The following is a 72,089-nucleotide window of genomic DNA, read 5'->3' as shown; positions in this document are numbered from 1 at the left end:
ATGCAAATGAGCTACTGCTCTCACTTTCTTACCAACAGACAGTAAGTGCTTTCAGTTTAAAATAGATATAATTCCTGTGAAAACAGTCTGAGACAATAGTATTTTTTAGCTTCATAAGCATTACAATGTGCTAACAAACACATTTAGAAAATTAACCAGTCAGTCACTTGCTGTGGGTGGAGCTTTATCAGTGTGACATCATATTAACAGGAGAATCAAAACGCCATGTCTAAAGAGACTGCTTTGGTTTATTGGGGAATTTAAAAAACAAGAGAGTGGATTTTTTTATTGTAGGGTTGTTGTGTTCACACAATGCTAACACAAATTTATGTCCAAATAGCCTACCTTGTAAAAGTGTATTTTGCATAATATGTTTCCTGGTACTAAATGTACACATATCTGTAGCTAAATAATACATAATGGGACCTTTTAAAAGGGTACATGACAGATTTTCTTTCTGAGAGTGTAGGAAAAAAACAATACAAGTTTACCCATATGATGTACTTTTTTTAATATAAATGCTTTTTATACTAAACTCATATTGTATCTTCCTTTAAAAAAAAGACTCTTTGTTTTTATTTAAGGACATTTGAGCTGAAGTAACTGGAGTTGGCAGAATTGTTCCCGTACAGGCTGATACAGCCCCCCCTCCCAAAAGAGACATCCCAAGGCTTCTTAAGTGTCTTTGTGTCTGTGAACCACTTATAAATGACCATAATCCAGTTTTATTGAGAGAGGCAATTCTGCCTCTCAAAGTAACAACATTAACTGAGATGAATAGAACATCAATGGAGCAAAGCAAATTTGTGGCCCCCATTCAATCGGAATTGCTCTGCAGTTTCAATTGGGTAAACATAGATTTCATTTTCCTGCTTCTTTCTCCTCTCCATTTCTGTTTTAACAAAGAGGCCCGGCGATGTTTAAATGGAAATAAATGCAACACGACAGAAACAAATTGGGGGAACGCTGCATATGAAGCAGGTGTATTGGTGATAAAAATGCAGTGGTGGGGAATAAATGTGAATGGAAGGAGCTCCGCTGGGACTTTCATCATATCTGTGCTGCACATCTTTCATATGATGCTGTGCCGATGATGAGACTCGGCCGTCTGTGTTTGTGACAGATAGATCTATCTAACCGTTCACAGGCGAACGCTCATCTTCAGAAATCAACAGCTGACTGTGTGTGTCTCAAAGTGAGGTCATGTTTTTGTGCAACAAACCCAGAATGTGTTGTATAGCTAAAACAAACATTTACAGAATCAATTGTGAAAGTTTACAGTGTTGCGGTTTATTTATTGAAGGTGGTGCATTGGTGCCTTTAAATTCAGCTGTTAAGACATTTCAAAATATTAACACATTTAAAACTGTACATACAAGTATAGCATTACAGTAATGTTAACTTTATGATAACTTACATTTTTATCAATATTACCATGCATTATACATCATGTTCATTGATTAATACAAAAATGCATTATTTTGTTTAATCAACTAGGATGTATAAGTTGTTTCAACTATCTAATGAGTTGCTATAACCTATTAAACCAAGTTGAATTTGCTTTAGTTATGTCAACTGAATTTTATAATTTACAGCATACAGTATCATCGCTAGTCAATACAGTTAAAATGATCATTAAGAAGTTGATTAAACTTTACCATTTAGGTTACACTTTATTTTGATAGTCCATTTCAGACATTCTATTAACTATTAATAACTTTGCAACTACATGTCAACTAACTTTCATTCATTTGCAACTATATGTTAGCTAACTGTCATTAGAGTATTAGTAAACTGTAAAGGTTAGAGTTAGGGAATAGGTTAGGGTTAGTGGAATAAGTTGACATGCACCTGCAAAGATACTTATAGACAGTTGAATGTCTGTTGAGGGATCATCACAATAAAGTGTTAATAGATATTAAGCAGACAGTCTACTAATACTGGAAAGATTGGTAGTTGATAAGTAGTTGCAAAGTTACTTTTAATTAATAAAATGTCTGGTTTATACATGTTTTCCACTCGCTTTTAAAATTATTCTCGCCTGGAGTTGGGGTTAGGAAGTTGCAGAAAGTGATTCTAACCCAAACCCCAAGCGACAATGGTAAAAATTTGAAAAAAAAAAACGATCAGAAAACAAAATATAAAATGACGCGATAAAGAAAGTCGTGGCACAGACACGATAAACCATTCATAAAAATTTGTGCTGGGTGGCACAAAAAAGACATTCGTGCTCCAGGCACGAAAAACAGCAAAAAACTGTGTCAATAATACCCTAAGGGGACATGGAGCAAAAATTAAACAAAGTTTAGTTTCGCGTGCACGCTTGAAACTATTTCTTGACTAGTGAAGAGTAATTAAAGCTAATACAACTTTATTTTTTATAATTTATAGCAACTAGTCAGAAAGTTAAAATTATTTAAAAAAATTAAAGTTGATTTAAATAAAAAATTGGACAAGGAAAAAAATACAACAAGGAATTTTTGACAGTGATAGCATAGAAAAAAAGGTATTAAACAGTCCAATCTCACGGAAATTCGTGTACAGGTAATAGTCACGAAAAATTATTTTCATGAAAGGGTTTTCATGTTTTTGTATCATGCTCACGTGAAACTATCGTGCGTGCACGTGAAAGTTTCACGAGAAAGTTTCACGAGATAGTTTCACGTGCGCAATGCGAAAGCTTCACGTGCGTACACAAAACTAAACGTGATAGTTTCACGTGCACACGTAATAGCTTCACGTGAGCAGAGCCGGCGCCAGACAATAACTGACGGGGGGGCACGCAATTAGCAACAATAACTTGCAAAAACAAGGCATTAAAACAACAAATACAGTGCAAGCACACACTTATACAACTTTTACAGACTGTCAGCTCATTACAGACTCGTTACAGACTGTCGCTGCGCTCGCGCTTTGCTCGACGCAACAAACCGCCCTCGCGAGCCATTGAAATTAATGGGTTTCATAGCGCAGCCCAGCGCACATCGCGCCCTAAGTAAAAGCCGTTATGAAAGCCGCTTTACCATAATCACGTCGCAATGCTGTAAACGGTCTATAGCCACACTTCACATTTAAGCTTACGTAAATTAAAACAACGCTAACTTACCTTTAAAAAAGGTGAAGCCGGCGTGTACGAACATTAAACTTCCTTAAAACAGTGTCCTGTAGATTTGAAAATTCCACCTCGACCTCAAACTTCCGAGTTTGAGCCAATCTGTGTTTACATGAAGTCAGATGAAGCAGGCGGTGCTGGTTCGTTCTAAATGTTCTAATATCCATATTTTACACGATCCATAAAATGCTGCGAAAAAACACATTGCTAGTATCAAGTCACAAATATGCTAAAGACGTAAGACGGGTGAGACCCGGCAATACAACCAATCAGAGAAACTGGTCTATTTTTATTAAAGAAAACCTATATCAACTATATTTTCCTCATTTAATTACATATAAGTCATGAAACATTCAATTTTTAATTTATTTTAATTATTCTTGATATATATTAAACTAATCAAAAACTGTGTAGGGGGGCAAAGCAACCTGTTTGGGGGGCACGGCCCACGAATGCCCCCCCCCTTGACGCCGGCCCTGCACGTGAACACGGTACAATAACACGAAAACATTAATCAAATTTTTCGTGACTATTACACGAATTTCCGTGAGATTGGGTTGTTTAATACCTTCATTGTTTTCTATGTAATCACTGTTAAAAATTCCTAGTTGTATTTTTTTCCTTAGTTAAATTTCAACTTTCTGACTAGTTGCTATAAATTATAAAAAAAATAAAGTTGAATTAGCTGTAATTACTCTACTAATCAAGAAAGTTTAAATTATTTGTAAATTTTAATTCATTTAACAAAAAAGTGCAACAAGGAATATTTTCAGCGATACAGTAAGTACAGTACAGGAAACTGCACAACTGTGTGTGCGTGTGTTGGAGCGAGCTTTCTCACAAGGTTTTCTGACCTTTTGGGCAAATTTTGGGTAGAGAGGGAGAGATTCAACCCCATGACATGGTGGTGGGTGACTCAGAGAGCAAATATGCATAGATGCGAGTCTGTACCAGTGCATATACAGGCCTGTGATCTGTCTCTCCCACATGCGGCTTAATTGTCTCTGGGGAGCAGAGGTAGGATACTTTCGGTCGGGTACCTCCGCACTCCCAGAAGACCGTGGAGGTGCGACTCCCACCCGCAGCGCTCTAACCGCAAGCTTCTGTTCTAATGGCTTACAGGTGGTGAGGCAAGAGATCCGAACCGGTGTTTCTCACACTTCCGATTCTTTAATAACGTTGAAATTATTCAGTGGATTATATTAGTACTCATTTTTGGGGCACAAGCAAAACATGAAAAGTTAAACGAATATTACAGGGCGATTTAAGTTAGAGGTTCAAAAATGAAGCAAGTTTAATTTCCGCTGTTTATTTCTGCAAAACTGAAAACTACATCTTGGATACAATCTGGGTTCAGTTTGTACCATGTTACATTAATAATATTTCATCCCTCAACACCCATAAACAAATCGGCACAGATCATAATCATTCTGATAATAAACACAACAGAGCTGATTATCACTTGCCATCACTGCTGCTCATTTAAATATAAATGTGATGTCCTGAATGGGCCCATGAGGAGCCACGTATGCCAATGCTGGGACAACATTGAGTCGGTGTTATTGGTCCGGTCTGATGGTGAGAGTGTGATTAGGTGGCCACAGGTGTGCCGTTCTCATTCCCATCATTAAGTAGGGGCTTGGCACTGATAGGTGCTCGCTGTGGCCACACAATGGCTGCCGCAGCTGTCAAAGCACATTACGTTTGCAGCTTCCTCACGTCTCCTCTTCAGCTCGCACCATAAAATACACTGTAATTACTCAACTGGACAACCAGCTCTGCTTTTCTCAGGAGAAGCCTGACAAGAAGCACACCTGGGGGACACTGTTGGTTGGTCTCTGTTGGGAAAATGGAAGACACATCAACAGTTGGCTGTTTTCACATGATTTGGACCCATCGGTTTAAATAATGGAAGAAGGAAAGAGAGCAGATATTATACAGTAGGTGGGCCGGCACTAGTTGTCACTTGTAAATTGTTTGCATACGCATTCAAACACATATAGTTTACATTTAGATTCAATTTGGACAAGCCAAGACAAATACACTGGCATACATCCAGGGGATTTTCTTTAAAAATATGCTGTGCTATTGGTGCATGTTGTCAAAAAAGGTCATGGCGTGTGTTCGATGAACTGTATCTTTCCCCCTGGGCAATAACAGTGGAAATGTTCAAAAGGTACTTTAAGGTGCGTGGCTATACAGAAATTGAATTTCAAAAATAAACCCACCGTGAGAAATATTCACTGAAGCGAAATATGCGACACCTATGGCCTCGGTCGACCCCATATCCGTTTCCTTCACAAAAGCTCCTCAAAACAAAACTCAAAAGTGGAGCTGTACATGGTACGGCAGGTTTGTGCGTGTGCTGCGTACCGAAATCGCTGTGTGTTCTGCCAGCAGTATTTGAGAGTCAAATGCAAATAAAAAGCCCCTGCTTTTACAGATGACAACATGAGACACCTGTGTAAACTGAAGCATCACCCGTGCCAACAAAGGTTGGTTTGGGTCAGACAGCTTGCAGGCATGAAAATACAATCATCGTATGTTGGATGCTCTTTACATCTCTTGTTATTTATATTTCCTTGTGCCTGTGTTAGCTTAAGCTTTAAAACATCTTATCATTGAGACTGATTGCCACCTGCTGTTTTATGCCTCAAACAAACATACTGGACTCATAAATCAGCTTTGCATTGTGTGAAAAAAATCCTTCATTCAAGTATAAGACTATAACACAACCAGGATTCGAATCGAGCACGAATCGAGCAAGGTAAAAAAGTTGTCACTGGGATGATAAAAAGGCAGTGGTGGCTGGTGACTTCTTTTTTTCGAAGGTACACGATGCGAAGTTCGTCACAACATGTATGTAGCCTTTCGTGTGTGGTTCGTAATTTCGAAATATGTGTTCTGCGCGTCGAGTTATCCTATGTGCATCACGTGTCTTGTCAAAATTGTGTGTATTTTGTGAACGTGCACATGGTTCACATTTACGCAACAAACACATATTTTGAAAACACAAGCAACAAACGTGACACTCGAACACTTATTTTGAATTTGCGCCCCTCGGATGAGCAGTCACGGGCCACCACTGTAAAACTAACCCCAGGTGTAAACCTAACCCTAACTTTTGTACCTTTATTTCTAAGAGTGTGGCAGGGTAACACTGCGGGGTCTGACAATATCTATTACATCCGCTTAAACAAATATTTTGGAAAGTTGATCTGCTCAAATTTAGTGTATCTACCTTACTTATAGATTTAAGGACATTTTGCCATTTTGTGCAGAATATGGGTTACATGAACAAGACTGATTATTAAGCAATAAATGACAGGCATGCTTGTGTTATGCCGAAATGCTTCAGGGTGTTTCATACACTCGTGCATTATTAAATATATATAACTTTTGAATAATATGAAATACAGATTAATAATAAATATTTCAAAAATGATACCTACACTGTTAGACTTAACTGTAATTTCTACAGTTACTTACCACAAAATGCCCAGTACCATCATTTTCTTTTCCAGTTCATTACTGTAATATGCATTGCATTATGGGTATTAACATTTAATTTACAGTGATTTACTGTATGTTTTGAATTTGCGGTAGACTGCTGTAAAACAACAGCAGTAGCATATAAAATGGAAAAATAAAATATATCTATGAAATGAAATACATTTTATTTGTTATGCTTTTAGCAGTGAAACAATTTTCAAAATGTGAATTGTTTTTCAGCAGTGTAAATAATTTATTGAGAATTGTAGATAGAAACAAGAAAGGGATTATGGATAAATGCTTGACCGTCAGATTTGAATTTGACCTCAAGACTTCAAATGGGGCAGTTACAGTAACTCACTGGCAACACATTGCCAGTGAGTTACCGCATATATACAATAAAAAGTCTAACAGCGTATGCTTTGACTTTAACAATCTGCTTTATTTCTGAGATTAAGTTTTGTTCACCAGAATAACTGGAAACAAAGATTAATAGCCAAACTGGTTGGTTAGTGAAAAGTTAATTTAAAACCCTGAACGTGGTGTCGTGGGACACAAAATAGAAACTGAATAAAGTCTCGATGTTCGGGATTTCTGCTCAGACCTGTGTCAACTTCACATGAGATCTCATGAATGGTCTCTCTCATATCAGCTCTCCCACAATCTGTCCCTCTATAAAATCACAATGCACTAAACATCTAGAATGACCACTGAAAAGAAAAGCTAAGAAATCAGAGGATGAAAGGCATCCCTTCATAATCCGAGCTTGCCTTTGAGAGAATATCTTTCGCGTTGACCCCCGGTGACCCGCAGGCCACGCCGGGGTCCCTCGACGGCCTGGTTGTAGGGTGGGACCGCTGCATCTGTGTGGTAGAGTGACGGTTGGTCTCCCCTGCCCTTGGGGGACAGCCGCCAACCTCAGAGATCAGGACGGCGGTAGATGTTTTTAGCGCCTTTAATTGCATGCTCTGATCCAGGCCCTTGTTACGGGGCAGTGCCCCTGCTTTCATGCTGAGGCCGGTTCTCATGGCCCCTGCTCGTTTCCAATCTCTCCCCAGGGTCTCCACACAGACCTCACTGTTCACTGCAGACAGGAGACCCTCAGCCAGGTGAAATAAAGACGGCCGGCTTTAGGCGATAAGAGAAAAGCGGGGCGATCTTGAATTGAGCTTGTTGTGCTGGTTTATGCAGCGCTGTATGTGTGTACATTCATACGGGTTTCAAAGGGAGCGAATGACCGGAAGATTGATAGCTCCGTCTTCTCATAGCATCTGTTGCCATCTGAAGCCAATGATATTACAGACCCTTAAATCATTTCTGCTTTGTTATTTGAGTCCATGACAATTCATTCTGAAAGATCTTTATATTATGCACCTCAAGCTTTACTCAAAAAGTACAGTATTGCTAAAAATTGCTAGAAAATAAGAGAGCGAGGTTTATGGATATTATTTCTAAATTTGAGATAGTTGTCACATTTTGCTCCAGTCAGTGTTTTTTTGTCATTTGTCTGACTTAAAGTCTTTAATATAAAAATATCTTGTTTTGAGGCTGTTTAGCAATGGTTTTATTTAAAGGATTACTCCATTTTCTTAAAAAAAACCCAGATAATTTACTTACCACCATGTCATCCAAAATGTTGATGTCTTTCTTTGTTCAGTCAAAAAGGAATTATGTTTTTTGAGGAATCATTCCAGGATTTTTCTCATTTTAATGGACTTTAATGGACCCCAACACTTAACAGTTTTAATTCAGTTTAAAATGGCAGTTTCAACGAAGTTTCAAAGGACTCTAAACTATCCCAAAAGAGGCATAAGGGTCTTATCTAGCGAAACGATTGTCATTTTTGACAAGAAAAATAAAAAATATGCACTTTTAAACCACAACTTCTCGTCTATCTCCGGTCCTGTGACGCGTCATCGCGACCTCACGTAATTGCGTAATGACGTCGAAAGGTCACGTGTTACGTTGAAACGCACATTTGCGGACCATTTTAAACAATAAACTGACACAAAGACATTAATTAGTATCATTCCATATACAACAACGTCGGAATGGTCCTCTTTCTCCACACTTGTAAACACTGGGGCGTAGTTTCGTATTCGTCATTCTCTTGACGTGTTGACGTATTACGTGAGGTCGGGCTAGGCCATCACAGGACTGGATATAGACAAGAAGTTGTGGTTTAAAAGTGCATTTTTTTTTTGTCAAAAATGACAATCGTTTCACTAGATAAGACCCTTATGCCTCGTTTGGGATCATTTAGAGTCCTTTGAAACTGCAATTTTAAACTGCATTAAAACTGTTATGTATTGGGGTCCATTAAAGTCCATTAAAATGAGAAAAATCCTGGAATGTTTTCCTCAAAAAACATAATTTCTTCTCGACTGAACAAAGAAAGACATCAACATTTTGGATGACATGGTGGTGAGTAAATTATCTGGATTTTTGAAAGAAAATGGACTAATCCTTTAAAACAAGATGATTTTGCAGTGTTACTCCTTAATTTGTGGTACATTCATACATTTTATAAAGGGATAATTTACCTAAAAAAATTTCATTTACTTTCACGAGTGATTTCCCATCATCGTGGTTTTGGGAGAATTGTCCCTTTAAGCGTTTTCAGAGATGGCAAACTATTTTGTAAAGCTAATTCTTACTTTAGAAATAGCTGTGTCTTCTGAAAGACATTCAATACATTCCCTAAAGTTTTTATGTGCTTACAGTCTTTGCACCTGTGGCTCTTGGATACTTTCTGTGTGATTTAAATTCTGTGATACTCGCTGGCTTATCCAAGTCTGGATGCTGTGTGTGTTTGTGTGTGTGTGTGTGTATGTGTGTGTGTGTGTTTCCTGGTCTGGACAGGAACTGGCAGCGCTCCACGCTCTGACGGCCAGCTGGACCAGGTGCACAGAGCCCAGGTGTGTTTCTATGAATAACACAATGATTTAGTACACACATACACACACACACACACACACACACACACACACACACACACACACACACACACGCACGCACACGCACACACACACACACACACACACACAGAGAGAAAGAGAGAGAGCATGCAAATAGACAAAGCGTCGTGTCATAGCTCACCTGTGGAACACCTGCAATGTGCTGTCCAAAACACACATCCATATTTCAAAAACGTATTTGAAACTGCTTAATATTTATTTGTCTCTGTTTACCTAACATTTCCCTGTTATGGATGAATGCAGAACGTCCATGCGCCCTTAAACAAACCCGCCATTTGCATGAATCAAATTTCACTGTGTCCTTTACCTTACACATTTTATTTCGGTTTTTCTGCTCTAATATTAAAAGCACATCTGGGATTAGGGATTCAATCAGACGATGTTATAGCCAGATAAATCCTTTAAGTCTGGCATTGCCACACATCTCACAAAGCACAGAGGTGTATTAATCCACAGCACCGCAGATCCTGCTAATGCATGCACATCCGTTTCATCGCGCGTTGTGGCTTTACCACCTTATTGCCCTCCACTCTCTACCGGGCTGCTGTGTTTCATATGAAAATACTGCAGTTCATTCCCTCTAAATATTCTTAGAATGCAAATCCATTATTACTTCAGTCATTCATCTGCATTTTGATGTCTTGTGAGATACTGCTGTCAATTATTTATGTGCACTAGAACAGGACTTCTCTAACCTGTCATACACTGGTAAAAATGAATCAACATATATTCTCTAACATATAGTTAAACAATTTCAAATTGTTTTTATAAGTTATGTCAACTTACTACAAGTCAGAACCTAAAATAGAAGGTTGAAATTACTTGCTATTCTTTTTTTACACTAAGAAGACCCATAGACCCAATTTAAAAAAAATGTCTCAACCTAATTTTATAATGTTCCATCCACTTAAATTTAAAAAAATTACATTAATTTAATCATTTTATGTTGGGACCACATTAATGATTTTTGTTGCTTAATTTTTGAAATTAAGTGTTGTTTTATGCATTTTTAAGTAAAGAGAACGACTTTATAGTGTTTATTGTTCGTTTATCTTATTGATTCAGAAGAGTTTGTATTATATATTTTTTTAATTGTTTGGTTACCATCGTGCAGAAGAGTGGCGCTTGTGGTCAAGTTGTAGATGTGACGTACTTCTCATAATGAGCACTTACCGTGTTAATGCCTGTCTGGAGATCAGTCTCTTCTTACATGCTCATCCAATGTATCATGTTATTTTTATTAGCATGATAACATGTGGTTAGTATGATATAGAAACTGACAGTTGGTTTAACAAGACATTTTTTGTTTAAATTAACTTTGTTTTGTCCTAGTTGAAAAGACCAGGACTTATTGCATGGAAAAGTTTTCCTTAATTGAAGTTTATTGAACAAGATATTTTTATGATGTTGATGCAACAAAATATTATTTGTTAAAATGAACTTATTCTTGTTGTACAAGCCTAAACTAATTACGTGGACATTTTTTCTTTAATTCAATTAAGTTTTTTTGAGTGTAGCTGTTTTAAGGGTAGTCAAAATCTGGCATGGAGTCGAAATCCAGCACAATACCGGCAGACTCAATTTGTTCTTCGACCAGATAAAATGTAATTTCATAAACAACTGATTCAGCAATCCAGGCATAAATCAAAGCAGTAATCAAAAGTTAAAGTTCAAATCAGGTAAAAAATACCTTTTTATAGTAATACATATCACATATCATCTTAAACATGCCGGAGCCACAGAACGTATGCAGATGTTCTTGAAACATGCACTGTTAGATTTCATTTGCTCTGTGAGTGAAGGATACAGAAGGTTTTACAGCCGCGTTCATCAGACTACAGCACAATCTCCAAACGTGATAGTATAATCATCACTAATTGTGTATATGATGCGCTGACTCTTTGAAATGCAAATACGCGGCAGGCAGCTCGTACGCATTACGTCGAATAATTCTTCTGGGAGAAGAGCGCACGTGTGGGAGAAGAAAATGGAAATAACTAGAAGAAAGGAGGGGAAAACAGAAGGGATAAGAATGTTGCGGCGAATAAACAGACGAAACGGAGAAGGTTGGTGTTTACTGTGTGGGATTAGAAGCTACTTTCGATGTGGATCAGGAGCTCTGGTGCTGCTCGCTCGTACGCCCTTAATGACTGTTTGGTACACTGTTACTCACACATATCTGAGCTGTGTAATAAGGCCTGCCAGGCTCACCTGTCACGTAGGAATATGAAGCGAGGGTAAGAGAGGAGAAAGTAAAAGAGAAAGTAAATGAGGCTCTCCTGCGGATGACCCTCCGTTCAGATCTCGCCTGTCTGTCAGTGCTGCAGGTGTCTGCACAGAGAGAGAGAGAGAGAGAGAGAGAGAGAGAGAGAGAGAGAGAGAGAGAGAGAGAGAGAGAGAGAGAGAGAGAGTGCATGCGCTCCACTGGAGCATGCAGTTACACCAGATAGTGTCCTGAATACAGAGCACAAACACACACACATACACTCAAAACACATGAAATGCTGGGAGCAGGGAGGAAATATAAGCAGGACTCCAAACGCCAAAGCCCAACATAGAATACAGGCTTTGGGTGGCATTGGTTTGAAGGGCCAATAAGAATCGGTAAGAAACAGACCAAGTGATTGTTTTACAAAAAATATGCTTTTCACCATAACATAACAATTGTACAGAGTCAGACTATGTTTAAGATGCTTTTTTGTAGCACCTGTATTTTATTTACCATACCTTAATTCATATTGCAAGCTTTTTGGTGAATAATGACTTGGTCTGCTCTTAAAGAAAATAAATGCACCTTACCAAAGAGATAAAAAAAACTTTATTTCATTAAGCTCAAGTCATTATTTAATCAAAAATATTGCTTTCTGTCATAGCGCACATAATTAGTTTATAGTACTTTTTAAAATTGTTTGGTTATTTAAAATCATTAAATGTCCTTTAAGATAATATTTAAGCCTATTTCTACATTTGTGACCCTGCCTGTGAAAACTCAGCTAAAGTCTTTTTTGTGATTTACTACATAAAATCTTCCTACATAATGTAAAAAACCTGTGAAAATATAACCCTGATTTCTTTAAAGAAAATTGTGACAGAATTTTCATTTTTGGATGAACTATCCCTTTAATATCGAATAAAATAAGTCCAGGCAACAGATTAAAATCACTGTAAAAAATATTTGTTGGTTCCACATTTACCGAGCCCCGCCTAAGGTGACGAAAGTTTAGTTTCATGTGCTTGGGGGAAATCTTCATGTGCAGAAATTGTGAAACTATCGCGCGCACACGTGAAAGCGAATGTTTCACATGCTCACGCGAAAGTTTCACGTGCTCACGCGAAAGTTTCACGTGCTCACGCGAAAGTTTCACGTGCGCAAGCGGTAGTTTGACGTGCGCATGTGAATCTAAACTTTATTTAATTTTTGCTCCATGCCCCCTTAGGGGCTCCGTAAAAAAGTAAGTTACCTGGTTGCCTTAAAATTGAGTAGGGCTGCATAACATCTTATTGCAACTAATTGTTTTCTTAAGTTTTGTTTACATCATATACAGTATGTGTATTGTGTATAATAATTTGTCAATATATAAAACACACACATTTATTAAAGAAATATTTACATGTGTATATATATATTGTATATTTATATATAACTTATATTTTATATACATATGAATATTTAATATATACACATATATTTTTCTTAAAATGATACATGCATGTGTGCACTGTAAAATATTTGCAGCATATTTGACAAATCAACATATATTTTATGTTACTTTAACTTTAAAAAATGAATTAAACAATTTTAACTTGATTTTATAAGTTATGCCAACTTTTTTAAGTCAAAATTTTGCAAAACCAAGTTGTTTTAACTTCATGATGCATTTTTTATATTTTTTATACACAATACACACACGTAAACAAAAACGTTTATTCTGCAAACAATTAGTTCCAAGAAGTTGTTATGCCTCCCTAATTTTAAGTTCATTCAACTTAAAAAAGTTGTGTAAAGATTGTTGTGTCAACAAATATTTGTAAGTTGAATTAACTCAAAATTAGGGTAACCATGTAACTTACTTTTTTAAGTTGAACCAACTTTTTTACAGTGTATGAAATCACTGACTAAAATCAAACTTTAATGCTCCTAATCGCACTATTAAATTATTAAATTTATTCTGGTTTTCACAGACAGGGTAAGATTTTTGTTTCTACAATTTTCATATTATGTAAATAAGACATGTTAACAACAATTATTGTGTTCTTAAGCTTAAGAACAAACGTTTAAAGGGTTAGTTCACCCCAAAATTATAATTTTATCATAAATCACTTACCCCTGTGTCGTTCTAAACCACCAAGGGCTCCGATTTTCTTAAGAACACATTTTTAGATATTTTTGATGAAAATCGGGAGACTTCTGTCTGTCCCATTGACTTTAGTTAGTTTCACAATTCTAAAAAGTTCCATCAGTAGTTCAATAAAAATATCAGACTGATCTCACGAAAATTCTGCTTATGGTCACGCAAAATTTTATTAATTTATTGGTGTCCAATTCAGCTTTTTTGTGTCACTCGCACAAATTTCTAAACTGTTTTTCGTGTCTGTTGCACCACTTTTTTTGTTTGATTTTATATATTGTTTTCTTTACCATTTTTGCTTGGGGTTGGGGTTAGAATCACTTTCTGTTACATTTTTAGACATCCTAACCCAAAAGCCAACTCCAGGCAAGAATAGTTTAAAAGCGGAAGAAAAAATAAACACGTAGAAACCAATACATAAAAGTAAATCCTAACCCAAACCCCAAGCGACAATGATTTAAAAATAGGGAAAAAATGAGAAAACAATACATAAAATTGAAAAAAAAACTATTTATAGAAATTTGTGCGGGTAACACTAAAAAGACAATCATGCTCAAGGCACAAAAAAGCTGAATTTCGTGCCATGGACAAATATATCAAATGTCACGACATTCCGTGAGATCATGTTGAATATTATTATTAAGTGATGAGAGCACTTTTGTGCACAAAGAAAACAAAACAATTTTATTCAAAATTTCTTCTCCTCCTTGGTCCTGTAGCGCGTTCATGAGCAGACTACAGCTGCTGACGTCACTTGTTGACGTAGTCAGTGTACAAACACAGACTACACTGGCAAAAAAATAGTGAATTTTTACAGGCTGTTTAAGTATTGTTTACAATGTTTGCATAATTGCTTAAATAAAAACTTGGAAAAAATAACAAAAAACATTGGCATATATTGATATCAGCAGGTGACGTCAGCAGCAGGCGCCGTATTACTGCTCGTGAACACGGACTCAATGCCTTGGAGGAGAACAAATTGTTGAATAACATTTTTTGTTTTCTTTGTGTACAAAAGTGTTCTCGTCACATAATAATATTATTATTGAACGAATGATGGAACATGGAACTTTTTGGTGATGTCTTTCATTCCTTTCTGGGAAAAAGAATTGTAAAACAAACTGAAGTCAATGGGACAGACAAAAGCCTCCTGGTTTTTATCAAAAATATCTAAAAATGTGTTCTGAGGACAATCAGAGCACTTAGTGGTTTAGAACGACACAGCGGTAAGTCATTTATCATAAAATGATCATTTTGGGGTAAACTACTCCTTTAACATTGAAACCACCAAGAAAATCACTGAAAAGAAATTAAAGCAAGCAATTCAGAACCTAACACAAAACAAAACATTAGCCTATAAAGTTAAACAGATCTGCAGCGTTACCCAAAGGTTTTGAAAATAAGAAACATCCATAGTCCACAGTCAAGCAGTGCAGACACTCGCATAAATCATCAGTAAGTGCAGCATTACACAAACTTAAACAGTTCATTTCATAAACTCCACTTCTGAAACTTGCTTGAGAAAATGGAAGGATAAAAGAAACGCAGTTAAATCAAAATATGCCAGAGCACTGCTGGCCCATGATTATGATTCATCACAAAACTAACAGCGGTTTGTGTCTCAGGGATATGCGTGTATGTGTGTGGGAAGGTGGAGTCGACTCTGAGTAATTACTCTAGTTGACATTCTTCACATGACTAATGAGACAATCTCAGGCCACCACAACCAGTCCATTTGTCACCCGAAGCAACGGCGCCACCGAGCACAAACTCCTGGCAGAGCTGCTAAGGTCACGCTAAACGCCTCCTCGGTAGCACCTGATTAATTCCCATGTAAATGCGTGGAAATAAATTCAATTGATCATTTACAATTAGCCGGGATCTCTGGGACGAAGAGGCAGCCAAGGTTGTAGGACCTTTTGTAGAGCACATTAATTACAGCACGCCATGTAAAGAGCTCTTACGATCTTATAACGGGCAAGGCGTCAGGAATCAATAGGAAGATTGCAGGAAATGTACCATATATCAATGAAACCATTCGACCACAAGTCCTTTCACAGGGATAACAACAACAAAGGCAACATTAAGGGGCTAAGGTCAGAAAGTTTGACTTTAAAGGCACTACACATTAAATGATTTAATAAACTTTGATAATGTGGAAGGCAATAAAAAATAGCTTAAATGGTGGTTATCAGTGACTGCTCTTCGGAGGGACGCAAATTCAAAATATGTGTTCGTAGTGTCGTGTGTTGCTTGCGTTTTCAAAATATGTGTTTGTTGCGTCATGTGAACCATGTGCATCACGTGTTCCGCCAAAACAAGTGCCTGCTGCACACGCGTCAAAACTGTTCACGATAAAAGAGACGCTCATGTTCACAAATTACACGCAAGACACTTCCTTAATATTAAACTCTGATTACACGAGATTATGCGAGTATCTGGCAAACGCGAGCGTCTCTTTTATCATTAACCCTTTAGACGCAACTACAGCAGGCACTCGACACGCAGAACACATATTTTGAAATTAAGAAGCACACACATGACGGGCTACATACAAGTTGTGACGAGCTTCGAATCGAGCGCCCTCGAAAAAAGAAGTCACCGGTCGCCACTGGTGCTTATAACTTCAAAGTCATTGATCATAAATGAAAAAAAAAACTCCTCGAAACGACCTCTCTTCACTTCCTGTCAAGAGGAATGGCACACGGACGGGGCTATCGGAGACTAGTTTGTGCCCGGGAAAAGATACAATTAGCAACATGGCCTAACTTTCAATGATCCAGTCAGTTCTCGATAGACAAAATCAAGACCCGCCCTTCTTTTTTCGTTTCACTTGGACATACGTCAGGATAGGGAAAAGGAGACAATCACTACTTGCGTTTTATGGTGACTCTAAATGCATTGTAAGTTGTTTTGGGTAAAAGTGTCTGACAAATGCATACAGTAAATGCAAATGACACCTTTGGTTTTCAAATATTTTATATCTGATCATACAGTATAATAAATAATCACAAGCAAAGAAAAATAGGAACTGCATATTTTCAGTGAATAGCTTAAACTTTGTTATATAGAAAAGAGCATCGTAGCTTGTATGAGGCCATCAGGATCATGGCAGGTGGTGCCAGCAGTATACTCATCAAACCGATACTGCTTCAATATTCAAGATGCATCTTTGATAACCAGAGCTCAGATGAGTCTGAGATGACTGAAGCACCTTCATTAATGCATGCAGCAGTTGCGGTAGCTATAGAGATAATTACCATCGAGGTGCCATTTTCCCAACTCCATTCGGTGTCTACTGTTTGCCCACTACTGGCCACCTGTTGCTGCTAATGAGTGTAGTGGGGTGTGAATGTGAACAGCTCCCAGCTGTAGCACGGGGTTCATGAACTAACAGCGTCAAACTGGATATAATTGACATTGGTGGCACTGGGCACGGTTAGGCCGGGCTCCTACGGTTTAACTGCCATTGACTTAATGACCGAGGCGTAGGGCCGCTCACATCGCTAACAAAAGAGTGCGCAGACCCTTGGGAGGTCTTCTGCAGCCAGGGCAACAGCTGAGCCTCACCTACTAACTTACACAAACATTGCCCGTACACGACCACACATGTAGACGACGACTGGGCACGGGAGGTTAACAAGCCACAATCACACGTTGGCTGAGGTACGAGGGGTCTTGCTTAACAAGCTTAGCCAAGATGGAACCTTGTCATCTTTTCGTATAGTCACAAAAAGTCTAAAATGCATCTTGACTGGTGAGAAAGCCGCAAAAGCAGCCAGTCAAATTGTGAGAGGGCAAAAATTACAAACCCCAAATTAAACAATGACGCGAGTAATCGTCTCCAACGTAAATCTCTTTTCTTGTACTACAACAAACACATGGATTGTAGGGAACGATTTACTTCCTGGGATTGGTGATGTAGACAAGATCGACATTATCATATTTTCTCTAGCTTCGGTTAACTCCTGTTAGCATTGCATTGTGGCCGAATCTTTCAAACATAGTAAGGAGCGTCACATTTCCGGCTGACGTCAGAGATATTCAGACCAATTGCAACATACAGTTTAGCTGGCCAATCAGGGACATAGAGCTTATCAAATCCGTGCATTTTAGGAAGAGAGTGAAATCTGAAACTACAAAAATGTACGGTATGTGGAAAATAATGTATTTTTTAACCATAAACCATGTGAACACATTGTATTATATCAAATACACAAAATAACATTGTTTTTAGCATTTAAATAGGTGCTCTTTAAAATATTGTTTTTTTTTCAATGTGCATAGGATTGTATGGGAACTCATTTTGGGATTGGGAAAGAGAAGGATCTTTTTTTATATTAGTATGCATTAAGTTGTGTGTACCAAGCGACACCAAAACTAGAAGTGAATCGCTGAGCTTTAGTCTTGCATTGTACACTTGATTGTATCACAATGCGCTTGACAGTTACCAGAAGCTAGTTATTATAGTTTATAGAGTTTCAAATATGGACCATTACCCTCAGAAGGCCTTTATTAACCCCTTTGTGCCGTGTGGATTACTTCTGTGAAAATCAGTGGCACCATTCACTACCATTATAAAGCTAGGAAGAGCAAGGACATTTCCGCAAACTCTGATTGTGTTCGTCTGAAGAAAGACAATCATACACTGTAAAAAAAATCTGTAGAAATTACAAAATTACTGGGTATTACTGGCAACTATCTGCCAGTAACTAACTGTAGATTTTACATTTATGTTATTTACTGGCAACAGTTTGTTCGAAGTTAAATGAACATGAAACATTTTCAGTCTTTATCTTCACTGTTAGACTTAACTGTAATTTCTACAGCTACTTACCACAAAATGGCCAGTAAAATACCATCATTTTCTTTTCCAGTTCATTACTGTAATATGCATTGCATTACGGGTATTAACATTTAATTTACAGTGATTTACTCTATGTGTGAATTTGCGGTAGACTGCTGTAAAACAACAGCAGTAGTACTACTGTAGTTGAATAAAACAGTGTTATAAAAGCATATAAAATGAAAAAATAAAATGAAATACACACAGTTTTGTAAAATGTCTTTGTTATGCGTTAAGCAGTGAAGCAAATTTCAAAATGTGAATTGTTTTTCAGCGGTGTAAATAATTTATTGAGAATTGTAGATAGAACAATAAAGGGATTATGGATAAATGCTTGACCGTCAGATTTGAATTTGACCTCAAGACTTCAAAACACTAGTGACACCAAGATTTCACTCCTCGAAGTGTCGGGAGAGTGACAGAAGAGGCTATTTGGGGAGTGTAGCGCATAACCTTTTATTAAGTGACCCTGTGGCAATGTGGTAGTGTTATGGACCTATGACATGGGTGATCTAGGTTCGATTCCCCTTCAAGGCAATATATTTTTTAAAACTCGGTTACAGTAAGGGTATTATACTGTAAAACGGAACTGTGGTAAAGGCATCATACTGTAAAAAACATGTACAGTTATGGTACTGTAATGGGGCAGTTACCGCATATATACAATAAAGAGTCTAACAGTGTTCTACAGTAAGTTACTGGCAAACAACTGCATAAATATTGCAATGTTTTACAGTGTATATATCTCGGATGGGTTAAGTAAATCATGAGGTAATTTTCGTTTTTGAGTGAACATCCCATGTTGAACACCATATGCACTAGATCTGATGTACAAGTTCAACACTGAAAATTAACACAATAAGCATCAGTATTAACATGTTTTATCAATGTTTATTATTTTATCTCAAGTATAAAAGAAACAAAAGAAGAAAAACAAGCATAACAGTCAAATGAGGAACATGATACTCTGTTTTGGTTTAATTCAGTCCCGCTGTGAAAAAACTTGGAAAGCGTGCGAGTTTAAATCAAAGGCAGACCACAAAATGTTGTTCAATAGGGTATCAATCCTGAATTAATGATAACAGTGAGATGTCCCAGGAAAATAAGGGCTGAGCGGCAAAGCAGTTGTCCTGAGTTAGAGACATGTACCTCATGCAGGGAAAGATAAAAACAACTCACACAATCTGGAATGAAATAAGTCGTCGCTATGTGTTTGTACGCGATCCAATGCACTATACAAAGGGAATGTAAATTAACGTTGAATATCATTAGATTTAGTTTCAACCCAGCTCTAAATGTTTTCCATAAACATACATACACGCAAAAACAGAGGTGCAGCAGTGTGTAAGAAAATAAACAATAGCTGTCAGAGCAGAGCAAGGTAGGGCTATGCTTTCTTCCTGATGTTAGCATCACTAGCTAAAAGTAGCATCATCTTATGAATTGATAATACTTCATGTCCTCTAACTGTATTGTATGTCCTGATGTTGCAGGGATAGAAAAATAGAGAGCACGTGATAAGAAAAGTTCATGAGGCTAGATATGCTAATGAGTTGTGCAGCAACAGATTGAGTGACAAAAAGAGATTTGCATACACAAACCAGATCTGAAATACTTATTGCCTCTAATCTCTAGCATCTCCAGAGATGTTTCCAAACAACATTTTGTGCTATAGGAGGTTACATACCTTACCGTCTGAGAGGGAAAACACTGAAATATTTACAGATGATTACAGGGGAGATTTACAGATTTAAAAATTAGGCATAGTGTTATAAATATTGAACAGGTAAATCCAAACAGTTTGATTCAAACACTTCCATCCCATAGATCAGATGGATTGATGTTAAAGGATGAAGAAAAAAGTTCTTCAAAGCTACGGGGCATGTGGAGCTTTTTAATAATCTTAGAAGTTTTAGGGATAAACACACACAAAAAAGTGTGTTTTTGAACTTCAAGCTTTTATGGAATTGAAGACTCATTTTCTTTCATCTTCTGCAGGTATAAGAGACAAAGAGGAATAGGCAATAGGATGATATGTGTAATACTATCAATCTGCTGGCATGCTGTGAGCCATGAGTCCTCCCAGAATCCTCTGAGGTGAAGATAACAGTTCAATCCATGTCGAGGTTCAGCTCAGTGCTGAGGTTGAGGTAGAAGAATGCATAGATGCCCAACAGGAAGACCAAAACAGCCACTATGACCAAGATGATGTCCTGCAATCAAACACAAAAGATTGCCTTACAATTTCTGGGGAAAAAAAATCAGGAATAAATTCTCAATCCTCAATCTTTTGTTGACAAATGATAATAACATTTTAAACACAGATGATGTATTCAAACTTTAGTTTAACATGGGTAACCCACATTCAAGTGCCTCAACACAAATATTATACCATGACTGACCATGTTAGGAATAGTTAAAGTATGTTTATAAAACGGTTAGTTCCAATCCTTGATTCTGATTGGTCAATAGGTGTGCTTTATTCACAATAAAACACTGCTATGACCGCTTCACCCAACGGTTCTATTTAATATCACTGCGCCCTTAGCAACACCCTTAGCAACACATAAACATATAATGAGACAAAGTCTGAGAACAGTTTGTTGTTTTTATTTGAGCTTTCATGTTGTTGTTCGCAGTCAGGGACTATTTTTTCTAGCGGAAGGAATGCTTTTATTGATTTAACTTCATGAAAGTTGCACTAATAATTTTTTTACTTTAATATTGTGTGGTAACCGTTTTATAAAAGCAATAAGGTACTCGAGGCAAGTGCTGTATCGTGAATAATTCACAGCACAGCCTCTCGTACCTTATTGCTTACCTAAAATCTGATATTAAATGTGTTTTCAGGTTGTGACACCACAGTAAAATGTGATATTAACCATTAGAAAAAAACGGCAAGTATAAAAAATAAGCTATCAAAATCTTCTGACCGCTGTCTGCGCTGAAACAACACCCACTTTCGAAAAATGCTGCCATCTCTTTTAGCCATCTCAAATACCGCTGCAACCTGAATGGATGCTCGCGATTGTTTTAGGGGCGGGCCATGCTCGATGACCTGCCGTTTTAGCCCCGCACAAATAATCCTGTGTAACTCCACAATTCAGTACTACACAGTTCACAGTCTTTGTAACGTGTCTCGGCAATACATTTCTAACATTTATAATGTTATTTAGAAACAATTCTTTAATCGACCTTGGGGCACAGTAACATCATCACTCCTGACTACTCCTCCCTCGCTCAAAATATTACAGCGCCCGAGGTCGAAGTGTTGCAAACTAAGTCCTCTTTCGCAATACAGTATAGTTCTGATTTTTTATCTGCTTAAAAAATTGCCACGTTTTATTTTGTGCCACCATACTTACTCTTGTAACTACTCATGTAACAGTCTTTAAAGGATTAATCCAGATAATTTACTCACCACCATGTCATCCAAAATGTTGATGTCTTTCTTTGTTCAGTCGAGAAGAAATTATGTTTTTTGAGGAAAACATTCCAGGATTTTTCTCATTTTAATGGACTTCAATGGACCCCAACAATTAACAGTTTTAATGCAGTTTAAAATTACAGTTTCAAAGGTCTCTAAACGATCTCAAACGAGGCATAAGGGTCTTATCTAGCGAAACGATTTTCATTTTTGGCAAAGCAAAATAAAAAATATGCACTTTTTAAAACCACAACTTCTCATCTTCCTCCGGTCCTGTGATGAGCCAGCTTGACCTCACGCAATATAATACATCATCATGTCAAGAGGTCACGGATGACGCATGCGAAACTGCGGCCCAGTGTTTACAAGTGTGGAGAAAGAGGACCGTTCCGACGTTGTTGTATGTTGAATGATACTAATTAATGTCTTTGTGTCAGTTTATTGTTTAAAATGGTCCGCAAATGTGCGTTTCATATATGTAACACGTTACCTTTCCATGGTATTACGCAATGATGTGAGGTCGTGCTGGCGCGTAACAGGACCGGAGATAGACGAGAAGTTGTGTTTTAAAAGTGCATATTTATTTTTTTCTTGCCGAAAATCACAATCGTTTCGCTAGATAAGACCCTTATGCCTCGTTTGGGATCGTTTAGAGTCCTTTGAAACTGCAATTTAAACTGCATTGGTGTCCATTAAAGTCCATTTAAATGAGAAAAATCCTGGAATGCTTACCTCAAAAAACATAATTTCTTCTTGACTGAACAAAGAAAGACATCAACATTTTGGATGAAATTAATCTGGATTTTTTTTTTAAAGAAAATGGACAAATCCTTTAAATACGGTGGCTTCTAAATTCATCCCTGTTTGGTTCCTATAAGGAATGAATGGGGCTAGGCTAAATGCTTACACATGATGGGCTGTACAAAGATTAAGTGCACGCATTGAAAAAAGATAGGTTTGTATTAATTTGTAGGAATTAAGTTGATGTAAGAACATAGTAAAATATTAAAAAACAGTGGTGTTTTCCTTTAAAATATGAATTGTTTTCTCTCACAAACATTTCATTTCGCTTCAGAAGACATTTATTAACTCACTAAAGTCATTTTGATTACTTTGATGATGATGTTTGTGCTTTATGGACCATAAAAATGTTGAGCACCATTCAGTGGCATTCCAAAGCTACAAAGAGCCAGGCTATTATTTTACATATAAAATAAATAAAAATAAGTTATATACAGTACTGTGCAAAATTCTTACAGCTTTGTTGTATTAGCAAAGTTTTGATGTCCAACAAACAGAAAATATAGGAAATATTTACACAAAATTAAAAACTAAACAATTTTCAAAACCAAATGTCTTCTTTGGGCATCAGTCAGTATTAAGTGTGAACTCTCTTGGCACAAAACACATCTTGAGTTTATTTGAGGAGACTAAAGTCCTGAAACCATTCGATTAGAATTAGAAATTAGGATTTAATTTCATTTAGGTTTAAGAGATCCTGCAGTTTTCAGCTTTTGCTCAAGTTAAAAGGGAGTTTACCCTGAATACTCGACACTTCAGCTTATACTTTTATACTGTTTTTAATACAACATTTCCTGTATTTTCTGGTTGTAGTCTAATAAAGAGACTGTGAAATAATTATATATGATCACTATACAATTGCAAAAACAACAAATCTAATGGTGCCCACAGACTTTTGCAATTTTCCTTTTCCGGTTAAATATTCCTTACATTTAATAGTGTACCAAGTTGAGAATTACTCTCCTTCTAACTTCAAACAGGACCGTTACGTTCCAACACAGACATGTAATGCACACCATCATGAATAATAATCATTAAGTATATTTAGGGATCTTTATATTCACTCGCTGTGACACAAATAGGGTTTGGCAGAAACAGCAGACTCGGAGAAAAGCTCATCTCTCAGAAATGTCTTTGTTCTAATTAAGAGTTGTTGGGAGCTTAATGGCCAAGCTAAACTGATGATGGCTGAAGGAGGGGTATTCAAGCATGAACTAGATTTAAAACAGTCATTTATTACCCTTTGTGCTAAATTACAATCCTCATCAACCTCTGTTTCATTAAGAGCACTCGCGTATTTAACAAAGCAATTGTTCCTTATCTTGATAACTACTTATCAAACTTTCTAATCAAAACTTACATACTTTAGAGACTTTTTTCATCAGTGTAACATTCAGAAGTCATCCTTTTTCTAATCACCAATTATAATTAGGAAAAATTGCCAAAAATGATGTCTATGCTACCGATACCTAATGGACGCAGTCAGTCGGCTGTCATCACGGGGGCTTATTTTGTAATACCGATCGACAGGATGTACTTTACATGCTTATTACATGGAAATTTGCTTTAGAACTAAAGGCCGAAGTACACTGTAAAACCTAAAAGTTAACTCAAACCAAACCATTTAAGTAAACCGGTTGCATTAGTTTTAAAACACATACATTTGAGTACTGTGAACTTAAACAAATTGAGTCATACACTGAAAAAAATGATTCATTGAATTTAATAAATATCCTTAAGGAAAGTGGTTGCAATCAATTTATCCAAGCCACATTTAAACAAAAGTTTTATATTTTATTTTACGTTACTAATCTTTTTTGTCTAAATGTAGCTTAAATAAATTGATTGCAACCACCTACCTCAAAAAAATTTATTAAATTCAATGAATCATTCCCCCCAGTGTATGCAGTTATGCACCTATATTTAAGTTCACACTACTTAAATATAAGTGCATAACTGCACATGACTCAAGTTCACAGTACTTAAATTGATGTGTTTTAAAACTTAAATGGCCTAATGTAACCGGTTTACTTAAATGGTTTGAGTTAAGTTATCTGTTAGGTTTCACGGTGTATGGTCTATTTTTTATACATAACGGCAAATTTTTAAAACCCTACGTACGTTGTACGTGTACGTTGTGCATGCGCCTACAGGAGAATAGTATGTAGCCCAGGAGATGCATTGCATTTTGTCGCAATGCGCATGTGCCGTACGTCCGTGTAACGTAAAAAAACAGATTATACTTTTTATATCAAATTAATATTTGAGATGAAAAGTTTTATTAGTTGAGATTAAAAGTAGTATTAGTCAGACTGAAATATCAGATATCTGAATGGCATGTTTGACCAATCACAATGAAGTATTCCAGACAGCACTGTAATCATTATTCATATTTGCCCAGGAACTTAAATAAACTGGAATAATTCCGGCAGGATCTGTGATAAATCAGAGCTTACATCTTTTAAACAAAACCTAATTCCTTAATACGCTAAACAAACGTGATGAATAGAAATCATTTTGCTCAAGGTCTCTGTTGATGCTGTTGCTGTTTGATCACTAAGCCACAGCATCATGTATTTTCATCTGGTCTTAAAGCGTGTTCTTCAAAGAGAGAGAGAGAGAGAGAGAGAGAGAGAGAAACGCATAAACACTGAAACGACAGAAAGAACCAGGCAGAAATACAGTGAAAGAAAGAAAATAATACCACCCGTGTTCATACACACACACACACCTAACAGAGAGCATCACGCAAATCCACCCAGAGCAGGCAGAGATAAGACACCCGGCAAACAGGAGACTAATAATAATTCTACCAGATAAATTGTAAAGGGCTATTAAAGGCCGCCGCAGCGTCCATGACTATCTGTGTACAAGCTACGGCAACAGTCATCAGCGTGCATGTCCTCATTAGCATCACTGCCCGCTGAATTTATCTTGTTCCAGCCAGACGCGAACAGCTTAAGCCCCTCTTAATTGGAAAACTTTTACATTTCATGCACTTTGGATTCACATAGAGCATTACCACAGGCTCGCTTTCTTCATTTAACCGCTTTGTGCCAAAGCCTAAGTGTTATCACATCCGAGGGATGTTTGCCATAATTTCGTGCGTGTATACCTTTTGGCATGTGCTACAGAATTTTTATGTCCTGTAGGATGCCCTTTTGAAAATCTGATAATAAATTGTAAATATACGATCATTCGAATTTTGTTAAAACAAAATTTGGGGATGAAAGGAAAAAGATTGTAATCAAATTACAGAAAGTGCATAATGTGCATCATATCATAAAGTAGAATAAAATTATTAATGTACCAGTCAAAATCGCTTGGAATAGCAAGAAAAGCTGACATGCAATCACTGCATGCTGGCAATATGCATAGATATGTACACTAGACGTCGCCTTGGGGCTCTAAGTATGCATCAAAACCACCACCATCTTGAAACAGGGGTCTTGTCATAGGAAGTAGCTTGGTAATGCTCCTATCTCCACCTGTACTTTGAATTCATGGACGATGCCGGACATTTTTGTGCTGCGTATGGATGTTAGTCCTACTAGCACTAATCATTATATTTAAAGTATTTAAGTAGATTTTCTTTAAATTTTCTCTGGACTAAATGCTAAATACATGTCTGACCGTTGGAACAAACAATAAAAAAAAACTATAAAATCGCATTCATGACGATTTATGGTGATTTTATTTCTGATACACCTTTGCCCTGTTTCAAGATGGCAGCTCTATTTGACACATTCATTCCAATGAACTGCCGTAGCCAAGGCAACATCTAGTGTATATCTAGATGGTTTCATCCATAGATATAAAGGCTAGATGGCTCGTCCGCGCTGCTGGCCAATTGAGTGCAACGTCCGCATTTTGGCGGCCATCTTAGGACAGGGCGCTCGCTCACTCGTAGCATTGAGTTTTAATGATGCAGGTACTTTTAAATGACCATAACTTGCTTAATTTTTTACCGATTTTCAAACGGTTTGGTTTGTTATAAACGTCAAAGATGTACCTATGACACTGCATACCTATACTAAAAATAAAAAATAAATTCATGAAACATGTTAAAGCATCCAGAATTATAGCCACGTTAATAACGTTTGTAAAAACCCAAACCGTTTGAAAATCGGTAGAAAATTAAGCAAGTTATGGTCATTTAAAAGTACCTGCACCATTAAACTCAATGGTACGAGTGAGCGAGCGCCCTGTCCTAAGATGGCCGCCAGGTGATGCCGTTAGGGACTCCGCCTTGAGCCATCTAGCCTTTATACATATCTATGGTTTCATCGGACGCACGTGCGGTGACGCGATTACGCGTCTGGTTGGAACTTTCCTGCCGGTTTTGTTTGTTTAAAGTGCCCATATTATGAAAAACTCACTTTTTCTGGGTTTTGGGGTGTTATTTTGTGTCTCTGATGCTTCCACAAGCATACAAACTTGGAAAAAAATCCATCCATGCTGTTTTGAGTGAGATACAGGTTTCTGAATGTCCTCTGCCTTGAGTCTCAGATTGCACGAGTTCAAACTCAGCTCCGAAGTGACGTAACTAGCCGTTTCGTCACATTCAGTTTGAATTTTCCTGTCCACCACCCCACTCGCAGGTCTCCACCCACCAGGGAACTAGAGAGAGCACAGAGCAGTCACTTCGCTGAGACACTCTATGCTGTTATGATGTCTCACGGAAATAACAGCGCTATTTGGATATTATGGATTATACTCCCGCCTACTTTAAAAAACAAAGTTTTAACGCGTGTTTATTTAAACCTAAAATGTGATCTCATATACAGTGTGTTACGACACAAATTGTCCTCAGATTGTAGGCGATAAGACATTCATGCGAAATATGATGTAAACAACAGACTATGTAGCTTTCACGGATTATACGCATTTGTGGACAAAAATGGTCATTGAATGTATTTTATTGGACTTTCAATGGACTATTCACACATCTGAAACAGACTGGATTCGATTCGCGATCGCTATATCAACACAAAACGTAAGAAGTCACGTTATATTTTGCATGTTGTCATCTTCTGTCACAAAATACTACATTTATGAGCATCTGTATCTCAAAACAGAGACCATACATTGATGCTAATCCCGTAAATTATACCTTTTAAATGTATATGTTATTGTTTGTAGACAGTACGCTATATAGATATTTTTTGCAGGCTAGATAGTTTGCAGCGTGGTTTCGAAAGTTAAAAAAAATATTTAACGGCTTTATTTTACAATTCTACATTAACTAAGTAATAGTGCTTTGCCAAACTAAAAGTGTTTTGCCAAACTGTTAACCGAGACCGGGCCTTACCGACCCGGCTTTTCTGACGAGGCCAACGTACCCCCGAGTCTCTTATAACTTTATGGTCCGGACCTCCCGCTAGCTTCTAGCAGTTAGCACGCGGCCCACAAGCAGTATACATCCCCCGCCGGGTCTAAATTTCTGTCATTTGCGAAAATAATGCGTTTGAAAATGTTTTATAACGGGAATATGTTAGTATTGTCCAGGGAAAACGAGTGTATTGTTGAGACTGCTACATCACAATTTACTCTGGAATCTTTGTGTGTCATGAGTTTCGTCTCCTGGAGTGTACTTATTAGTGATACTTTTCTGCTTGATTTGTCTGTTGGCAACATAAACCGTTAATAATAATATATAAAAATAACAGTATGGTCTGTACTGCTCACGATACCACTGAGCACGCGCACGGGCACATGACGTTAGTAGTGGGGCGTGATCAAAGGGCAGCAGCTCATAAATATGTAATGACTATCTCAAAACGGCACAATCTGAAATGCCCTGAAACAGAGGCTCCTAGAGATGGGTAACAATCTTTTCCTACAAGCTATTTCGAGCAAACAACTTTTGAAACATGCTTTATGGAACTCATACACCTATTTAACTTGTGGAAAAGCAGTCATAATATGGGCACTTTAATGGTCTGACTTGTTGCGAAACTGAACTCTTTAACAAATACCTCATCGAAAAAAACGTGTTTTTGTGTCCTAGATAATCTGCGTGTTGTGTCCTAGATACCCTACTTTAAAAGGACTTTGTTGTTATTTATTCTTAGCGGAGTTTACCGGAAGTTATGCGTATTCCACAAAAGACGCTTGTTTATGTTGTTACTGCTGAAACAGTCTATATCTATGCCAAACGTGAAGCGAATCTTTTCAAAATTCGCAAAAAAAAGAAAAACAAACAAATGCGAATTAGGTGTGTTTCCACCAAGTTGTTCCAGCGAATGACGGTGGTATTGGTAACCAAGTAACCAGCAAAAATAAAACAAGGCACGGTCAGAAAATGGAGACAGAACTTCACTTAGTTACAATTGGTCAAGTTATACATTTACTAGAAGTGCAGCTTGTAATTGCACAAACTGAATGGTGTACAGAGAAGAAGAAATGCAAAATTTTGATGCAGGCACTAGCAGCAAGGCATAGCGATGATGTCAAGGCCCATATGGTAACGACAATGTCAGCTGATACAGCTAGACAATCAGTCACGTAGGTTTAATGTTCGCTACGCCAGAATTTATATTTAGCAAATGCGTTTCCATCTCCCATTTTTCGCATAAATCAAAAGCAACCTCAAACTTTTTTTGCAAATTAAAGGATTTTTATGCGATACTCCTAAAACCAGTGTGATGAAAACCCAGCCAGTGTGACTGATCCTTAACAAACAAACAAACCCTAAAATAAGACGAGCAATTGTCAAAATATCTTCCCAGCACAAAAACAAACGTGTCCTCACTTTCTTATATGAGAAAAAGACATGAAGAAAGTCCTGAGGCTGTGTGCGAATGGATTTGTCAGACGAGAGTGTATGAGAGAAAAAAGGGGACCTTGTTGTCTCGAGGAAGCTAATAATTCAACGGCCTACGCTTTGGTCTCCCTCATTTCGATAGAAAATGCTGGAATATTCCCAATAGCTTCGTACGGCTCTCAGCAGCAGCTGCGCCATGCCAGGAAAGAGTTTCCATTCGTCTGGCAACAGGCCATTGTCTCTTACACATACACACACATTTCATATGTTCCTCTATGAATTCTCACGGTCTTCTGGTTTCAGGAGGTTCACTGGTATTTTCTCATCCAACCCAGTATTCGTAACTTTGGCCCTCGATCGGTGCCGGTCAGGTACTGTGTGCTGCGGCTACATCACTGTCCAACAGAAACAGCTATAGAGGGATTTTCCCTTCTTGTTAAGTGGCCGTGTAGTTATCTCATTGAGATCCAGGTGTGCCGTAGCACCTCACCCTCTGCAGGCTGCTGCGGTGTCTTTGTAGAAGAGGAATGGAGAGTGTGTGATGCATTAAAACGAGAGTTTCACTCTTATACAGTCTGTCAACTCTTGTAAAACAAACTTGTAAATGGAACTCATAAACACAGTTCACATACAGCGAATTACACAGTTCTGCAGCCACGTGCATGCACATATAACATATTTAGTTTGGCAAAAATATTGGTTAAAAATAGTGCTGGTCAAAGATTAATCGCGATTAATCGCATACAAAATAAAAGTGATTTTTTTTGCATAATATATGTGCGTGTACTGTGTCTAATTATTATGTATATTTAACCACAAACACATTCATATATTCATTTCAGAATTGTTTTATTTATATATCATTTTTTTTATATATATTTAATATAGATTATATAAAAATATAAATAAATATATATAAACATGTAAATGTTTCTTAAATACATACATGAATGTGTGTGTATATATTTATACATAATAATTAGACACAGCACACACTCATATATTCTACCAATAATCACTTTTATTTTGTATGCGATTAATCGCGATTAATCTTTGCCCAGCACTAGTTAAAAACGCACAGTGAGAGTATCATGGTACAGTGATGGTACCAGATGGTAATACCATATTACTCCGATATATACTACAATACTAAATTATTATCATATTTATGCAGCATGATAATTACGTATTAGACGAACAATATCTTTTGCAGGTAGTATTACTAATATGTCTTATGAGAAATGTGATGCACATGCTTTAGGGTTCCCACGCGTCCTTGAAATCCTAGAAAGTTTGTGAATCTGGGGGGAAAATTCAAGGCCCTGGGAAGCTTTTGAAAATATACATACATAAATACAGGTCATTGAAAGTGCTGGAATCAAGTTTATACAAGAAGTTTTCTGAAAGAAAAAAAATCTATATTTTTCCCTGTGTAGTGTAGGATAAAAAAAAAGATTTTTCGATTAATCGTTGTTTTTTTTTCAAACGTGGTCGATTCAAAATCAATTCTCAAAGAGCAGAATCGATATTTTCTTTCATATTTATTTCTGCAAACATTGAACGTAAGATCAACCTTAATCTAATTACTAGTCTTCTCCACTAGATGTCACCCTCTTTTTTTGCCTTGCATGATGTTACCAAGGAGCGAGAGGCGAGCCTGTCATTCATTCATTCAGTGCTTAAAATAGTGGTTTCAGGTGCTTCATCGACATTGATGACACCTTCACATAAAAAAGTTGTAAACTGCTGTTCACTGTTTTTTTTTTTATTAATATAGTTTTTGTATAAAATCTATATTAATTGAGAATCGAGTGTAAAAATCGACCCGAGAACTAGAATCGAAAATTGAATCGAGAATCGAATCGATTTGATAGCTTGTGAATCGAAATCAAATCAATCTGGGACATCTGAATCGATACCCAGCCCTACTTTTTAAGCACGTGTGCTAAACTGTTCACTCATTTTTTGTTTGTTTGTTTCATTTTGTAAAGCGTCTTTGCGTCCTTTGAAAAGCGCTATATAAGACTTATGTATTATTATTATTATTATTATTAAAATGCTTATATCTTCTGTATGCGAATGATGATTCATACCAAAATGCTTTTTTTAAATGTCTTGGGTTACGTATGTAACTGTTGTTCCCTGAGAAGAGAATGAGACACTGCGTCTCTCTTGCCATACTTCCTGCGTCCCTGTAACGCCGTCTTTGGCAATATTTCAGATAGCGATATACTTCCTGGCTCCCGCGTCACCCTGTCTTTGTCGTTAAACCTCACCATTGGTTGAATTTGATATACACATTCAGACGCGCTTACCCCTGGAAGCGTCCCCAAAGTGTCACCGGAGTGACGCAGCGTGAGTTCCCTCGAAAGGGAACTGTAACAATTTATCTTAAAAGGTAACACAATGTAACCTTGCTCTCACTTGAAATTTGTCCCCACATTGAGTCTTTGAATTTGAGGGTAGTGGACCTGGAAAGTCCTTGAATTTTAAGTTAACTAAGGTGTGGGAACCCTGATGCTTGTATGGCTATGAATATAAAAGTCTGATTGCAAACCTACAGAAAATGTTTTGCTGTTGGTATTGCTATGCACAATATTACATAGGCGCATGTATTTTACAATAATACCATGTATTTGATATATTTTATTAGCCTATTTTTTCATAAGCTTTCATGTAAATCTGTTTTGCAACAATGGAACATTTTGAAAAGCACTACAAAAATACATTTGAATTGAAGTGCTAGAAGAAACTATTTCATTTAGTTTACATCGACTCTGACTCGATAGTTAATTTAACGTCGGATTCACAATAACCTCAAATTTAGATCCAACTGAACACCGATCACTATTGCAGATTTGAACTATATGTGAATTATCGATTTGTTTCTCATGTCTTAAATTATACTTTCAATCGAGATCCAGAGCTTGGAGTTATCACCTTACACTAACACGACCCCAAACATGGTACTATCGTGGTACTTATTTGGAACTGTAGATAAAACTCAGTGGCAAATATTTGTAATTATGCAATGGAATGTACTGAAGAGTGAAATGGTTAAAGCTGGCACGGTCGCTTCTCAGTATTCAGCTCTCGGGGTACTGAGTTGGCACCGTTTTTTCCATGCCAGCCGCGCCACGCAGCTGAGGCCGCCAGCTTCTCTGCTCCGTGCCAGGTGATGCCATCCGCTCAGCTGGGCATCAGGGAGCCATGCGGTGCCCGCAGCAGGTGGCCAGCCGGCCGCAGCCTCCCCAAGCCGGCAGGCACCATCCCAGCAAACCAACTGGCCTCCACGTGGAAGACAGCAGACTGCCAACCCGCCAAGATCTGCCGCACGGGCCCCGAATCTCAGCTTCAACCTGCTCTCTGGAGCCTGTACACACAGCTGGGATCATAGTGCGGCACAAAGCAATGTAAAAAGAGACGGCCGTCGGTATGTTTAACTGGGTTGAGCGAATTATGGTCATGGATGGGAGGGCCACCTGCCAAGCATACCAAAGAAACCAACCGAAAGAGGCATAAAACAGAGCAAAACTCCTCAGTTTGTTCCTCAGCTCTTTTCCTTGATCTGAAAAGAGCTGAATTGCTGACAGAAAGAGGTGACAATACTTACAGCAAAAACAAATATTTTAACACATGAGCTCATAGGCTTTACACATACCTGTGGAAAGAAAACCAGCCCTAAATGTCCCAAAAGGAACTGAAATCGAGTAAATAATTTTTTATATTTAAGCCTCGGTATTTGGATAAAAGACCATAATAAGACTTATAATGAGGGGTTGGCTTTCTAACAATAACAATTTACCCATCTAATCTTCAGCTTGCACGTTTGACTCCTTCATACCAACCTAAACCCAACACAAACAAATAGGAAGTTTTAAGAAAGTTGTTTAGCTCGGTGCAGCTGTGCCAGTGTTTCTGCACCATCTATTTCACTGTGAAAATATTGCAGTATATGAATTATTCATTTGTTTTGGATGGTAGTTGTCAGATCCATGACCTCACGTCTCAGCACTGCGGCTGGATGCATCGAGCTCAGCGCCCAATATGGAGTTTTGGATTTAGAGAAAAGTGATAAAACATCACATTGTAAGTTCTTAAGCCAAAAGCACAATAAACGTTCACTACCACCATCTAAATCTTCAGCGATTTTACTGTTATTTTGTTAATAGATTCAATAGAGATTTAAAGCAGTAAAAAGCAATTAACTGACTGGTAAATAAACAAGACGTGGGATTATATGTCCAATAAAATTTACACTATAAGAAATTCCAGTGGAAAATTTCATGGGACAACTCAAATTTCAGATATTTACTATTCTAATACATACACTAACTAGTTTGCTTACCAAACAACACTAATACATGGAAATTACCCAAGAACGGAGATTAAATAGGAGTTGCTTTTCAGCTCCTCGAATTCTTGATTATTATTCTAGAGTGACAGCTATGAAAAAAGCAAAACAGAGAGAAAGCAGAAGAGATGGAGAGGGAGAGTCGCTCCTCTGAGAGTAAACCAGCACTTCTCTGCCTCATCAATATGTAGACTGCTCGAGTTGCTCTCAGGTTGGAGAGGTGTGATGAATAATGTGTGTGTGGTTTGGCAGATGGGGAGAGAGGGATCAGTTGGGATTGGGGGAAATAATGAGAATGAAAGACAGCCATCTCACCCTGATTCCCGGAGCACTTCTCTTCGCCTCCGCCTTCAGCCGAGTGGCTCGCAGGGCTGGCTTGGTTTTCTTGTAATCCTGTTTTCCTGCGAGAGAAAGATGCGCGAGGGTCATCTCTGCCATGTGACACTTTAAGTTACATTTGCATTTTGATTTAGGCTGAAAGCTTTTTTATTTCATACTTGGCTAATGCTTTAACATAACAATTAAAATGCATTCACAGTTGTCTCTGTCAATCTTCTATTAGGGATCATTAAAGTAATGGATCTTGTTGGCACATGCGTAGGTGTCCTTAAGGCATGTGTCGGTCTGAACCTTTGTTAACAGCACTTACTGGGAGGATGTTAACCTTATGTAGTACCTTGTATGGGACGAATGAGAAATTAATTTATGCATTGTTATGTTAGTCTAAGCTTATTTTACATTTACAAAGACAAATACTCATAAAGCCTCAAATATTCCCAATCCTCACACTAAAACTGATTTATATTTCTACGCCAGTTTTCATTTATATTCTGCATCGTTATCCAGGTCAATGTGCAGACCGCTATCGGGCAGTGTCTGTCGACGAGCATGTTACTAGTGAAACTCACAGTATCAAGGCGAAAGTGCTCCCCCTGTAGTGATGGCAGCAATTTTTGTTACAGCCGAGTTGTTAAATATCGCTCTTCAACTTGGTCCATCTTTGTTTTTACCATCGCAAGTGGAAAAGCATATGAGGAAATCCTACATATCGTAGATTTTTTAACCTGACAGAGGGCGATCATAGAGCTTGCAAGGAGGTGCGCATACAGGTATGGCATACATGGTACACAACTATGCGTAGGCTTCGCCGTACACTCGGCACAGAAGTATAAATTGGGCTACATTCCTATAATTACATACTACCTAGCATACTACTCTCACTTACACTGCAGTATGTACATTATGCCCAACATGCTAACATGAGAATGCAGAAACATAAAGCATTCCATTCAACAGGACATTTCATTTCGAACTGAAATAAATTTGGTCAAGCTTTTTAGTCTTTTTAACCAGACACCTTCTTTACTCATTATTTGATCAGACTGATGAGAGTTAAAGGTGCATTGCGTAACTTTTAGACAGAAATGCAATATAATATACATAACTATATTATCAGTGGCGTATTTATAGCCTGGGTGCCAGCCGATCTTAGCCCCGCCCACAAAATTTTGAGGACGGGAAGATTGGTCTGGGGTTTCTCCGTTGAGGAGCTTCTATGCGAGTCCCAAAGCTGGTCGACCAATCAAATTGTCAGGGCAGGCTTTATATGATGATGGACAGATGATCAACAGTAACGTAATCAACCACGTCACCAAAGAGCACGTGTTGAATCTATTTACAACGAAATGGCTGCCGCTGTAGAATTCAGGTGTGTGGATTCTGACATTGAGTCTGTTCTAAAAATTTGTTGTTTGGAAAGATGTTTTTGCCGTCCTTCCTACGGGATTCGGCAAAAGTTGGTCGCACTTATGGAGGACCAAGTTAAAGAAGCAACTGAAATGGGTATCACGGTGATGCAACTCGGCGCGCAGATCGATGGAAGAGATGGATATAATTAGCGGTCATTGCCAGCTTCTTTTCGGAAGCCCGGAATCGTGGCTGCTGAATAAGTGGAGGGACATGCTAGGCTCCGATATTTTCAAGCAAACGTAATGGGTATCGTCGTGGATGAAGTTCACCTAATGTACAAATGGTAAGAGATAGTCTTATTGTATGACTTAGTAAATACTTAATGTTGTGATATAAATGAAATGTTGTAAACATAGTGTTGATGTACGTTCGCTAACTCAGATTTAGTATAATCACAATGTTATTGTCATTGTAGCGAAATAACTAGCAGTTCGGTCAGGCTGCAAAAGACGTCATTTCAACATACGTCACACACTCCGTTGCTCTGATTGATCATAGGTCTATCCAATTGAGTGCAGAGGCATTTTTCGGTTGAGACACGCCTCATAATCATAGCCCAATGGAGCGTTATCAGACTCAAATTCTAACTAGAATTGAGTATGACAACGTCAGGCTAGCGTATACAGCCCTTACATAACAAACTGTATTATTTTATTACCTTTCTTTGCGTTCACACCAGACTCCAGATATCAGCCAAAGTTCAGATTTTTCAACTCATGCGGCAACACTCAATTTGCGCGGAATGCACTTACCGCGTGATGCCTATTCACGTCTTTGCATTGACTTAACATGTGAATCACTCGCGCTTGCCCCTCTTCCGCATCTGGTGTGAACGCACCATTAGAATGAGCAGTTTTATCTAAATACACAGCAAGTCCCTTAAATGGACAAATTGTTTTACAGAGCACGTTTCGTCCCTACGTTGTCTCAGACAAGGACATGTTTGTCCTGTTGTGGCTACCATAATGCGTTTTGAAATTGAGGGGTGAGCTGTTTGTTGCAAATTCGCAGTCTCACCACTAGATGCCCCTCAAATTTACACACATCAACTTTAAGACAATTTTACAGAATAAGGTTGACTAAAATAAAATACACTTTACTTCCGATATGCTATAATAGCACTCTATATATGCATTATTAAAAGATTAATCGCGATTAAACACATAAAAAATAAAAGTGATTTTTAAAAAGATATATATAAATAAATAACTATGAAATTAATATATGTATGTGTGTGTGGTTAAATATACATAATAATTACACACAGTACAATCGCATATATTTTTTATTTTGTATGCGATTAATCACGATTAATCACGATTAATCTTTGCCCAGCACTATAATCCTACATCCATTATAACATCATGGGGCGGTTAAAGATTAATCCAGGACTAGGGCTTAGTTATATACGGACATTTAAAGGGATAGTTCACTCAAAAATGAAATGTAAGCAAACCGTTTGTGGACCCGATTCATTTCCATAGTAGGAAAAAATAATACTATGGAAGTCAAAGGGGCATTTAATCGGTTAAGTTACAAACATTTCTTAAAATATCTTCCTTACTGTTCATCAGAACAACAAAATTTATACAGGTTTGTAACAACATGAGAGTGAGTAAATGATGACAGAAATTTCATTTTTGGGTGAACTATTCTTTTAAGTAGTTTTTACACACATACCTTACAAAAACATTACTGGTGGTGTAAATCTTGAGACAAAACAATGTTAAGATGTGTCAGTGCAAGATGTTTTTAAAAGAAGGCAGCTCAAACACGCATTTTAGTCTGGGACTAGTATAAGCCCTTTCCAAAAAACTGCCCCATATTCATTAATAAATAGCACACAGCACATAGCAAAGCATGCAGTAATACATTAGTGTTTCATTCCAAACACAGCCATTAGCCACTGTTAACACAAATACAAAATTGTGACCGCACCAGTGCACCTGAGCAGCAGTTATCAGCGCGCTAGTCTCACTGCACCAAACCCAACAGGCAAACCAGCCAGCCACCTGGATTTGTGCGAGATGTGTGTGAGGAGTGCCGTGTATCTAATTAAAACCAAACAGACAAAGGAAAGAAACAGTAAAAGTGGGGCGGCAACAGCTTGGTGGGCAATGGCGGGGGTTGTGCTCGGTGGCTACAACAGACCGACTCGGGTCAGATTCAAGGTCTCCGTGAGAGTTGTTGACACACAGGGGGTGTTTTTAAGTGCATCTCTCGCCTCATTAAGACTTATTTACATGGAGAGGGGGGAAGATAGAGTGCCCTTATCCATCTTTACCAGCAGGGCAGGAGACTCTCAAATGCTTGAGCTAGACATTGACCCTGTGGGACGCACAAGTCTCTCTTGCCTTATGGTGCACCTTCTGTGGCCGCGAAATGGGCCTGCAAGAGGCCACTATCAGAAAGTCTTGCTAGTCTGTACTGAATGATGCGAGTTTGTGGGCAATAAAGTTTTTTGAACGATTTAATTTTATTTTGAAACATTTCATTATTTTAAATTAGATTTTTATTGCATTTTTTGAGTATCGGCTGTTTGGCCGAAAAATACAAAAACACAAAGAAGGTACCATGTACATTTTTTGCTGCTTTTAAATTGTTAAGTAACAAAACAAGTAATTTTTTTAATTTTAACGTACTATTTTATATTATTTAAATCTTTTTACATTAATTTAATTTATTAGAATACGTAATTTCTTTTAAAAGTTTCGGCAACTCAGCACTTTAAGTTACATTTTGATTTAGGTTGAAAGCTTTTATACTTGGCTAATGTTTTAACACAACAATTAAAATGCATTCCCAGTTGTCTCTGTATACGTATCAAATATTTTTTACAGTGTATATATCGGAATAAAATCAAAATAAAGAAATGCCATTTATTAGCTATGTTGGCCATCTTTAATTGGACTTTTTACTTAACTTAAACACTCACAAATAGATTATTTGTTTTATCCTAGTTTGCTCACATATTAAACTATTACAGATGTTTCCATGACACAAGATTTCACTCATTTGCATTGCTTTTCCAGCGTAAGAAATCACAATTGTATGTTCCATGACCGGGAACCCTTTTAAAACCACTTCCTCAGCATGAACACATGATCAAAGTCCCTTTATCTCTCTTTCTCCCTCCCTCTCTATGACTTTTTCCCCGTCGCCCGCACCTGCAGAGACTGTACATGGTGTGGAAAGCAAAAGCCATTTTGTTCCAAACCAACCGGGACAGATTAGGTGTGCGTCTTATTTTTCGTGAAACTTCCTGTTGTGGTGTAAATACACACAACAGGCTCAGCCATCTGTTTCAAATGAATAGTTAATTGTAATCATATCAGAGTTTGAAATAAATTGTTTATATAGCGAGACTTTGTGGTCCTGCCAGTACGCCGCATCACGCGCCATCGAGTTCGATGAGGCGTTTCTCTCTGCGTGAGCGCTCGCCGATGACGACTCGTGGGCCTTCTTGGCTTCTCTGTCTCACCACGACTGGGTTCAAATTGGCAGGCAATACAGAGCGGGGCTTTGAACGCACCTTCGATCATTAATCACCATTCAACTGCATCGCTGCGGTGTGTAACCCCCCAACTTTTTGCCAAACGCGGAAAGGAGACTCTAATACAATGTGTCACTGTCTCCTGTGGACTTGAGCAGTATGACCTCTCCATGCACACTGTGCTGTCAGATGTTGACAGGAAAGTGACAGGATTCAACCCATGGGGTCAGGGGTGCTTTTCAAAGCGGGTACAGCTGATTTCACTTCAAAAGCTGTGACTCCTCATGCGCAAACAGATTCTCCTGCCATCAACTTTAGCACAGCTCTTTCTACCACCATCTAGCTAATTCACATGCTCAATTGTTTCATTACAAGAGAAAACAAGCTTTAAAAAAGGTGATAAGAGAGATTTGTGCAGTTAGTTGTATTATAATGATTGTGGGAAGGTTCTGATAAACCCAATGTCCATATTGCAAATATATAAATGAACTAAAATGAAAAAACTTGTTTACAAGTCAGAATTATGTTCACTGGATTCAAACCCATGACGTTTCCGCTGCTGATGCAATGCTCTACCACTGAGCTATACAGGAGGATTATAAATATGCAAAAGATTTCAAACGATACAGACAGGAACATGGAACCGAGATGATACATCCATTATATTTCTATTTAGAGGCCATGTCAATTTGTTACGTGTGCAGGTGCCAAACAATTAATTCAGGTATCTTCATCAGTGAATGACAAAAATTTGGCATCCAAATGAACAAGAATAGATATGGCATGAAAAATTAGCAAAAAATCTTTTTGGCAAGAAGCCTTATTCATGTTAAAACACTGCAGAAAAGATACAATAAACCCACTGCCAAAAACAAATCAATTATGAAAACATTATAACTTGTCATTAATTTCTTTTAGGTATGCATAACAATTAATTGCATTTAATCTATAGCAACACACATGCATGTATATATTTAAGAAATGTTTACACGTCTAACATTTGTATATTAATGTATCATTTACATTATATATAAATACTTAATATATAATGTTTTTCCTTAAAAAAAAAAAAAATATATATATATATATATATATATATATATATATATATATATATATATATATATATATATATATATATATATATATATATATATATATATATATATATATATATATATATATATATATATATATAATTTAATTTTATATTAGTAAATCTTGAAATTAACATAAACTAAGATTAATAAATGCTGTAGAAGTGTAGTTCATTGTTAGTTCATGTTTGCTTATGCATTAACTGTTAACAAATACAATCTTATTGTAAAGTGTTAAGCCAAAGATATACTAGGAACGTCATTGTGCGCGCCAACCGCATGACGTAATTTTCATCATCAGGAGGGTGTGCGGTCGCCCGTGCGGACCAAAATTTATGCGCGTGGACAGTGCGCATACAGTCCACGTACAACAGTGCATGGGTGTGAAAATATTGAGACAGGACATTCCACTACAAACAATTACACAAAGAAAATAAACAGCATATGCACACTATTCTTCTTTCATTTTTACTTTTTCCAAGAACAGAAAGCTGTGGAGCATGTTCGTCACCATAATGTTTGATCCCTGTTCGGATGCGGAAAAAAGTATACTGCGGCCTTAACCACATTTTTAAACTGACCAGAATCGGGTTTACTAAAATTGAAGATGTGCCTCAAATGTAAACACATTAAGTATTGTTTATACTTGATGTATTTGCATGAGCATGTTGGTGCGCGCAGCAAAAATTACATCAATCCGGAGTGGGCAGTGGTACATGTTGCAACCTCCCATTTCACATGTAGGTGTGCACGTCATTTAGGGATGCACGATATATCGGCCAACATATCGGTATCGGCCGATAACTGCTTATTTTTAATATTATCGGTTATCGGTCTGATAGCAAAATTAGGCCGTTAAATGAAAGCCGATAAATGATGGATTATTTTTGTTTGTTGAACCACTTCACTTGCTCATTGCTGGCCATGTGAAGTTTTGATTGGTGCTTTCTGTGACATAGCACGAAGATGACACGTGTTGCGGGCTTACGAAGAGTATGCTAGTCTAGCGCAAAGACAAGATGTCCACGGTCTGGGAGTTTTTCATTGTGAAAATAATATGAATATTTATCGGCCTATATATATCGGTTATCGGCCCCCAAATATAAAGAGTTATCGGTTATCGGTATCGGCCAAAATTTCCATATCGGTGCATCCCTAACGTCATTTTTTGTAACCGCATCCGCAGCTCTGCATATGAAAGTAACCGACCTCGAGTAAATTCTGGCTGAGCAGGCAAGCCTGTGACGTATCTTTTTGATTAATCCATGCAAACCTATGCATACTATTTATCTGACATTTAAAGTATAGTCATTTAAAACAAAAATTCTTTTACATATGATTCAGAATTATTGGCTTATTAAGATTTCTGAATTGTTTGTTTAGTAAAAATGTTAATGAAAGGATTATGTTTAATAAAGACATATTAAAGAGATTGTTGTTTTATTCATGTTCTCATACTTATACATCAAGCTTTGTAGTTACAAGCACCAGGGTTGTTTTAGCGAAAGACTTTACTTTGTGTTGGTTTTGGACTCGATTGCTCGAGTCGCCCCCTGTCAGTCCAAATAATAGTGCAACAGTGAGAGCGTCAACTATAAACACCTTGTTTGTTTGTTGAGACGTGTGCACGGTCAGCGAAGGCCTGGGTGCCGAGCAAAGCGCTAGTATAACCCGCCCTCTAAGTTCACTTGGGTAGCTCTCAGAATAAAAGGTACAAGGTAAAAAAAAGTCATTAGGTGCATATTGGTACCTTAGAGGTACATAATGGTATCTGTACCAAAATGGTACATATTAGGGATTTTTTTAAGGTACCGTCCCAGTGACAACTTTTTTCAGAAAGAATATTACACATTTATGCCATTTGGTTGCACATACCTTCACACATGATTTTGTTTGAACATGCATTTATTTGAATCCAGCTTTAAAAACTCCAGTGTGCCCTTGTCAACAAAACAACTTAAAACCTCATAAAAAAAGTAGCGGTTTACCACAGCTTTTGTTTGTACACGTTAAAGTGGATGCAACTTTTGCACGCAGTCAGTGGTAAGTAATGCACAACAGCTAAAACCATTACAATGTCTGATTGCGATGCAAAGATTAGAGCGGGTGACCAGTGGGTCCCAGTATGCTCCGAAAGGCCTGTATCAATACACTGCTTTATAAGGGATCTGTAATATCAACAGGCACCAATGTCAGGCTTACTTCTGACACGTGACGCGTCACATCACACCAGAGGCCTTGAACCAGAGCAAAGATATTAAAACCATACACAAATCCACTAAATGCACAAAACGATCGTGGCAAACAGAGAGAGTTAATGAGCAGGGATGCATCTGAGTGTTTGCTCATGCGAATAATTGCTGGACAAAAGCAGAGGAGATGATGTGAATGATCTTGACTCAAGGGGGGATGACCACACAGACCTGAGGAACCCTTCTGGTTGACAGCTCTCTGCAGTCCATTATAGAGTTTAATAACAGTATTTAAACTCACTGTGTCTACATCGGTCCTACAAGGCATCTGACATCACAAAAGCTTTCCTCCTTTAAAAAAAAAAGAAGAAGAAAAAACGCAAGACCTGTCAAGAAAAAATTACCTTCCTATTACGATCTCAAATTACGATGTGTATTCTGCCTTTGTGCATTTTCGCATCGCTTTTTTTCCGTTAAACAGCGATTTTTTGAATCAGACTGATATAGATTTCTTTTCAACGCAAACTGGGGGAAAATTTTATGTGAATCAATTGTCCAGAACCTGCTGTTATGTCTTTGAATTGATGAGACACAAAAGAAAGAAAACTAAATGGAATATGTCTGAGATTCACAGGCTCCTGCGGGAGTTCGGCTTGTTATGTTGCCGGCACAATCATGCAGCACAGGCACAATAAAGCAGGGTGACGGAGCAACGCAAGCTTAATAGTCCTACTAAGGAGTGTGATATGAACTCACATAAAATCAAGCAAGAAAAGTATGAGGCAGGTACTTTCGGCGCAGAGACGATATGAGCATTGTACCAAACCAATCGAATGAGGGATGAATTTATGCCAGCGAAAAGAAAAAAGCAATTTTAGTGCCATTACAAAACTAAGTTACTACACCTCTGGCAAGTGGGTGAAAAGAATCCAATAAACATAATGAAACTGATGAACTTCAAGCCACAAAATGTAGGATATAAGTCCTTAGAGGTAAAGGGGCTCTCTTGTGCTCCCAAAAGTCCTAATCAAAACACACAAAATACTTTGGCACAGTTAGTACATTGCAAATTTGCATAATCCGTTAAATCATGGCATCTAATGAGAAAAAGCCGGTCTAGTTGTAATTTAATTTTAACATATTAAACTTTAAATTGTTGGTAAAATAATCTATTAAGATTCAAAATGTATTATCACTTTATTACCAAATTATCATAAAATGATATATTTACTTTATGCACAGCACGTTAAACTCAATCAGGCGGTTTCCCGAACAGGGTTTATCCTATAGTGCAAGACTAAATTGCATGTTTAAGCTGCCTTAATTTTAAAACATCTTGCACTGACATATCTTAACATACACTCACCTGAAGGATTATTAGGAACACCATACTAATACTGTGTTTGACCCCCTTTTGCCTTCAGAACTGCCTTAATTCTATGTGGCATTGATTCAACAAGGTGCTGAAAGCATTCTTTAGAAATGTTGGCACATATTGATAGAATAGCATCTTGCAGTTGATGGAGATTTGTGGGATGCACATCCAGGGCACGAAGTTCCCATTCCACCACATCCCAAAGATGCTCTATTGGGTTGAGATTTGGTGACTGTGGGGACCATTTTAGTACAGTGAACTCATTATCATGTTCAAGAAACCAGTTTGAAATTATTCGAGCTTTGTGACATGGTACATTATCCTGCTCGAAGTAGCCATCAGAGGATGGGTACATGGTGTCCATAAAGAGATGGACATGGTCAGAAACAATGCTCAGGTAGGCCGTGGCATTTAAACAATGCCCAATTGGGCCTAAAGTGTGCCAAGAAAACATCCCTCACACCATTACACCACCTCCATGGCGACCAGACAACATTTTTCCAGTCATCAACTGTCCAATTGTGGTGAGCTCGTGCAAATTGTAGCTTCTTTTTCGTATTTGAGATGAGTGGTACCCGGTGGGGTCTTGTGCTGTTGTAGCCCATCCGCCTCAAGGTTGTGCGTGTTGTGGCTTCACAAATGCTTTGCTGCATACCTCGGTTTTAACGAGTGGTTATTTCAGTCAAAGTTGCTCTTCTATCAGCTTGAATCAGTCGGCTCATTCTTCTCTGACCTCTAGCATCAACAAGACATTTTCACCCACAGGACTGCTGCATACTGGATGTTTTTCCCTTTTCATACCATTCTTTGTAAAACCTAGAAATGGTTGTGCATGAAAGTCCCAGTAACTGAGCAGATTGTGAAATACTCAGACCGGCCCGTCTGGCATCAACAAACATGCCACGCTCAAAATTGCTTAAATCCCCTTTCTTTCCCATTCTGACATTCAGTTTGGAATTCAGGAAATTGTCTTAACCAGGACCACACCCCTAAATGCATTGAAGCAACTGCCATGTGATTGGTTGATTAGATAATTGCATTAATGAGAAATTGAACAGGTGTTCCTATTAATCCTTTAGGTGAGTGTATATCAGTGCCATTGTTTTGTCTCAAGATGCACACAGTATTGTTTTTTTGTAAGATTTTTTTGTAAAAACAACATAAATGTCCTAATAAAACTAAGGCCTAGTCCTAGATTAATCTAAACCCTGTCTGGGAAACCGTCCCATTAAGATCTTTGTTTCTCTGAGCTAAACTGAATTAGCTATTGGATGAATGTCACCTAAACATGCTGGTGTGTATAGCACTGTTTTTTCTCATTGCTCCAAGCAACCAGGCTGGCTTAGTCTTAAGCTATGTTTTACGACAACAATGTAGTAAAAACGTTTTTCTTTCCCGTTTATGGAAAATTTCACGCACACACAACAGCGCTGTCAAAAAGATCTGCGAAGATGACTAACAACAGGTAGATTCCCTAGGAAACCCAAACATTTGTTGTTTTCGATGAGGCATTTGTTTAAGAGTTCAATTTCAGCAACTAGTCAGACCATTAAACAAGCAGAAACCGGAAGTAAAGTTCGGACTGACGCGTAATCACGTCACCGCACGTGCGTCCGATGAAACGGTCTATAGTCTAAATTAACACATGCACATGACGTCACCGTTATCACAGATGGGCAGGTAGTGGTTTACACTTGGACAACAAAGGCATCATAACCTTGCACTTTGAAGCCCGTCTTTAAGAGTTTGCGTTTTTAGGACCCCAAAATGCTGTTGTCGTGTAAACAAAAAGCCAAACCATATAGAAACTGTCCCGTAATCGTTGTCGTGTAAACGACACTTTGATGTAGCTTTCCCGAATAACGGCTGTCATTGCTAACAGGTAGCACACATGATTTTTAGGCCATAGAGTATCTCGGTTTAAAAAACTGTAAGTTTGAGGAAGTTTAAATGAATGATTGAGGTGTTGGATTCACAAAAAAAGGTGTTGCATTCACTTCAAGGTTTATCCCTTGAAGTTTATTTCCTGTTATAGTTAATAAATAATAAAAGAGAAAGCATGAATATGGTCAACAGGGTGATAACCCTGTCAAAGACTTATCCAGATAAACAAGACTTATCACTTGTATTGAGGGTTGTATAATATAGATAGTTTGTATCCAGACCTTTTTTATTCCCAGCTAAAGTCTTTTCAAGTGTAACATTCACAAGTAATATCATCAGAATGGTTCAAATGAAAGAGAAAAGGCAACATTTCAAACTCTTCTTTAAATAAAACATTGAATGAATATTTGATTAAGGTTGCTTACATCCATACTTATAAATAAAGTATATGGGAAAGCGCAGAGATTCTCACCGATCTGTTTACGGTACTGATCCACCGGCAGGTTGACAGAACTCGCATCCTTTTTTCCCATCCTTCTACACCTGAGAGAAAAAACACACCACATATGAGGTGAAATGAGGTAAAAACAGTGAGCGATCAAGTTGTTTTAAGGATATGAAATGCTACTGCAGTTCTTCTGTGAAATGTACTGTATGGCCCAAATACTAAAAAAACAGATACTCTCTTCAAATAATCTCTTTATTTGGTTACGAAGTGAATATTAACAGATGTGCCCTGACAGTAAGACATTGCTCTACTTTTTATCACCAACAATGTCACTTTGACATCTTTGGTTTCCAAAGGTTGTCCAAAAGTAAACAAAACCTGTCCTTAAAATTTACAGTTTACCATTATTAATTCAGCAGACATTATTAATAGTTTTTAATAAATACCACAAAATGTGTAGGCCTAACATAAACTATAATGAAATAAGCAGACTTAAAGAAAATTTGCTTTACTTATGATGTCACAAAAAAAGCACATTTGTCATGTAATTTTCAAATCCTTCTAATCATTCAATGCACTGTCCATTTACATTAAAGAAGCAAATACACTCAATTTCACTTTACACCGCTCTGACTTTCCTGATAGAGAGATCTTAGATTGATTTCCATGGCAACCATAAAAATCTTATCTTATGGTGTATAATACCATGGTTAGTTTGAAGGTAAAAATCTTGAAGCTGGTAATGCTTTAGTGCATTAAACCCTACATTACACCATAGGTTTCGTTTTACAGCGAGTTGATCAGTGAGCCTTTAATCAATGTTTGATGCTCTTCACAGTATTATTTTGCAATCAATACAGCTTCCTCTTATAACAGCTAGGCAAAGGGTGCATGAGCCAAAGGGCACATCTATGTTTCTTATGACGTTTAAACCTCTCTGACATGTTTTCTCTCTATCTGAGAAATTAAGCAGGACACCTCAGACCCGATTCGCTTTGGCTCATAAGCTGCAGATCTCCGGTGGAAAGGTGTGCAGGCTCAAGAGCCCAGACTGATTAGCATAGAAAACAAAGAGCTGGAGGAAGTGCAGAGGTGCATGAAAACACAGAATTACAAGGCTGTTTTCATTCTCTCTCGAGGCATGACTGTGCAAGGCAAAAACTCCCCTATGGCTGTCTATGCTAAATAAGTTCAAGGGTCGCCTCAGCATCCCACTTCTGATGTCTTTAATCTTTACTTAGGTTGATGTAATTACATGGGCTCCAACAACAAAGCACAAGAAAAGGAATTAATTACTTTTTTAAAGATAGCAGAGGAAGAGGACCATTACTGTGTTTACACAACAGTTTAGGCAAGCCCGAGGGCATGACCTACGATGACCAAATACTTCCTAAGTGTGACCACTAAGGAAGTTGACATGGGCTGCTGAGTGGCAAACCTGTCCATATTCTAAAAACCTTTATATCTACATACCCCTAGGCTTGTAATCTGTAATGATTTAATCAGGGACCAGGAAGTGATAGGGTAACAGAGTTTGACATTCGGACCTCCAGTTGGACAATGGGAGCTCCTGTAGCTCATTTGGTAGAGCATTTAATTGATGCAAAGGTTATAGGTTCGATTCCAAGAGAATGCATACACTAATGTATCCTTTATAGTGTCACTTTGGATGCTGAATGCGCAAATGTAAAACTCTGATCACAAAACAGTACTATTCAAAATTCCCCCACCTTATGTACAAATCAGAAATTCATAATAATTCAGTCGCAGAGAGGGAGAAAAAAGGTGTTTATTACTGAATATTTAATAGAATAAAAAAACATAAAACCTACATATTCTAATACGTGTAAACTCTTCGAAGATAACAGTTTTTAAATTACAGACAACATGTTGAGTGAACTGAGGTTGATCCACAAATAGAGAGAGATAGCCAGGGGCTATGTGTACCAATGCTTTGAAGACTCAAATTGAGACCAGAATCCTTTTTCAGAAGCTAAACTACAAAGGTTTCAGTTTGAAAGAGATTTAAGATTAAAATAAGCACCTCGGGCATTTCTTTTTGAAAATGAATTAAATAAAGACAGCGCTGTGCTTTTTAGTAGCCAAGTGTTCAATGCAAAAAGTTGCAATGCAATCAGACTCTAAAACATAGCTCCTCTCATTCTTTCTAATAATGAAAAAAAATCTAGGAATTTATATATGCGAGTTTAATATTGTAAACAATGTAAAAAAAAGAGAGATTTGATAACAACTTTATTGACACCTCTGGCATATACATACTTTTAATGCTTTAAGTAAGTTATCCACGTATCAAATGTATCAGAAAGACGGTAGAATTTAGCAATAAAATTAACCAAAGCATGCAATTTATTTTCCTTCCTATCATGTATCTGAATGCCACGTAACTGCACCAAATCCAAACTGGTTTCCAATTTAACTCATCCTGCCAACGCATCATCCAGTTCCTGGACTCTGCCCTGACAGTTTCCGAAGTTATCCAATCACAGCGCAGTGAGCTGCCAATCGACCAATCGCTGACTCGCAGGAGGCGGGCGCTAAATCAAAAACACGAATGTTTGCTTTAGAAAACGTTTATGCGCGACAGATTGTTACAACTTCTGTTTATCGGTTTTCTTGGTGTCTACAAGATGTATTAATAGTAGGCACTGTTTCAATTGCTACAAACGAAAGCGTTTCAAATAGACTTACCACTTGAAAGAGGGGAAGAATCCTCTCCGCAGTTCCTGGTTCAGGTTTGTGGATTTAAAATGGATGTGTGAGGCAGCCAATCAGTAGTTACCTAATAAGCGGGTACGTCATCGAGGGGGCGGGTCCACAAACGATAAAAAAGCAGTCAGATGCTTTACTCTAAATGACAGAAAATAACAGAAAACTATAAATTAAACATTACATGCATAACCATATATACAGTTAAATGGTTTTAAAATTAGAAAAAAATAAACAGAATAAAGAGACATAAATGTCCAATTGCACATTAGCTGTTTTAAACATTTTAATTTAAATCCACTGAGAGGAAATATCACAACAACATAGACTTAATGTAGATATAATAAGGACAAATCACTAAACTTTTAAGACATTTATTGGACACATAATTTGGCATCACAGCATATTAAGTGAAGTGACCTAATGACCAATGTTAGGACCTCTGTATTTAACCAGTGAATAGTGAACGCACACACACACACACACACACACACACACACACACACACACACACACACCCAGAGCAAGTAGGTGTAGGTTTATTTAAATACACAGAAAATGCATAGGAAAAACAGGTCACAGGTAATAAACCATACATTGAATTACAGTTGAATTATCACTTTTGTGATATCTAGTCTAATATTAAGTGTATTTTAACACATCTCTGAAAAACATGCTGCATCAAAGGTGACCACATTTAAGATCAAAGGTTAAAGAAACCCACAATACTGACACATTTCTACATTTCTGGGTCCACAATTCACAATGGTTTTAATATCGCATTTTTATTTTAATATTAATTACGCTAACATGCTGTCAGCTTGTAATGCATTAAATCCCTTACGTGCATTTCAGGAAGAAGACTAATTCACCTTAACAATCCCAGGTGTTTATATGCTTTACACCAAGCTTTGAAATTCACTATGTGAAATTTTGCAATTACAGAAAGGAGAGTGTGAAACTGAGAAAGGGAGACAGCAAGAGACCAACTTGTTTTCTACTCTCCTCTCTCCCCTTTTTTGTTTTATTTAAGGCTAATTTCCATTTCTTTTGTTTGTGTTGAATTTTGTCTGCATAATTGCATCCAGTCTTATTGCTGCCTGGGGCAGTGTGGATTATGGAGCGGGTTGCCACTGCTTGTAACTTATTGAAGTTTAAAATGATTTTCTGCTCTCCTATGGGCAGCTGATTTGAGAACAGCACAGCGGTAACTAATAGATCTAATCTGTTTATAATGAGCCTGTATAACACATTATTTACTCAGCGGAGAACATTGATACGGAGCAATTTAACACTACTTTCATAAAGTGACACAAGTGACATTTGCGGATGAAACTGTATGACCTTTGTGTCTTTTGGAGTCATTCCTTTGATCGGTTTGCATACTTAAAATACTTGTGTCTTAAAAATTAATCTGACTATTCATGTTTAGATACCTTTTAATATGACCTTAAAATGTAAAAAATTACAACCAGTGTTGAAAAATGAATTTGATGACCAACCACTGACTGGCATGCATCATGGTCCGTGTCTGACATAATGTGAAATCAAACATAGCATACTTTTTCAATTTTTGGCTGCAACTACACTCGTAAATGGTGCAACTCGCAACCCCTTCATTTGTGACTATAATACAGCACAGCCCTGAGTACCTCATTGTTTTTATAAAATGGTTAACACATAATCAAAATGTTGTGTTTCTAGTATAATCATTAAATGCAATTCATTTGTGAGATGATATAGTGCCTGAATCAAAAAACAGTAACAGAATATTACAATGCAATGAAAGTAACAACCAGCTATAAGTGCTTTACACTGTTAGCTCAATGATAAGAACTCATTGTTGTGCTTTATTGCAAACATAAACCATGGCCTGAACAGTCTGAACTATTTGCTTTCTAATATACTATACGTGACATGAAGCTTTCATCATGTCTCTGGGCGAAAGTCTTTTTCAAATATTTAAATAAACCTTGCCATCTTTGTTGAGGGAGAGACTGTGGAACGGTGCGCCTACCATGTGTTTTGCATAATTAATTTTCTCATTTGCATGCACCAAATCTTTTGTGATTAATTCAGAGAGGTTACGCTTTATCACAATACATTCTTTGGATTACAAAAAAGATGATTTGCTTGTCTCTATGAAAGTTTGAGCTGTATAAACAGTCCCGTTAACCCAGCGAGTTGATGGCATTTCGAGTGACAAATGAAATCAACACATTATCAACACAGTATTCCAGCAGTCCCACCATTGTTTTATATGCAGCACACATCTCTAATCCCCAAAAATATCCAGACAAGCAAGACACAACATTATAGTTTTGATGAGCAAAGATTTATTGAAATAAAATGTTATACTTTAATTGAATGCAAAATCGCATTCGGCGGCACGCTTGTGCCTTTGGCTATGTATCTGAAGTGATTTGAGGCTGTATAAGGGAAACACACTGGACAATTGGTTGAACAAGTACAAGGAAACATGCACATTTCACACATTTTATCTACCCTGGGTGCAGAGCAGCATTTGAATTTGCATGTATTACCAATCCTAATTTTAATTTAAAGTGATTTTCCCCCCACTATCCATTAGTCATGGTAAATCGATATAAACCCACTGGGAGAATGCTTTGCTAATGACAGACACACAGTTTCGCTAGAGCACTCATCAGGGCTATATTTCTCTTCAACTCTCTCTTTCTCTTGGCAATGGTCCTTGATTGCAACATTTAAAAGAGTGCAAGCAAAGGAGACGTCCCCAGTGTGTTTTGGGCTAAATGACTGTTTGCTACTACGTTACTTTAAATGCATATTTGCACATACTGCGGATGGTAAAGTTCATTCAAACTTGTGGGTATTGATTATTGGTATAGTGTTAATACGTATGATAATATATCATTCAACAGCCATTTAAAATGTTTTTCTAAGACGCCAAAGTGGATTCAAATTTTCTTTCTCCCTCCCCACTCTTGTCTTTTGAGCAAAAAATAAATAAAAATAAATAAATACACAATACTAAACATGAATGTTACTGGTAGTATTGTTCATGATAAAAATCAAAAATAGCTTTTTTAATAGATACCGTGATAATTAATAATTTTTTAGTTATTGTGAAATATTTTGGCCACGACAATTGTGGTGAAAGTCTAATGTTGCGTTCACACCAGCCGTGGTAGAGGCGTCAAGCGCGATTGATTTCAATGTTAAGTCAATGTGAAGACGCGTTGACGCACATCTGGAGGTCTCGCGGCACGAATGAGGCGTTAAGCGCGGCGCATTAGACACGATTCCGCCTCATTCGCGCGTCTAGTTTGCGCGAATGCCGCGAATTGAGCATCTGGCACGGTATGCGCAAATGGTGCTTTTTGTGCATTTTGCGTTTGGCGCAAATTTGCGGCTGACGCCCGAGTTGAAAAATGTTAACTTTGGCGGATTTTCGCGCCGCGTTAACCAATCAGAAGCCTGCTTGCTGCTGTGGCGGCAGCCCCGCCCGGAGTCACTTATTCAACATGAAGGAATGCTTGATATTGTCCGGTAGTCACCCGGAGCTATACGACACAAGTTCTTATTTCTATAGAGACAGGAATAAAAAGGACCTCACTTGGAAGAGTGTCAGTGAGGACATTGGGCAACCTGGTAAGTTTCACTTTTGAGTCACGTGACGTTTATCGACCCGCGGCATTCCCGTCGTTTTTTTTTTATATTTTCCCCCTATAGTAAGGTGACCAAATACAAACCGCTAACTCTCTCGATACATGCACACATCTTGCAAACAGACAACCGTATAGCACTTGCCCCTCCCACAAGAAGCAGATTTCGCCTTTCACGCGCGTCAAATGCTTGCTTTTTCCACGCGTCTACTTCGCTCTAAACGCGTGAATGCATTTAAACTGTTCAAGCTGCAAACTAGGCGCGGTGGAGCAATTTTGACGCCTCAAACGCGGCTGGTGTGACCCCACGGTAATATCGTATAGCCCTAATTCAAACATAGCAATTTTATTCCTGTACAGCTTTTTTCTAATCAGTAATAAAAAGTCAATAATAATAATAATAGGAATAATTACACTGAAAAAAAATCTCCGGTTGCACATGATTGAATTAAGTTTTCTTAAAATGATTTTTCTTTAAAAAAAATTGTTGGATCAACATAATTTAATTATGCACACCAGTTCAACATGATTAAATCAAGTTTTCTTAAAATGACATTCATTTTCATTTTAAGAAAACCTAATTTAATTATGTGCAACCAATGTCCAGAAGTTTTTTTTATAAAATAATCATTATTTGTGTATTTATTTTGGAGGTATAAACAATTAAAAGCAGGACAAAAGAATCACAAAACTCGTGAAAAGTCTTTCCAAAGAAGTCTCTATATAATCTAAACCCGAAAAATCACATGACATTTAAAGAGCTACTGTAAAATACAGTTATTATAAAAATCACTACCGTTGCATCACCACCCTCCTGACACACACACACACTCTCATTCGTATAATATATTTTATCTTTTTCCATGCCTGAAGTCTACGGTGGATTTCTTAGCTTTATCGCTGTAACACAGACGCTTCGTCTTGGCAACAGTGTGCAAGCACTGATAGCCACTAAATGAATTTGGGCTCATGAGATGCACAGACTCATAAATGCCTCATGCACTGATAACTGCATATCTTACCTTGAAGTTTGTGCTGTTCTCTGCACTGCGGAGCAGTACTTTTGGTTTCCGGTTAAACTCCATCCAAAACATTTAGTAGTTTTGTAACAGGAATAATATCACAGTGTTTCTGTGTTCACACTTGAAACGTGGAAGAGCTTACAACGATACTAATACAGTGCCTGTTCTGCACAAGACCCAAGGGGTAGGCTTTATCTGCTTTATCTAGAGATTTGGGAATTAGTCAATGACCTAACCTTGACATAGACTGAGAAAGCTCAAGTCGCCTTCATGCCTGAAACCCGAAACGGTGTGAAGTATTTTTTAAGGACAAGTTGAGAGAACATTCTGTGACCTGGGAAAACTGAGTTATTGAATTAACCGCATTTAAGGAACATGTGTTTCTGTGTCTAATACGCTTTAGCAAACACTTAATCACAAGTATCTCACAAGCCACTGTGAAACTGACCTTGCATCGGCCTCACACCAGGTGCTTTATATTCCCATAATTCTTCCCGCTCGGACTTCCTGACTACTACAGACAGTTCCCATTAATAAAATATGACACTTTAACCTTGATTGGATGACAGTTAGCTCGGTAAATCTGTATTTACGGTCTGAATAGGCGCTTCTATGGCAGTGATGGGCGGCTGTCCATGCAGCTGTGGAGTTCAGCTCCTGAGGGAGAGAGCGTTGTGTTTATACAGGTGCAGCTGCAGGCCCCCTCATCAACACATTGTACAGATCGGTCTTACTGTTTATACTGGCAGCTCTGAAAGCAAAGGCATTTTCAGGCTGCGATTTAGCATCGCACGTAGCTTTGCATGCGCCTCAGTCCACCTTGAAGTATACGGCACATTCGCCGTGGCCCAGATTCGTAAGGGCATAGCCGACATCTGCATTAGTGATGTTGAAACATTACCCTAATCACCTGAGACCCTCGACTCTCTACGGGTGGAAGATTCCAGACGCATTGTGAAGCCCCTTGACTCGCTAATTTCTGTTGTGACTTGACCTCTACGGTAATTACCTTGAACTTTATAAACAGTGGTAGCACAAATTAACACCCATAAATGGTTAGCAATCATGGGCAGATGCTGTGGTTTGTAGTCGCCCCTTAACCGGCTGCTCGCTGCACCTCTGCACTGGGACGTGTGCTCGGGTTTCAGACGTCGTAAATCTGTAAATCGCAGGAAAATTCAACACCGACGTGACTGCGCTGCGGTTAGGGTAGAGGTCCCGTATTATCGAAATGAATTTGTTCTTTGTTTTACTCTCCCGACAGGCCACATAGGCGAAAGGCATTACTCTTGATCCGCTCACACGTTTGTTTATATTGATTTGCTGTGTGTGCGTTCTCTGCTCTTCGTGCCAACTGTACGGTTGCCAAGCGAGCCCCGGGCCCCATCAACAGCTGTGTTACATATGCCGCTGATCGATATAAACAAACACGGTCGCCCCCGTGTGAGATGCGATTGACAGGTATGATTCATCTCATTCAGCTGATGGGCGGGGGAATAATAAGTACAGATAGATCATTGCCCATCCCAGGGAATGAGCGTCGAGTTAGCGGGGGACACGGGTAAGATCATTCGCCTCCCACGGCAACGCGCGCGACTCCCCACCCACCCCAACGCAGCGAGAGCAGATTAAAGCTGCGTGGTTCCGCCAGTTTTTAATTCCAGAAGTTGCACACTGTCTGTCTCGGGATAGATAAATTGCTGTGCCGGGCTCATCAGTACACTGAGGTTACTGTAAGAAGTATTCAACACAGTCAGTGGGGTGGAGTGTCAGAACCCAGGACCGCTTAAAACGCGGTACAGCCGAGGACCGTAAAGTCACTGAGCTCAAAGCGCACGGGCTCCGGCACAATGGGGAGAGCCATTTCAGCCATGATGAGAAGTAATGGCTTGAAACAATATTCCCCCGGGGGCTCAAATTGAAATCTGAAACTGTGATATTGTTTCATTTCAGAGCAATTTGAAACGTCGAAACGACTTTGGCGAATTCGATCCACTGAGCACCCAATGACGGTTGAGAGCCATTTGGAGAGGCTCCATAGTTCACATCATCTACACATGCAGATTCCCATAGACGACACCGTTGGTGGGTAACAGCTCTGTTTGTGGCTGTTTTGGATGGCACACATCATATACAACAGTCTTTGACTGTTTCATGTGGAGACTGGAAATAGTTTTCTGTCTAGCCATCACAGCTGCATTTGTGCTTAACTGCATTAGTAACATCACTGCAGATGATGAAGATGGCAGTGCTACAAGTTTTGAAAAGTTGTAGTCAGATCTTTTCATTTAAGGGGACAGCATTTCAACTTAATACACCCAAAACAAAACCCTGTATGTAAAATTTATAAACTGGGATGGAAAAATTAAATAGAAAAGTGAATTTTGTAAAAACCCAAAATAACTTAAAATGCTGCATAGGAACTCTTTTTTATTAATCCATTACAGCTTTTATCAGTTGGTTTGGAGCATTTCTCTGATCAGAAATTAAACTTTGTTCAACCTCCACATCATCAAGTCAGTTGTGCACAACATATAAGCAAATTCTCATTGTTTTAGACAAATTGCAAATACTTTGATACATTTCAAAACGTAGTTGATTCTGCTGTTTGATACATTTTCAAGAGCTTGTGTCATTTTCATCAAAATACATTATACTGGTTTTTGTTGAATAGTCTTACACCTCAAAACATTTAGAAATTAGTTGTGACATGCAGAATGGTTGACCTTTTATCATAATCTGTTTTAAATTTCTTTTTGTACACTTTTGTAAATGTGAACTGAATTGATAAAAGGGGAATGGATGTGTAAAGACATTTTGAGTGATTATTTGCTACGTTGCGAGCATAAATATCTGTTGTTATGTGTATGAGAATCTGCCTGACAGTATGGGACATTAGGATGTCCATCAGGAGAAATCTTTAATTTGAGATTTGTTTTTTATAATACTGTGAGCATTTATCCATATTTATACTGTAAAACATGATTTATTCAATACCACAATGTGTGTAACTTGAGAAACATTCAAAGTTCAGTAACCGTGTCTTGTGTCCTAGTGACCACCTGTGGAGAGAAAGGAGAATGAGAAGGAACATTCGGAGCATGGACTGTGTGAAGATCCAGTGGGTGCTGAAGGAGGAGAGCCTAGAGTGGCCATTATTTTAAGACCCCCTTTTTCCCTTCCCTATTTATCATTTTTAAGTAGTTAAATAAAGTACATTTTAATTTATGCTTACCTTGTGTGTCTGGTCATTGGGGTGGCTTTGGGAATCTCCTCGAGGTGGAGAAAGGGGCGTGACCTTATTTACAGCTGGGTCCACCCCGACTTGTGACAGATTTGGCGTAGTCGGCAGTCCACCTCGGGTTGAGACCAAGGTCCCCCAATGGCCTACCACATTTTTTTTAAAAAGACAGACCCCATTATATGGTATCAGTCCCCAAATAACTCGTTCTCGGGACGAGAACGGATTGGCGGGGGAGGATGTCACAAGGTGACAATCTTTTCAGGGGCGGAACCAAAGCTAGGGAAGTTTGGTTCCGCCCGGAAGGTTTCCCACCGGCCTGCATTTGAGGACGGACCTTCTCACTTCCTGGTTTCCAGGGCAACGAAATTAGGGCTTTACGAGCCACAGGTGAAAGACATTATGAAGCGGATGGTGATTGGAGGCTGTGGGGAATAAATAGCTCTGTTGTAACACAAAGAGGGGCGCTTGACACGAGAAGGAATGGACACGAGTAGTGATTGACACGGGGAAAGCTCCCTTGCCGAAGGCAGGAAGAAACACGCACCCTTTGAAGAGCCCGAAGGCTCTGTTGATCCGGGCTGCGCGAGGAGCGCGCGGAAAGAAGACGGAGCCACAGGAGGTGAAAGAAGGGCGAGCTGTGGATCTCGTAGAGGAGCACCCCGTGTACTTCTTGGGGAAGTTGTTAGTGTGTGCTGAGGAACGGAGCTGTGCTCATTGTCAGACGTGGTGACTGGCTATATTTCTCTCTCTTCCCCCCCTCTCTTGTTGCAGTTACGGTGGACCGGCTGGATTTAATGAATAACCCTACGGGTGGAAAAGGAACTCTGGTCCAACTAGTATTTTGGAAGGAGTAAAACGAGAAGGGATTTGACCTCGTTGCACAACGTAAACAAAGGCTATCTGCTGTGAGTATGTCCGTTGGTGTAGCATAACTGGCAGAAACTTACATTGTGTGATCGTTGGAGTCCTCCAGGATTAGGAAGGCGGCCCTACCCCTATAATTAGCGTGGTGGGCGAGCCGCTAGAAGCATACGTCCATACAGCCACAGCAACGCGACTTTGGTCTGGTCGGTTTGCCATCGCCTCTACGTTAGCCCCAAGCACAGTGGAGGATATCGGGCGTTCCCTTGTGGTGTTGCACTTACAGTGTGGTGAGTGAGACTTTACAAATCATAAGCTTTTTCACGTTAGAGTGGTGCTGTGTATTTGCTGTGGGTTGCTGTGTGTCTTGTCAGAGAAGCCCCGCACCATCTATTCTCTTCCCTGGGCGGAGGACGAAGGGGCCAACGACCTCAGACCTCATTGCCATCATACGCTGTGTGCTGTTTTAAGAGTACGAAGAGACGCAGACCAAGAGCTGTGAAGGACTGTGAGTAAAATACTAGAAGCATTTGTGGTGTAAGCTTACCTGTGTTTGTATTGTCGCAGAGTTGGAGGCGAAAGGGTCCGCCGCCCCCGTGGTCTCTACGAAAGGGCGCCCCTATCCGGGATTCGATCGGCCTACGGACAGTGGGGATAGGGCAGCGCTCGACCCGGCGAGGTGGTGTGTGACATTCGCCCCCCTGCTGACCTACCGAAGAGCCAACTGTGAACGTGAGACTTACCCAGAAAGCTGTAAGCAGCGGAGCCGGTGAGAAACATTCAAAATTCAGTAACAGTGTTTCTGTGTCCTAGCGGTCACCTGTGGAGAGAGAGAGGAAAACGAGAGTGAATCAGTAAAGAGCCAACTGTGAACGTGATACTTACCCAGAAAGCTGTAAGCAGCGGAGCCGGTGAGAAACATTCAAAGTTCAGTAACAGTGTTTCTGTGCCTAGCGATCACCTGTGGAGAGAAAGAGGAAAACGAGAGTGAATCATTGAAGAGTCGACTGTGAACGTGATACTTACCCAGAAAGCTGTAAGCAGCGGATCAGGTGAGAAACCTTCGAAGTTCAGTAACAGTGTCTTGTGTCCTAGCGACCACCTGTGGAGAGAGAGAGGAAAACGAGAGCGAATCATTGAAGAACAGACTGTGAACGTGGTACCTACCCAGAAAGCTGTAAGCAGCGGAGCCGGTGAGAAACCTTCGAAGTTCAGTAACAGTGTCTTGTGTCCTAGTGACCACCTGTGGAGAGAAAGGAGAATGAGAAGGAACATTCGGAGCATGGACTGTGTGATGATCCAGTGGGTGCTGAAGGAGGAGAGCCTAGAGTGGCCATTATTTTAAGACCCCCTTTTTCCCTTCCCTATTTATCATTTTTAAGTAGTTAAATAAAGTACATTTTAATTTATGCTTACCTTGTGTGTCTGGTCATTGGGGTGGCTTTGGGAATCTCCTCGAGGTGGAGAAAGGGGCGTGACCTTATTTACATCTGGGTCCACCCCGACTTGTGACAGATTTGGCGTAGTCGGCAGGCCACCTCGGGTTGAGACCAAGGTCCCCCAATGGCCTACCACATTTTTTTTAAAAAGACAGACCCCATTATATGGTATCAGTCCCCAAATAACTCGTTCTCGGGACGAGAACGGATTGGCGGGGGAGGATGTCACAAGGTGACAATCTTTTCAGGGGCGGAACCAAAGCTAGGGAAGTTTGGTTCCGCCCGGAAGGTTTCCCACCGGCCTGCATTTGAGGACGGACCTTCTCACTTCCTGGTTTCCAGGGCAACGAAATTAGGGCTTTACGAGCCACAGGTGAAAGACATTATGAAGCGGATGGTGATTGGAGGCTGTGGGGAATAAATAGCTCTGTTGTAACACAAAGAGGGGCGCTTGACACGAGAAGGAATGGACACGAGTAGTGATTGACACGGGGAAAGCTCCCTTGCCGAAGGCAGGAAGAAACACGCACCCTTTGAAGAGCCCGAAGGCTCTGTTGATCCGGGCTGCGCGAGGAGCGCGCGGAAAGAAGACGGAGCCACAGGAGGTGAAAGAAGGGCGAGCTGTGGATCTCGTAGAGGAGCACCCCGTGTACTTCTTGGGGAAGTTGTTAGTGTGTGCTGAGGAACGGAGCTGTGCTCATTGTCAGACGTGGTGACTGGCTATATTTCTCTCTCTTCCCCCCTCTCTTGTTGCAGTTACGGTGGACCGGCTGGATTTAATGAATAACCCTACGGGTAGAAAAGGAACTCTGGTCCAACTAGTATTTTGGAAGGAGTAAAACGAGAAGGGGTTTGACCTCGTTGCACAACGTAAACAAAGGCTATCTGCTGTGAGTATGTCCGTTGGTGTAGCATAACTGGCAGAAACTTACATTGTGTGATCGTTGGAGTCCTCCAGGATTAGGAAGGCGGCCCTACCCCTATAATTAGCGTGGTGGGCGAGCCGCTAGAAGCATACGTCCATACAGCCACAGCAACGCGACTTTGGTCTGGTCGGTTTGCCATCGCCTCTACGTTAGCCCCAAGCACAGTGGAGGATATCGGGCGTTCCCTTGTGGTGTTGCACTTACAGTGTGGTGAGTGAGACTTTACAAATCATAAGCTTTTTCACGTTAGAGTGGTGCTGTGTATTTGCTGTGGGTTGCTGTGTGTCTTGTCAGAGAAGCCCCGCACCATCTATTCTCTTCCCTGGGCGGAGGACGAAGGGGCCAACGACCTCAGACCTCATTGCCATCATACGCTGTGTGCTGTTTTAAGAGTACGAAGAGACGCAGACCAAGAGCTGTGAAGGACTGTGAGTAAAATACTGGAAGCATGTGTGGTGTAAGCTTACCTGTGTTTGTATTGTCGCAGAGTTGGAGGCGAAAGGGTCCGCCGCCCCCGTGGTCTCTACGAAAGGGCGCCCCTATCCGGGATTCGATCGGCCTACGGACAGTGGGGATAGGGCAGCGCTCGACCCGGCGAGGTGGTGTGTGACATTCGCCCCCCTGCTGACCTACCGAAGAGCCAACTGTGAACGTGAGACTTACCCAGAAAGCTGTAAGCAGCGGAGCCGGTGAGAAACATTCAAAATTCAGTAACAGTGTTTCTGTGTCCTAGCGGTCACCTGTGGAGAGAGAGAGGAAAACGAGAGTGAATCAGTAAAGAGCCAACTGTGAACGTGATACTTACCCAGAAAGCTGTAAGCAGCGGAGCCGGTGAGAAACATTCAAAATTCAGTAACAGTGTTTCTGTGCCTAGCGATCACCTGTGGAGAGAAAGAGGAAAACGAGAGTAAATCATTGAAGAACAGACTGTGAACGTGGTACCTACCCAGAAAGCTGTAAGCAGCGGATCAGGTGAGAAACCTTCGAAGTTCAGTAACAGTGTCTTGTGTCCTAGCGACCAACGGTGGAGAGAAAGAGGAAAACGAGAGTAAATCATTGAAGAACAGACTGTGAACGTGGTACCTACCCAGAAAGCTGTAAGCAGCGGAGCCGGTGAGAAACATTCAAAGTTCAGTAACAGTGTCTTGTGTCCTAGCGACCACCTGTGGAGAGAAAGGAGAATGAGAAGGAACATTCGGAGCATGGACTGTGTGAAGATCCAGTGGGTGCTGAAGGAGGAGAGCCTAGAGTGGCCATTATTTTAAGACCCCCTTTTTCCCTTCCCTATTTATCATTTTTAAGTAGTTAAATAAAGTACATTTTAATTTATGCTTACCTTGTGTGTCTGGTCATTTTTACAGAAAAAAGCATAGGTGTAAATGTGAATTCTGCCCAGTCTCTTGCAATGCAATATTTCACATACACGAATGAGTATTTCATACTGTTGTATACGAAAACGTGCAGTCATGTTCATTTACAATCATCATTATCAAAAATGTAGCCATAGAGTTTACATCAGAAAATCCTGACACATATAATTGTGTACTCTTGTCATATTGACAACATGACTAAACATTTTCACTGTTCATGAACAATGACACAAGGACTTGCCATTGTGATGGGACTGACATGTTAACTGACATAAAAAAAAATAGCTTTTGAGGATTTTGAACAAGTTACACACTTTTGCAGGAAATCCGTGATGTTTTGTACAAATTGTCCTGAGAAATGCGCTAATATCATTTTGCACATTTTGAGAATGATTTGAGAAATGCGACTGAGAAAAACCATATTGTTATATCCTTATGATTACACGAACCATCCGCCTCAACAAATTCATAAGAATTACTCAAACTTTCCCATACTTGGCTGTAAAACTATATGCATGGCATTGGGTAAACAAGACAACAACTGTCAAACACATTAAAGTGAAAGTTACTAACGTAATCCCAAATCCATCACTTTCTTTTTTATATAATTAAAGGGAATCGGAGTGGCGAGTTCCAAAAGGACCAAAGAGCCTGGCGAATATCTATTTTAAAGGATTAGTAAATTTTCTTTAAAAAAATCCAGATAATTTACTCACCACCACGTCATCCAAAACGCCGATGTCCCTCCTTGCTCAGTCGAGAAGAAACCACGTTCCCTGAGGAAAAAACTCCAGGATTTTTCTCATTTTAATGGACTTCAATGGACCCCAACACTTAACAGCTTTAATGCAGTTTAAAATTGCAGTTTCAAAGAACTCTAAACGATCCCAAGTGAGGATAAAGGGTTTTATCTAGCGAAACGATTGTCATTTTTGGGAAGAAAAATTAAAAATATGCTCTTTTAATCCACAACTTCTCTTCTTCCTCCGGCTGTGTGGCGAGTCAGCGCGACCTCACGTAATTGCGTAATGACGTGGAAAGGTCACGTGTTACATATATGAAACCATTTTAAACAATAAACTGACACAAAGACATTAATTAGTATCAGTTGACATACAACAACGTCGGAAGGGTCCTCTTTCTCCACACTTGTAAACACTGGGAGTAGATTCGATACGTCATCCGTGACCTCTTGACATGATGACGTATTACGTGATGTCGTGCTGGCGCGTCACAGGACCGGGGGAAGACGAGAAGTTGTGGTTTAAAAGTGCATATTTTTTATTTTTCTTGTCAAAAATGAAAATCGTTTTGCTAGATAAGACCCTTATGCCTCGTTTGAGATCGTTTAGAGTCCTTTGAAACTGCAATGTTAAACTGCATTAAAACTGTTAAGTGTTGGGGTCCATTAAAGTCCATTAAAATGAGAAAAATCCTGGAATGTTTTCTTCAAAAAACATAATTTCTTCTCGACTGAACAAAGAAAGACATTAACATTTTGGATGACATGGTGCTGAGTAAATCATCTGGATTTTTTTTTTTAAAGAAAATTGACTAATCCTTTAAGGGAGCAATTCTTACTTAAGGAAGGGTAGGCTATAGTGAACAAATTCATTTTATTATTATTATTTTTTTTTTTTTGTTACATTTCTACAGAGTTACAAGAAGACTTTTCTCACAAACCTTGGAAAGTTTTTAAATAAGTAAGATTAATAGCTGAGTCATTGATTTTTCTCTCCATGTCAATATGTGTCTATATAGAAATCAACTTTAGAATAAACTGCTATTCAGTTGAGTATTAGTGGAGTCTGTTATATATCTGCTCATACACCGCATGCTTATGTAAGCTGGGCGGTCAGAAGTTATTTGCTTTTCGAAAAGAGTCAGCAGCTCAATCAAATCTTATCTCACATCAATAGGAGTGTTAGTAGGCAGTTTTTCGTCTACATCAAGTACATGTAAAGTCCCCTTCAGCAAAGACCACCATTATAATTAATTGAGTGTGCCATTTAATCAGGGGGGCATTTAAATATGTTTGATTAGAGGACTGAAATCAGACCCATTGTGTGCAGTTCTCATTATTCTCTTGAGACTGACGGCAGGAGACCAAAGCCACGCGGGGAGTTCAGATTCTCATTCACATCGACCATTTCTTGGAGACGACCAAAAACTAGCATCTGTAATTTTGTGACAGATAGATAGATAGATAGATAGATAGATAGATAGATAGATAGATAGATAGATAGATAGATAGATAGATAGATAGATAGATAGATAGATAGATAGATAGATAGATAGATAGATAGATAGATAGATAGATTATTGTTTACATAATATTTGCTTTTGGGTTATTGATGAGCTTGGGCAAGTTGCAAACACAATGGATATATCAAAGGGTAAATTACCATGAAAATATGCATTGCAAATGCCAAAGTACAGCCTCCATCATGGTCCAGCATTCACTTTTTAATTTTCTATTAGCCGCCGTTCCACGAGAGGAGGCAAGAACAGAAAAACAGAAATCCATGATTTATTTGTTTACTTTACTCTCCAGTCATTGTCTAATGAAACCACTCCAATTACAGTTTAATGTGACTTAATGCACACATTCTGTCTTCAAATCAGCCTCTGTAATGGCTGTAATATACATATTAGACAGTTTAATTAGATGGCACTTTAATTGTCTTCATGCAGTCCTCCATTAGTAGGATCTTGGTTTAATGCCGTGTTAGGGTGGGAGCCATACTTTCCTCGCCTCAGATGGAGAGATTACTGTAAAGCCATTTAAATGCTATATAACCCAGTCTGTGGGGGAAGACATAATGGCGAATGCACGAACAATGAGCCATCAGCTATATTTGCCTGCCGTTGCGGTGGTTAACATTCAAGACGGTCCATTGTACAGCGCTATTTCAAAATTGTAAAATTATTGCTACTTAAGATGCGTGTGTTTGCGCTACAGATGATTTCTTGGTGAAATAAAGTGCTCGGTGCAATATCGCAGTTTATCCAAAGGATTTCTTTATTTTCCCTAGAGAAGAAAGATGAGGGAAATTCTCCAGGTCATTTATTTCGATGATATAAACAGAATTCGTCGACAACTTGTAACGCAGACGAGGCATTAAACAGGCTTACGATGGTTTTGGTTTAGGCTTCCAAATCCTGGCTCTGGAAAGCAAAGCACAGTTTTTCAAGATTTAACTTAAAATTCCAAAAAACATCATATACACGCATAGGCTATAGCATCCCATAGGGCTCCATACTAGTCAGGTCAACACCTCCTTAACGCAAAGCTGTCCGTGCCAACAGCTGGACTTCACATCAGCCTGCAAATGACTTACGCACGTCTACCGTGCATGTTTTAACAATCGTGCACACACCCACACTCGCCCGCACATCAATGGATATTCAAAAAGCAGGTACATGTGCAGAAAGTGAGAATGGTTCAGTGGTTGCCAAAGTGGCCTCCTGTCACCCTATGATACCATTTATTATTCCAGTGTCAGAGACTTAACCAATCCAGCTCCAGACACTAATTATGCTGACATTTTCAAAACACACTTTTTCCTCTCATATGTGACCCAGACGGAGAGGTGCGGAGACGCTGTTGCTGGCATCACTCGTTCCAGCGGTGAGTAAAGTCAGAGATAAATGGACTTCCCATGTGCACTGTAGTCAATGGTGAGTTCCAAGAGCAACCCACAGGGATTTATTGAAATGGTCTTTCTCTAGACAGTTTTACAGCAGATTACTGTAAAAAAAAACAACAACTGGAGAATCTGCATGGCCATACACTGATGAGCAAATCAGTTCTCGTTCTGCGCTTGGCCTAAATACACAGAAGAGATGTACTTAGACTGGAAATGTCTGGATAACTTTATTTGCTTTTGTCATCAGGTCTTTATAGCCCATGAAACTTGCGGTCAAAAGACATTTTCCCCGTAAGATTGATACTGTTGGTCTGTTATTGTAATCAGATGAAATAAAACACAAAGAATACAGATGCAAGATGTTAAAGGAATAGTCCATTTTCTTAAAAGAAAAATCCAGACCATCCACTCACCACCATGTCATCCAAAACGCTGATGTTCAGTCGAGAAGAAATTATGTTATTTGAGGTAAACATTGCAGGATTTTCTCATTTTAATGGACTTTAATAGACACCAACAATTAATACTTAACTCAACACTTAACAGTTTTTTTCAACGGAGTTTCAAAGGTCTATAAACAATCCCAAACGAGGCATAAGGGTCTTATCTAGCGAAACGACTGTCATTCCTGACAAGAAAAACAACAAATATACACTTCCAAACCACAACTTCTCGTCTAGGTCCGGTCCTGAAACAACAGCGTGACCCCACACAATACTTCATGACGTCAAGAGGTCACAGAGGACGAGCGCGAAACTACGCCCCAGTGTTTACAAGTGTGTTGAAAGAGGACCGTTCCGACGTTGTTGTATGTGGAATGATACTAATTAATGTCTTTGTGTCAGTTTATTGTTAAAATGGTCCGCAAATGTGCGTTTTATATATGTAACACGTGACCTCCCTACGTCACTACGCATTTACGTTAGGTCGCGCTGGACTTTTATGTGGTTTAAAAGTGCACATCTATTTTTCCTGTCAAAAATGACAATCGTTTTGCTAGACAAGACACCCATGCCTCGCCTGAGATTATTTATAGTCCTTTGAAACTCCGTTGAAAAAAACTGTTAAGTGTTGAGTTAAGTATTAATTGTTGGTGTCCATTAAAGTCCATTAAAATGAGAAAAATCATGCAACGTTTTCCTCAAAAAACATAATTTCTTCTCGACTGAACAAAGAAAGACATCAACATTTTGGATGACATGGTGGTGAGTAAATTATCTGGATTTTTCTTTTAAGAAAATGGACTATTCCTTTAAATCTGAAACATCTTTTCCTATCATTTTTTCTTCAAGCAATCTCTTGAACTTTAACTTTATACTTTATTGCATGCTATGACCAGGGCTAAAGGTACAGTAAGCTGTTGTAATTCATTATTATTATTATTATTATTTATTCTAATTATTTTATTTAATTATAAAAAATATATTTTATTAATTAATTTATGTATTTACTCTGGATTTGGCTTTGGGAGATGCTCCTGTTTTTGCTATTTCTCACTATGATGTTATATACGTCCGTCCACGACATTATGTTGTGTTTGTTATCGGAAGAAGAGACAGTTTGATTGAATTTTGTCGTCAAAACTTTGGTGAGATGAAACATAAAAGGTGCTCGACATCAGAGAGAGAGAAAGAGAGAGAGAGAGAGAAAGAGAGAGAGCAAATTGGCCCTGCAATGGAAGGATTGGTTCAATCAACCTCCAACCGTATAATTAGTAATTAGATTGGGATTAAAGTCAACTCAGAGTGGAGGAGCGTGGCCAATTCAAATCAGCATATGAAATGTGATTAAATTAATGGGAAAAAATTGAAATATTAATGTTCAGATTTGCAGCCGGGTCCCAGGTCTCGGCCATCAGTCATGAGCCGTTTGAACTGTGCTTAATTACCGACTCGGAGGGAATTGGGGGTGGAAAGGAAAAAATCCTCGCTTCTTCACTCGGAGTGGAAAGCAATTCATAGATGTCCATCTCCATGCAGAACTTTAGTGGTCCAACAACTGTACTTTAGTCAATGATGCTCAACTCAACTTTGAGCCCAAAACCTCTTTTACTCTGCACCCACTCCCATTTCCCAAACATAGAAAGAAGAAGAGAGGACAACGTTTCGGTGGGTCAGATAGACAGCCACATATTGAATATTTGAATTTGACCTCTCACAGAGCTATTTCAAAGTGTTGGCAAGGTCATAATGCACTGTTCTCACAATGGCTAAAGGCAATTGAGCGGGGAGTGAGTATGTGTGGGGGAAGAGGTACCAGGCTCTTTGATTCCAGCAGTAGGGGAGCGGGCAAATGTACAATTAGTCCCTTTGACCGTTTCACTTTCATATTAAGTTCCTGTCAAACATCAGCACAGGCTCGAGCTGAAAGTTTCATCGTGAAATATGCCGTCGGTGTGCCAAGATACTGTAAAAGGATTAATTCTTAACTTTATGACTATCATTAACATATACAGGGCTAAATGGAATTAATACCAGGGTTTCTTATGTGAAACTTTTCAAAGTTCAAACTGACAACCATAAATTTCTAAATTGCCAAAAGGTATTGCTTGTAAGACATTAAAATAACATTTTCAGTTTCATTAAGACATGGAAATAAAACCATGAATTTTCTCTGAGCTGCCAGAACAATACGATAAGAGTGGTAAGTGCCACAGGTTATAACAGTTTTTTTTTTCTAAATTTATGCAAACCTTGCAAAATTAAAATGTTGTTTTACCTGATGATTTATTAAAGGACAAGTTCGGTATTTTACACTTAAAGCCCTGTTTTCAAATTGTTTATGATTAAATAGAACGGTTTTGACAGAAATTTCGACATGCGGCTCCCCCAAGAATTTTCGGGTATTTGTTGTTTCACCTCCTACATCTACAAAGGGTGTATAGGTGCACAGGAACAATCCTTCCTAAAATGCATTAAACTTTCGTTTACAAAGACGTGAAACTCACCGAGTGGTCAGGGGTGTTCACTGATATGCTCACACAAAAATCGCTGCAAAATATGCTTTCCAACAGCTGTTTTAGCATTCATTGTAAACTTGTGCACCTATTTTTCTAAACGCCTCACACCCGTATATTCTTCCGCTGAGAGCTTGAATAATAGACACTCCAGCCCAGTTGGTGGCGATAATCCGCTTTTGCCAATTGCAAGAATACAAACACAGTTCCTGGCACGGAGTAATACCGTACCTCACAGCATATTTAATACAAGTCAATGGAGTTGGACAAAAACTACGATAAAACCTGTTGGAATGCGCATATGTCGAAATTTCAGTCAAAACCGTTCTATTTCATCATAAACAATCTGAAAACAGGGCTTTAAGTGTAAAATACCAAACTTGTCCTTTAACAGAATATTTATGCTCACACTAATTTACATTATAAACTCTCAGAAAAAAGTACAAAACAGCACATTTTCTGTTGCTGGGGTGGTACCTTAAGGTTCCACTGTGTGAACATAATAAGCAAAGCTATCTCATGAGAATTGTACATATTTTACAAGTGGACTAATTCGTATTAATTTATTCGACCACATTCGTAAGTTTTGGTACGATTTGCTTTAACCCCTGTGATGTTTGGGTTAGGTAAGTGGTTAGGGGTTCAGTTTCGTTGTTGTTTTTTATGAGAATCGTACAATTTTCCACGATTAACTTCATATGAATAGGCTTTATGCCCAGCTGCACTACTTCCTGAACTTCAGCCAGCTCCTTGTTTCCTGTCTGCCATTATTGGACAAACTAATCCAGGTATGTCTGATTATTGTTGTTGTGACTACTGAGGTCAGGCACACCTGGATTAATCAGTTTGTTTGTGACTACTGAGGTCAGGCACACCTGGATTAATCAGTTTGTCCAACAATGGCAGACAGGAAACAAGGAGCTGGCCGAAGCCCAGCAAGCAGTGCAGCTGGGCACAAAGCCTAATGATACAAATTAGTCAACTCGTAAAATATGTATGATTTCTCGTGGATCAGGCTGTAATACAATGTTGTACCATTTTGGTATACATTACTGTGCCTTAAAAGTCCCGTTCTTTTGGTGTTTTTGAAGCTTTTATTGTGTTTACAGTGGGCAATATAACATGTGTTCATGTTTAACGTATAAAAAAACGCTATATTTTTCAAACAATTTACTTATCTGTATAGCGCTGTTTTCTTTGTCCTCAAAACAGTCTGATGTCTTTCTTGTTCTATGAAGTTCTTCGTTCAGAAGTATTGAGTTCTGTTGTGTAGCTTGTTTAGTGTGTTGTGATTGGATAGCAGCTTAGCTTGCCGTTAGCTTAGCTGGCGACTGACGTATTCATGTGGGCGGAGTTTAGTCAAAAAACTGTTCAACTGACATCATTAAAGCAGGAAGTAAAGAGCTGTAGTCCAAACTGGCCGTTCGCTGTAGGCTTTGAAAGGGGAATTCTGTTAAAGAAAATATATCGCCTGGCAGTGAACTTTGAGCTTTATCATTTTACAGGTATTATTTATGCTGTAACAGCAACATTACACACTAACTAGGGTTTAAGAAATGGGATAAGGAAGAATGTGACCTTTAAGGACCTATTGTGTACCTTTAAAGGCACAGTTAATTGTTTTGTACCCCTAACAGTTAACTGGTGCATAATAGGTCCTTAGGGTATAATATTATACTCAAAAAGGTACAACATTGAAGTGTTCTGACAGTGTATTTATGCATTTGATAGACACTTTTATGCAAAGTGACTTGCAATCCTCCCAAGCTATATATTTTGTATCACTACTGTATGTGTGTTCCCTAGCAGTCGAAAACACCGCGACAAATGCTTTGAGAGGAACACATTTCTTATGAAAATCATAGTGCTGATTGTTTATGTACAGAATGTGCTTAAATTTTAAAAAGAGCTGTTACTGTTTTGATGGTGAGAAACACAGCTTTGTAATGTGTGAAAGAAAGTCCATACACATCGGTGTTGTCATTTGGTTGGTTTGATTTGGACACGTGCCTGGTTTGGATTGAGATCTTATGGTGAATCTGAACCTGTGTTCCAGTCTCTCTCACTTACCGAACATGAAGTCAACAGTTCAATGCTGCTCAGTTTAGCCGTATATTTTTACATTTTCTGAAGAAAACGTTGTTAAAAACATGCAGTATTACCGTATGCTTGGGTATTCAGGGTGGTTGCCAGGTTGCTGCTACAGTATGCTACATTTGTTAGCAGGCGATCTACATTTAAATTTATGCATTTGGCACAAGCTTCTATCCAAAGTGACGTACAGCGTGTTAATTTTATCTGTATGTGTGTTCCCTGCAAACCCACAACGTTTACACACATTTGGGTTAAAAAAAAGTTATTGGTTAATGTTATGGAATTTATCCATGATAATTGTCTTACAGTATACTGTCTGGGTCCCTCCTTCAGTGCAAGTACATCAGGATTTTTTCACAATTTATTTTGTCCATCAGGTGAAAGGTCTAATATCACATGAGTCACAGGAAACTTATTTTTATAGCACAAACACCATATAAGGTATAACTTTGATATCTTTACTGTATATCTTGTGAGACTTGTTAGCTTTATTTCAAATGGTCACATATTAAGCTAGATGCTTGGTTCGGGGAGAGCTGATGTTACTACACTGAGGGACAAGAAATCAAATCCTGCTCATCACTCAACACATTAAAATGCACAATGCAAGTAAGCTTGGCATGTGCAAATAGGTGGTAAATAAATGCAGAAACCTGCTTCATGAAATAGTGAAGTCATCACAAACAATGAAAGAAATGAAAGGTTTTGGCAGTGGCAAAGTCTGCCCAGGGGGGTAAATTTTCAAAGGCGAAGAAGAGCTGCGTGGAGTGCTGTCTCTGAGCTATTACTTAACACAAGAACCACAGCAATTTTACTGAAGCATCAGTCTAGGCCCTGCTGCTCAGCATGTGAGAATAAACATTTCTTTTAGATCACAGGATTTCTCCTTGGAGTAGAGATGCATGATTATTTTCTGTAGAGGTTGTTTTGCCACACCATGAATAAATAGTATGTGTATTATATTTTATCTTGGAGTACGTGTCTAATGTACGTTATAGAAAGGACTTCAATAACTGAGTGGAAATAAAAAATAAAGACTGTTTTGTGGTTCCTCAAACCATTCATTTTCTGTACTGTAATGCGCACCGCACCTGGAATCTACTCTGATTTTGGAGGCAAATGAATCTTCAAAAAAATAAATACATAAATAAATAATTTTAGGTATCTTTAAAATGTCTTGAATGTAAAATAATATTGAAATATTGTTGCAGAAATCACCCTTTTACATACAATTAAACTCTACAAACTGTAGCAATAAACTAAAAGAGACCTGAAAACTGGCAACATTAAAAATATAAAAAAGTAAAAAAAATGAATGTAAATTTCAAACAAATTAACAAATATAAAACAATTGGTATGTGTATTTACAAGCATAGGCACATGTGTGCTATATCTAGCAATTATGTTCAGAAACAGGAATATGTGTGTGTGATGCATTAAGGATTATTTTGAAGAACATCTATGATATAGGTTCAGTATGATTTCACTGTCTAAATCAAGATTTGACCTATTTCAAGTCACTGATTAGTTAAACCAATGAACTGAAACTAAATCAGTGCCATCTCATTATAACAGTCGGCTTTGTGTCACAAAGCATGTGTTAAACAATAAGTCACTTGTCAGTTACATCGAATGAAATAAAAAAGACATCTAAAAAATAGATAGGAAGAATAAAGAGATCAGTTAAAGTAAAGATTCAGAGCAGCCTCATGTACAAAAATAAGTAGGCTACATTTTATATTTTAGACTGCAGTTTAAGATGAATAGGATTGAGACAGACTGTTGAGCGA

The 72,089-nt window shown here is 38.6% G+C and overlaps 1 protein-coding gene across 2 annotated transcripts; it reads right to left on the bottom strand.

Moving 5' to 3' along the window:
* Positions 1–19,648: 19,648 nt before the first annotated feature.
* On the bottom strand, positions 19,649–49,203 carry triqk (triple QxxK/R motif containing). Of its 2 annotated transcripts, XM_055220266.2 has the most exons (5): positions 49,073–49,203; positions 48,770–48,918; positions 46,388–46,458; positions 34,441–34,526; positions 19,649–20,990 (listed from the first exon to the last, which is right to left on the bottom strand). In XM_055220266.2, exons 3-5 carry the CDS (start codon positions 46,446–46,448, stop codon positions 20,889–20,891), a joined length of 249 nt encoding a protein of 82 aa, XP_055076241.1. In that variant the 5' UTR covers positions 46,449–46,458; positions 48,770–48,918; positions 49,073–49,203; the 3' UTR covers positions 19,649–20,888. The 2 variants fall into 2 exon arrangements, with proteins under 2 accessions (XP_055076241.1, XP_055076240.1); XM_055220265.2 differs by lacking the exon at positions 48,770–48,918 and having other exon boundaries at positions 49,073–49,158.
* Positions 49,204–72,089: the final 22,886 nt, after the last annotated feature.

This window comes from Misgurnus anguillicaudatus, chromosome 20, assembly GCF_027580225.2.
Source record: "Misgurnus anguillicaudatus chromosome 20, ASM2758022v2, whole genome shotgun sequence".
Classification (NCBI taxonomy): domain Eukaryota; kingdom Metazoa; phylum Chordata; class Actinopteri; order Cypriniformes; family Cobitidae; genus Misgurnus; species Misgurnus anguillicaudatus.
The sequence above is the reverse complement of the archived record's forward strand: the minus strand, read 5'-3'. Positions and strand labels throughout refer to the sequence as shown.

What these genes read in the sequence shown, in the direction of transcription:
- triqk (XM_055220266.2), bottom strand. Translation starts at nt 46,448, where the DNA reads ATGGGAAAAAAGGATGCGAGTTCTGTCAACCTGCCGGTGGATCAGTAC. An exon ending in TCAGTACCGTAAACAGATCG is followed by an intron (nt 34,527 to 46,387) that starts GTGAGAATCTCT and finishes TTTCTCTCGCAG; the next exon opens with GAAAACAGGATTACAAGAAA. An exon ending in GAAGTGCTCCGGGAATCAGG is followed by an intron (nt 20,991 to 34,440) that starts GTGAGATGGCTG and finishes GTTTGATTGCAG; the next exon opens with GACATCATCTTGGTCATAGT.